Below are 72,089 nucleotides of genomic sequence, written 5' to 3'. Positions count from 1 at the left end.
AAGTTGTAACTCGACGAAAATGGTGTTTGATTTGAGGGGAATGGAAAGGTGAGATGCGCAGCAGGAAAAGTGAACGACCAGGAACACGACTTACAGTTCCTTTGTAGTTGGCATCGTAGTTATGAACCATTCGAAATGAAGACACTGTAGAGGCCACTATAGTCTGAAGAAGTGAATAAAAATAAATATAACTATTTAAAATTAAATAGGGTAAAAGGATCAATAGTAGATCTTCTAGTAGCGGTATTTTGCACTTTATGTCTTAGGCGAGGAAATTTCCAACATATTAAATGGATTGATGAATGACCATCATCATTATCATAAAAATATCTAGGGGTAATGAGGGCTTTGGCAGGTTTTGTTATATTATTGTCAGGGGTTTTTTTTATGACTGGTTTTTTTATGCTCAAATTTGGCCCGAACATTCTTTGCATATCAAAGAATATTGTGGCCAAATTTCATAAAAATCGGTCGACAAAAAACCCCCTGCCAATAATAGAACAAAACCTGCCAAAGCCGTCTGTTCCCCTAATAAAAAGTTTTACAAATACACGACGTTATTCTTCGAAATTGACATTTGAAAATCTGATTGAACTCACCCTGGGGGTCTATAATAGTTAATTGCTTTCCTATAATTGACTTTAAATTTGATTTCCATATTCCGTTTCGGGTTCGCTCTACTCACTAGAGAAATCGATGCAACGTGACGCTGCGCCCGGCAAACAAATTTTGGTCGTTCTTCGGAATCGCGGAGCAAATGATTGGCATGTCGTTCGACTGACCTACAGTAAACAAATTTTAAACCCAACACAACCGGATCAGTGCGGGATCACTCAACTAGCTTTCGCAATATCGACCCTCAGCTTCGGCAGCGTTGCACAGGACTATTTCTTCGCCGAAATCCGTCTCGAAAAGACGGTCTTGTTTGTCAACACATAGTATTGCTTGTACCGCTGGCAGTTTCGAACTAGCGTGGCAACGATCACTTCCTTCTTCTTCTTCTTCTTCTTCTTCTTCTGATTGGCATTACATCCCCACACTGGGACAGAGCCGCCTCGCAGCTTAGTGTTCATTAAGCACTTCCACAGTTATTAACTTCGAGGTTTCTAAGCCAGGTTACCATTTTTGCATTAGTATATCATGAGGCTAGCACGATGATACTTTTATGCCCAGGGAAGTCGAGACAATTTCCAATCCGAAAATTGCCTAGACCGGCACCGGGAATCGAACCCAGCCACCCTCAGCATGGTCTTGCTTTGTAGCCGCGCTTCTTACCGCACGGCTAAGGAGGGCCGATCACTTCCGGTAGCATGTAAATGGCTGCAATTCATCGAAGCCTGTCCAAGGGTTAGCACCGGACTTGATCTCTCGTTGTTTAGTTTCTCGACCAGCGGAAACGTAAACAAACCGGTTTCAAGTTCGGTTTTACCCGAGTCAGCGTCATTGCTGCTTTAGTTTTGCGTCGGATTTGAATTGGCACTTTTGTATCCCGTAAGGATTTCCTTCGTTGCATGCTGTCCCATGGCCTGCAACGACTGCAAACTAAGTTGGGCACAGCAGGTGAATGACGTGGTGAAGAAGGTGTATAACACTCTGAGGACATTCATGCGATTTGTCTCTGTGCTCTCAAAACAAACAAAACGAAGGCTAGTGCAAGCCGTAATAGTGCCATTCTTCACCTGCTGCTATGTAATGTATACTACCCGGGTCTGTCTGCTGCGCTCAAAGAGCACCTCCATCGTTGCTTTAAGTCAGCTATCCGTTTCATCCACCGCCTTCGTCATCGAGACACGACTGCAGCATAACGGAAAGAAATTCTTGGGCACGATATACCGCCCAACTATACCGATTCCAGATTAGTGGCTTTATGAAAACGGCTATCGACGGAACGCTACCCGGATACGATCACAGCTGGAATGCATAAGAGGTGTCAACATCTCTCGACATAGTACATCTAGCAGGAAAAGTGTGCTAGTGTATGGACCATCGTGTTGGAATAAGCTGCCAACGGTGATGCGGGAAAGTCGGACATACGCCGTGAGGAGATGGCTGTAAATCAAGTGATCCAGATATATACAATTTATTTTTCCATCCTATTTTTTTGTTAATCCTACCTGTAAATTTCCAACACTTTTTCCTTGACCTGATGCACATTGTAAATAAACAGATTTTCGTAGATACTCAATAAAATTACAAACGCAAACCAAAATAATTTAATTATTGAAAACCGGAAAAGAAAAACAAAACTTTTGACAAACGTCGAGAAAAACAAAAACAAATTCATTTGTCAGTTATGCACGGTGAAAAGGATATGCTCAAAAGTTGACAGATTATAGCGTGTGACTTAGTGTCTTTTCAACTGTATACCTAGAACTCTACACACCGATGGAGACTTCAAGCGCAACACGCAAAAAATCCGAGTGTCTCGTCCCGGTTATTAGTTCCTGACATAAGTGGCAATTAATCGGTTCTTTTCAGGACCATCATTATATTTGGGAGGAAGGTTAAGTTGAAATAATTTTCCTAAAGTTAGGAACTGGAAAATTCTTCGGTGAAATTTTCTAGCGTAATTCGGAGTTGTATGATTTTAGTGATTGAGAATGTTGATATTAGACGAACTTTCTTCATAGAACAAAGCATAATTGTTTTGGCATCGGTAGCGGAATCATAGCATTAGTGCCGGTCCGAGCATAGGCTGTCATCGGAAGATTGCTACAGCAATTTATTCACTAATGTGGCGTTTGCAACGATTTTGATGTTGTCGGCACAACATGAAATTTTCCCGCGAGACTCTATTTTTTTATTTTTCCTGTTGATGATTGAAAAAGAAATCGGTTCCGAGATGAACTTTATTCAAAGCGCAACGCTAACGTCGGTAGTTGAATCCCAAGTAAGTATCGGAAGGAGACCATGCAAACAATTGATTCGCATTATGACTGAAGAAAATTGTATGGCGTCAGTACTGATGTTTGCTACAGATTTTTTGACGTAAACTTCGTCTAAGGGGAAGACTCAGATACAGGGTTTAAAACGGAAATTTCCAAATTCGAGACTGTCACAAAAATTAGGATAGATTTCAAACGCTAATAGCGTCTTTATCTTTCGATGGATTTTCGACATTTGCTTATCAATCGATTCGGAAACCCTTCAGCAATTTGCCAATTCTATTGATACTATAGATTATCATTAATGCTTAATTTTTTTTCTTACAACAAATATGATTTTGAAAAAGTATTTATCACCGGCGCGTGCTTACTCGAAATCTACATGCTGATACATTTACAGTTACATCAAACAACTGAAAACCGAAATACGCCACTCCAAAATTACGAGGTGACAATGTTAGAAAAAGACAAAAGATGGGAAAAATAACACGGTGTGTAGTGCCTCCCCGAGTCACCTTAAGGGAAGATCCTTTAATTACGGAACGCAAAAATTAGGCATTTTCATCCCTCCCACCCCCCTATGTCACACTTTTTGTATGAAGCATTTAAAAATTATGTATGGGTCGTCACACTTCGCCCAACCCCCCCTTCCCCCTCTAAGCGTTACGTAATTTGTGGACGCTCTCAAGAGCCACTTTCATTGATGGTAGCCGATCGTTAGTACTTCATATCAAATATCATATCATATCATAACATATCAAAGAATATTGTGACCAAATTTAATAAAATTTGGTCAACAAAAGCCCCCCTGACAATAATAGAACAAAACCTGCCAAAGCCGTCATCCCCCCTATTTCAGACAAGAAAATTTAATCTGAGCGCTGCTAATGATGATGACGACGACCGCGCGACCCACACCATCGACGGGAATAAAATTTCCGGTAGGACCTCCGCCGATGCCGAAGGTGGTACCACGGTCTGCTCTCCGCGACTTCTCGAACGAAATAGCTCGCGCGCGCAGAAGAGCTGCTTTCTTGTAATCAATAAAGTTGAACCTGTAGCCACGCCCCTTTGGGGGGTGTGTGACGGTTACACAATATTTGCAGTCATACCGGCAACAAAGAGGCGGGACTAATGAGTCATCTTTATTGATTATAAGAAAACTGCTCTCCCTCGCGCGCGTGGCATTTCAGCACCTTAAAACTCATGGATGAGCTGAATCATCGTATGGTTTCTGTATGTATGTAGAATCATGAGCGCGCGTCAAACGGAGAAGCTGCAAAAATGTTTTCGCATGGATGACTATCTACCAAAATTATAAGTCTTTCTCTGAATCGTGCTCTCGTGATTCTACTACCGACGGAAAACAATCTGCCATCACCAAGCAATTAAGTTTTACTTTGATCAAAATTCATCTCGCCTCAAGTTGTGACATAAAAGCTACTTTCATTGATGGTAGCCAATCGTTAGTAGGGGAAATTACGGCTTTGGCAGGTTTTGTTCTATTATTGTCAGTGGGTTTTCTGTAACTAATTATGCTCAAATTTGGCCAAAACATTCTTTGCATATCAAAAAATATTGTGGCCAAATTTCATAAAATTTGGCCAACAAAAACCCCCTGACAATAGAACAAAACCTGCCAAAACTGTCATTCCCCCTACTTCATACAAGAAAATTTAAACTGAGCGCTGCTAATGTTAATGACGACGACCGCGCGACCCACACCATCGCCGGGAATAAAATTTCCGGTAGGTGCTCCGCCGATGCCAAAGGTTGTACCACGGTCTGCTCTTCGCGACATCTCAAACGAAATGGCTCGCGCGCGCGAAAGAGCTGCTTTCTTGTAATCAATAAAGTTGAACCTGTAGCCACGCCCCTTTGGGGGGTTTGTGACGGTTACACAATATTTTCATTCATACCGGACAACAAATGAGCCATCTTTATTGATTATAAGAAAACTGCTCTCCCGCGCGCGCGAGGCATTTCATTTGAAATGTCGTGGAGAGCGGTTCCATCAACGGCAGAGTTGCCGAGCGAATTCCAGCTCGTGTCGTGGATCATGTGGTCGTCGTCGACATATTTGGAATTAATCTGTTCTTCTCAGGGCCACCATTCTACACAAAGGAAGATTGAGGCGAGGCGAATTTTATTCAAAGTGAAAATTAATCGCTTGGCGATGCCATAAAGTTGCCTGCCGTCCGTAGCAGAATCACGAGCGCACATCGGAGGGAAATGGCTTCAGTGGCAGTGAAATTCTTTCAAGATTCTTATTCGGTTTTGTTATTTCAGCAGCATCGAATGTGCTGCAAATATGTATTCGTATGGATGGCGTTAGTTGTTGCCAAGTGAAATTTTCTCTCAAGATTATGATTTTTCAGAATCACCATTTTACACAAAATAATTAATTTGCCAGCATTTTGACCTAAACTACGTCTAAGGGGAAGCCCCGGATACAGGATGCCAAATGAAAATTTCCAAATTGGGAGCCGTCACGAAATCATGTAAGATTTCAAAAGTTAATAGCGACTATATCTTTCGATACATTTTCGAGATTTTATTATCAATAGTTTCGGAAACTTTCCACCAATTCTTTAATTGTTTTAAAACTATTGATTATCAACGTTAAACTATTGAAAATTTTAGTTCTTTCACGTCTGGTAAAAGATTCAGAACTAACCAACTCCGTTCATGCATCCCCAACACGGACATCAGATGCTTCATTTTTCCTGTGCATAGTCGTGTCCTGTCGTCGACGTGTCTTGTCTACCCGTCGACGGGTAGTTGTTGCAGAAAATTATTCACAAAGATGACGTATGTAGCAAATAAGCGGAAAATCATTAAGTGGCTGTCGTCGGTGACAGCAGAATTGTGTAAATGCAATTTTCTCCTCATTTTAACTCGCTGTCGACAAACCTGTTCTACTAAAAAATTTGAACAAATTCTATTGAACGCTGCCGATGCTGATGACAACCGCACGATGATTTCAAGCAAAACCGAAAACGCGCGCGTGAGAGCAGCTTTTTGAATTGACTTGAGACGATGGCTGCGCCGGTAGCGGTCCCACTAACATCTGTATGGTCGTCGGTAGTGATTGAGCAAAATGTTTGTTCTGAAAACAGTTTAAAATAATTTTTGGTTGAAATTCGCTATTGTGTCATGTATTCAACCTAATGTTCATATGATATTACGATTCTCATTGCACTAAGAGGTTTTACGTAGTTTACGTCGAGCGGTCGTGTCTTGTACACAACCCTTCTGATTTTTTTCAGTAGGGTGGGAATCTGCATCCAGACACCGGTGGGTTACCGGCGAACGGGGTTTAGCTACTGCCGACCCGCTAAAACAACCCTGTTCACAGACCCTGAGTCTCCCCGGAACAGTCTTGCGGCATTACTTCTGGGTGGGGTCCGTGCGCCTACGCACGCCCACATACTAGCTTCAAATCACATCTAGCTACCCACTAGTTCCTCTACCTCATAACTAGCTACCCACTAGTTCCTCTACTACTTAACTAACTACCCGCTGGTACCTCACCATCGAGACTAGCTACCCACTAGTCGGCGCTATCCGACTGCTGCTCGGCGCGCCAATTGCACTGCAAGATGCTGGCAATCTGAGTAGTAGCGGCCGAGACCGCGTTCCACTTTTCAACCTCTTGACACATCCTCTGGATAAGATTATCCGGAGTAGTGTCCCTCCCGCACACCTCAAGCATTCCGCTCCTAACATCGACGAAACGAGGACATACGAATAGTACGTGCTCGGCAGTTTCGTCGACCCCTGGGATATATACTGCAACCCCAGCTAATAACCTGCGTCTACTGGAGCGCACCCCCGAGCTATTGGACATCATCCTGGATAATGCTGCAATAGCTGTCGAAGCTCTCCTGCAGGCGTAATCTACGTGACTGCCGAAGTTCAGTCTATCGTCGATCAGCACCGCACCTCACCACCGAGGAGCTTCACCTCCCGCTTGGAAATGATCTCACAGTCAACCACTGCCTCCTGTACCGACTTACGGTTGTTAACAACAACACACTTCGTTTTGTGATGAGCTAGCCCCAGCTGCCTTGAGCTCATCCATTCCTCTACTATAGCGATCGCGTGGGCCGCCGTAAGTTCCACCTCCTCAATCGACTCTCCGTAAACCTCCAGCGTTATGTCGTCGGCGAAGCCAACGATCTTAACACCTGGGGGGAACTTCAGTCTTAAAACACTATCGTACATAGTGTTCCATAGCACCGGGCCCAGCATAGATCCCTGCGGGACTCCTGCGGTGATAGAAGCACTACCCAGGTAACCGTAAGCATTAAAATAAGCCGTACGTGCGACTAAAATGCTATCACATAACTAACAAACTTTATACTGGCTCTTTTATAGCCCTATATAGCCGAAAAGGCGAAATAAAGTGCTAGTGGTTACCTGGGTACCCTGCCCTGCATCGGTCTCGTATAAGAGTACGCGATTCTGGAAATAGCTTTCCAAAATGTTGTACAGGCCCACCGGAATGCCCAACCGGAGTAACGAGAGCGCGATGGCATCCCAGCTTGCGCTGTTGAATGCGTTCTTGACGTCAAGCGTCGCTATCGCACAGAATCGAGTTCTCCTCCGCTTGCGTTGTATCGCTACTTCCGCAGTTTTCACCACCGAGTTGATAGCATCCACCGTGGACCTACCCTTACGAAACCAAAACTGATTGCTTGACAGGCCGTTCATACCTTCGGTGTACGGGGTAAGCCTGTTGAGGATAATCCTCTCAAGCAACTTCCCTGTGGTGGAGGTCCCAGTATGCTGGAGGTCTACCATTCCTCGGTGGTGCCCTCCTCTGCTTGCTGGCATCGCAAGCACGTGATAGGACAGCTGTCAGTGCGGCCCCTGTGAGACTGTCGGTGTTACCCTCCAGTCCCAGCGCCGCGGTGAAAACTTCGCTGTCGAAGCTTTGGGCCTTCCACCCACGGACCTGACGGGGATTCCTCAACCTCGGTTGCTGCACACCACAGCTGATCACGTAGCGGATGGCTAGGTGGTCGCTGTGGGTGTAGCCCTCGTCGACCCTCCAATTCAGTCCCTCGGCTAGGCCGGTGCTACAGAACGTAACATCAATAAACGACTCCACCCCATTCCTACGGATCGTGCTGGTTGAGCCGTCATTGGCTAACACGACCTCCAACTTTGCTAGAGCCTCTAACAAAGCTTGACCTTTCTGATTGGTGCAGCGGCTTCCCCACTCCACCGCCCAAGCATTGAAGTCCCCCGCTATGACAACCGGCTTCCGACCTACAAGGTCGGACGATAGCCTATCGACCATCCGGGTGAATTGCTCTATTGGCCACCGTGGTGGGGCATAGCAGCTACAATAGAACACCCCGTTGATCTTAGCTATGGCGACACCTTCAACAGGTGTGTGTACGACCTTTTGGACCGGAAACCGGCCCGTTGTGCAGATCGCCGCCATCTTGGAGTCGTCCGCGACCCAGTTTCCGTTATTGGCAGGGACACGGAACGGATCTGCAAGAATAGACCGACTGCCACAGCAGCTGCTGTGCACGGTGATTTCTTATTGCCACCACCGAAGGGACAAGTAGGTCCACCCATAACATGGTTACGAGCTTGCTTCCCACTAGCGCAGATAAGGCACCTTGGTGCTTTGAGTTTAAGCAGTTTTTCATACCAAAACGTAACATACTATATGTTTGAAAGATGTATTTTTTACACTCATACAACAAACCGTGTTACTTGGGACAGACAAACAGACGTAACAGCTTGAACAATTTTCTGAAAAATCCATCGCCCAACTCCTCTACCACCTTCTTGCGAGCATGTTACCCGAAAGTATGTTTCGTATGACAATGTCACCAGAAGGCGCTGGAGTGAAATGTAAAACACGATGGAATACGACGCTAGCGCCTCTAGTTGTGAAATGCGCAACCAATCAAATTCAAATTGATCGTTGTAGTCAAGGTCGATGGTATTTTTTATAGTGTTACGTCTGTTTGTCTGTAGTAACCGTAAGCATTATAAAATAGTTTTTATACAGCATTATATCAAATTATGATGCAACATTTTAAAGCTAGCTAGCTCTTCATGCTCATATAATGCTAATTTAACGCCGTAAAAGGCGAAATAGCGTGCTATTAAAATGCTGTGATAATCAAGGGGTGGGTCGCTGCCCAGGTAACCATTAGCACTATATTTCGCCTTTTCGGCTATATAGGGCTTTTATAGAGCCAGTATAAAGCTCGTTAGCTCTGTGATAGCGTTATAGTCGCACGTACGGCTTGTTTAAATGCTTACGGTTACTTGGGTGACTTGGTCGCTGAGCACAATGTGCCAAGCACATTTTTTTACCTTTTGTTGGAACACTGTTAACCAACAATGAACATTCAATTCACAATGTGGCACACTTAGGCACATTTTTGACATTGACATTTGCAGAATGTCAAAAACCGGCAACCTTGCCAATTATTGTCATTCTTTTCCCGCTTTGTGAAGAAACTACCCCGTTGTTGAAATATTTTTGTTTTTCAGTCATGGAAAGTTGAACAAATTTTTCAGGACGAATATTTTGTTCTTTTGCAAAAAACGATTGCAGGCGTCAATTTGTTCTGACTGCTTGCACATTCTCATGTGAATTAAACGCTATAATACCGAAACTAAGAGCAAACATCACCTATTGGTAGTAAGAGTTTTCGTTGGCGTGAGGATTCGATGAGTTAACGAGAGGGTCTTTGGCTACAGAAAAGGAAGGATCGATTCTGGCTCTGTTGTTGAATTGCTTGTCGTATACATTTGGGTTATACATGCTCTAACCAGCCGAATCAACGTAAAACAAAATTTAGTCGGAAACACTTCACAACCGAATCCAATCCAAATCCAGCCTAAATCCAATCCAAATCAAATCCCAATCCAATCCAAATCCAATTAAATCCAAATCCAATCCAATCAAAATATATCCTAATCCAATCCAAATGAATTCTAAATCCAATCCAAATATAATCCTAATCCAATCCAAATCCAAATCTTATACAAAATCCCAATTTTATCCAAATTCAATCCAAAACTAATCCAAATCAAATCCAAATCTAAGCCTAATCAAAATATAATCCAAATCCAATCCAAGCCAAGTCAAATCCAAATCCAATTTAAAGCAAATTCTAATTCAATCCAAATCAAATCCGAATTCAATCCAAATCCGATCAAATTCCAACCCAAATCCAAATAAATCTAAATCCAATTCAAATGCAATCAAAATCAAATACAAATTCAATCCATTCCAATACATTTCCAACTTGAATTCAATCCAGATTCAACCCAAGTTCAATCCAAATCAAATCTCAATCCAATTCAATCCAAATCCAATTCAATTCAAATCCAATCAAAATCCAATCCAAATCAAATTCAAATTAAAATGCAATCCAAATTCAATACATTTCCAATTCGAATTCAATCCACATCCAATCCAAGTTAAACTCAAGCTGAATGCAAATTCAATACAAATCCAATGTATTTCCAACTTGAATTCAATCCAAATCAAATCCAAATTATAGCACAGAGAACAGACATGGAGGCTCGAACAAAATTTCTTGCAAAACATGTGTAAATAAACACACCGAACCTCAACGCTATGGACGTCGACATTGCAACTCACAATCTCATTTTGACAACACGATGGCGCTGGTATGATCTTGCATGCATAACGACACTAGCGCACAGTGGCATTTTTTGATGACGCTAGCGCTGATTATGCACGGAATAACGGCGACATTCCAAAGTTATTTCAAAATGAACAGTAAAAAGTTATCACAACATGGCGAGTGCAGCTTCAACGTCTGTTCTCTGTGATTATAGGTAGTACTAAAAACTTTACATTTTTTCTATCAGTAAATTCCTGCACGCTCAACAAAATATGCAATGGGAGACCTACTCGCTCCTCATTTTTATTCTACACTGAAAGAAACGGCATGGTAACGCCTACCATATCGAAGGTAGCAGTAAAAACATTTTACCATTTGATTTCGGTAGAACGCAAACAGTTTTTGAAATTACCACAAAGCGCGCTAGATTTTACTATGCCTTGTCACTGATACTATGCGCGAGTCAATCCGAAACATAGTAAATTTTAACATGAAGATTGGTTTATCTTCACTATGGTAGCATGGTATTCTTTGTAGTTTTTTCAGCTTTTGGTATATTGTGAACAAATAAAGATGAACCTGTATTCAATCAACGAAACATGTTTATTTCCAGTTTGCTAAAATCTTACAACACGTTATAAAACGAAACAAATTTAAAATAATGCTTAATATTAAATAACATAATGGCATGAGAATGCAAATATATGAGTTTCCAGTCCAGTTGTACACATTTGCACATGGAGCTTTGCTAACTTAATTCTCCCAAATCACTGTTCGCCAGGTCCTGTTCTGTTATTGATTTAACCGGTTTCCCGCGGAAAAACAATCCATACTCAGGAACAAGGACAGGTCAGGTTGGGTCAGGTACTTTTTCGGCGGCGTTTATTCAAAAGTAGTGTTCTAAAAATATGTTGAATTTGTCATTTATTTCGATGTAACAAAATAAATCTTAATGTTCTTACCAAATTAAACATACGCTCGGGTTAAAATGTTCAATTATATCCACAATATATTGATAAAATACGTTTCAACGTGAAGTAACAATAAAGAGAAATTTTCGATGCACTGGACAAAATACGAATGGCGACGAGAAAAACATCAGAACATACCGTAGTCAAAGCGGTAGAAGCACAGTTAAATTTACCATGGAAAATAGTACTACGAGAATGACCAACCACATAGTAATGAGGACAATAATGTGGTAATTCATAGAGATGATGAAGTCGTGTCTACCATTATCGTGCATGGTAAACCTAAACAGGACTGTGTAGTTTATTCTACTATAGATTTTTTATCAGTGTAGAGACCTACGCCACAGACAAACAGACGTAACTCTTTATATAAATTGTTCAAAAAATTATCGTCATACCTTTTTCAGAAAACACTCCTGCCATCTATTATCAGAATCGCGAGAAACACAGTCGGCCATGATTATTTCCCATTTGACGTTTGCTCCTAACGCATACCTCTAAATGAATCATCATCATCATCGTCATCAACACATAAAACATTCAGCAGCATATACACTAATCAAATGTCAAAGCGATTGAACACTAGCGCCTCTCTTGGCACAATCGCGTAACACAGATGAACTTCAAATCAACCGTTAAACACTTGAAAGATGTTGAAATGAGAAGTGTTACGTCTGTTTGTCTGTGCCTACGCGCACTATATTAGTTAGGAGTCCTACTCGCTCCTTTTTTTATGTGGAGTCCTACTCGCTCATATCCCACGAAAAACATGGTGTATCTTGTGTGGATTTGATCCTCTTTCTTACGAAATGCGTCTTCGGGCCGCCACCAAGGCTCCTACAGTCGAAACATTTTGCGGAAAATTTTGATAGAATATGGTGCGAGCCTTGCGATACAGCGCCTGTTTGTTTCCGATAGTTTATATGTGACGTTGAATCAATTGATGTTTGTTGGTGGTTATCGGACCGATAAACTTCAAATTGATGTCAAAGTCAATGACAGCTGCATTACGCTGCACATTTAGATGCACTTCTATTGCATCTGACGTAGATTGACAACCGTTTGACGTCTAGAATGCGTTGCAGTTATCGAACGGCATTCGTTAACTGAAAAGTAAACATTTTGCATTTATCGAACGGCTACTGTACTCGGGCAGTGCTGCTAAACTTTATCATTTTCAATACTTTTGCCAAACACATAAGGTGGCACATTGTGGCACACCATGGCATAGGAGTCCTACTCGCTCCTTTTTTTATGTGGAGTCCTACTCGCTCATATCCCACGAAAAACATGGTGTATCTTGTGTGGATTTGATCCTCTTTCTTACGAAATGCGTCTTCGGGCCGCCACCAAGGCTCCTACAGTCGAAACATTTTGCGGAAAATTTTGATCGAATATGGTGCGAGCCTTGCGATACAGCGCCTGTTTGTTTCCGATAGTTTATATGTGACGTTGAATCAATTGATGTGCGGTGGAAACTAGAAACATTTTTATCTGATCCACTCCGGTTAATCGATCAAAACTAGAACTTCTTGTTTTCTTACGTTTGACAGAAGTCGTAATGTTTATACAGTAGACGTTCGATAACTGCAAGTCATTTAACTGCAATGCTTTTTAACTGCAATTCGATAGTTGCAACAGTTTTGCAGTTATCGCACCGACAAACCGACGGGCCTCTCTGATTCCAAAATTGGCAAAAAAAAATTACAATCGTTTTACTTCGAGTGTAGTAACTCGTTCTGTCATTACTGACATTAACATTCATTTTATAGAAAAAGTCAAGAAAAAGAAAAAGCAAAATGCGCGCAATCCACCAGCTGGTCGACGTAAACATTATATGCACGTTTCAAACAATCTACACAGCGATGAAATAAAAATAACCAAGTATTTATACAATAGATAATAATTTATTGCACCGTCGACAAATCTATAGATAGTGGAATATATAGATGAGCGAAGATAAATCCTCTGTCTCCAAACGAACTGTCAAACGTGTCTCCAAACGAGCATGACGTCACGATTTCAATGGAAACGTTAAGGGCTGTGACGTCATACGCGCGTGTGCACGGGCAAAAAAATCGACTCAGCCATGCTTTCGCTCATCTATAGATTCTACTATCTATAGACAAATCCTTCAAATTCTACCAAAATTAAGATCTTTTTAAAAAAATAGTATTTGTTACGCGTTACGCATAGGGGTGGGGGTGGTTCTGAAAATTGTTACGGATTGTTACGAGGGGTGGGGGGTTCTTAAAAACAACGTTTTTCGCATTACGTAATATTTGAACAGGTTGTTCTAGATAAATATACAATCTTGTTTTATGTCGATTATTACGTAAAGAGTAACCATATTGCTTAATTCATATGAATAATAACAACAGTATATAGAGTAGATGGTTTTTATTTACGCGGGCGGGAATGGTTGGTTCTGAAATGTTTGGTGGGTTTGGAAAGATTAAAAATTTTGATAATCAATGGATTTAGAAAATTGCTAGAGAGTTCCCGATTGGATTGATAATAAAATCTCAAAAATCCATCGAACAATAAAGGAGCTATTAGCGTTTGAAATTTCACCTAATTTCGTGACAGTCAATTTGGAAATTTTCATTTTACACCCTGTATCCGAGTCTTCCTCTTAGACGCAGTTTGCGTCAATAAATATACCAATTCTAGAGTGCTTTTTAGCACATACGATCTATTTTCAAAGTAATCTAGAATCTCGTCTAGAATTGCAAAATTACCAATAACGTTTATTGCCACAAATTAAGCTCGCAGCAATCCCGCTGTGCGTTGGTTTTGATTTCCAATATTCAAATGCAGCGGTACGCTCGTGGGCCTCTTTTCCGTCTTTTCCGCGCCATCGATTCGTATCGGTGCGTTTCTCTCCGCGACTGAACGGGAGCGCCACTGGTTCGGTCGATTTCGTCTCACGAACGCCATCTTGAATTTTGAAATTTTACTTCAAAACAAGATTTTCTTCGGTTCAGGGTTCATGTTTGCTTGAGTTTCGAGTGTGTGCGAGAGTGAGCGATGACGTCAGGCCATTTCCTCGGAGCAATTTTTTTCTGATGACGTCACCTCATAGTGGCTGCTTGATATACGCGCGTATAATTTTCGATCACCACAGTTCGAACCTTGTTGGTTATTTACTTCGTTACTCTGCAAAAGCGACTACTTTGATTTGAGAACGCCTTCGGATGCGTTTGTGTTATTATGGAGTAAAAGTGACAAGTTCGGACGCGTCAGTTCGGAGTGAAATTTTAAAATTTTGGCTGCTGATGCAATTTAAAAGCGACTGCAGCATCCGAAAAAGACGCGCCACGAATTTCGGCGCACGGAATCGGTGGAGTGAAAACGCAAAACGGATTACCGTCCGGGAACTGAGTGAAAAAAGTTTCCCAACTGCGACGTAGGGGAAGAGCGCTTGGGAAGCCGAAGCGGCAGTGGTGGTGGCGGATAGAACGGTGAAGTCGTGAGCGCGGGAACAGGCGAAAGCCTTCGCTGCGATCGTCGTCGCCGACAAAACGTAAAACAAAAACATCAAGACTCGCAATCGCATCAAGCCGCGGAAGGCAGAAACCTGTGACGGGAAAACAAATAGTGAAACGTTTGAGTTTGTTGGTGTTTGAAATTAATTTTCATTAAATACTGTGAGTATAATAAATTAATGTAATGAAATGCGATGTTCTGTTGGGTTAATTTGAATCGTTTTACGATCAGGTCACGGAAATTAGGTTGTAAGGGTAGGTGGGGGTGAAAGTGCTTTTGATTGCGTTGATTAATTTTTAGAAACGACGAATAGGAGAATTATTTATACTCAATCATTATTTTCATTTATGTTTGCGGTAAATTGTTTAAGCTTATTAGACTTCTGCATCACCAGGTTTTAGAAGGTTTTTGGAATGTGGCTGAAATTTCGCAATGTAAGCTAGTTTTGCATAATGAATAAAAGCTCCATAAAAAAACTATTGCGAACAAACAAAGGAAGATAGAAGACATTATTTTACTATTGGTTATAATTGTTGCTGAACTTATAAATGATACCATTCATGAATCCCCGATTCGATAAAAATAGGTTGTGTAGCCTAATATTGCTAAGTTTGTGTGCTCTATTCAATTAACTATTAAACAATTACAATTACTATAATTTTCTCATCCTATCTAGAGAGCTCCGTGGCCACAATTGGTTCATAATGCCTCGATTGAAGAAAAGGGAAGATTCACCCCCACCGGAGGAGACCACGGTAACCCTGACGGCTGGTCGATCCCGTCGTACCATCAAACCCAACCGTAAGTATCTCAACGATAGTGTGGTGTTGGCCACCGCCTCGAAATCATCGTCGCGCTCCAGCAGCCCGGACAGCGATGCCAGCGAAGATGACTACAGACAGGATGACGATGACGATGAGGAGATCATTCCGCCGAAATCCGCAGCCGGTAGGAAAAGCACCAGCTCTGTGGCGGTTGCTGCGAAGAAAACAAGTCCGCCCATGCCGGGTGCTAGACCTCGGGGACGCCCTCCCAAGGGAGTTACCAAAACTGAGCCCGTGAAAAATCTACGCAAAGAAGTTATGAAAAAGATGGATTTGTCATTGCTGAACATGGGAAGAGCTCGCGTGGTTATTACTCCGATCAATAAGGATATCAAGAGGAAACTCGATTTGGATGCGTCACTTGTAAAAGGTATTGTTCGTGCCTCTGTGCGTATGGATTTTCCTTTAAATCGTTTTATTTGTATTGTATATATTATCAATTTGTACTTGGCTCATTTTTTTTCTTTTGTGTTTCCAATTCATTTTTTTACCTCTAAATATTGGTTTCATTTAACTTTGTTTTTAAACTAATTATTTCTTCCTATTATTATATCTAATTTACTCATGTCCATATTATTCTTTGTAATAGTTTTCCTACTACAGTGTTGACCCGATTTTGTCACTCCCCGATTTTATCTACCCCCGATTTTATCACCTTTTCGACCCGATTTTATCACGTCCCGATTTTGTCACGTTTTCGACCCGATTTTGTCACCCCAAAAAATTGTGTCATTCTTTTTATTTTCGTAAATAATACCAAAAATAACATTGATTTTCATGAAATAACTTTCACCGCCTGTAGTTTATTACAAACGACTTCTGAGTACCTGGGAAATATTCTGTAAGCAATTTCGACAAGAAATAACGGGTACCGTTCACGCATTTGGCCTTTACAAGGCATAAAATGATTCATAGTTGTGGAATGAATTGAAAAAATGTAATTTTTTTCCAATTTTGTCACATACCCTGTTTTATCACCCCAAAATTTACCAGGGGGTGATAAAATCGGGATATTACTGTATTTCTTCGTTATTTGTATGTTTTTACCTTCTTTAATTATTTTATTTATTTTGCTTGATGCAAATGATATGAACCAACTAATTATGTGACCTTTTTGAATTGTTTTAATTTTATTGCCATCTTGCAATTATTCGACTCTTTTTTCCAAAGATAAAACTCCCGTCAGAGGTAGAGTACCGGAGAGGCAACCGGAGAAGCAGCCAGAAAAGCCAAAACAACAAAGCAGACCGTTGGTGCCAGTGAAACCAGACAAGCAAGCACCAGTCAAGGCAATTGACGATAAAGAACAGTCTAAAACATCGCTGACCAGAAAGAAAGCACCGGAATCATCATCCACAAAAGTGCCGGAACCGGTCGGGCCTAAAAGGTTAATTAATCCGGTGGCAGTACAGAAGCATAACGTGGAGAAATCGATATTGGATAAACGGCAGAAGCAACCGGACAAATCGACAGCTTTAGAAGACGACGACGACGAAGAAGAGGATGATGACGATGATGTCCAAATAATTGGAATCAGTCGGGAAACGGCCCCGGTCCTAGGACGAAAGTCCCTGCGGAAAAGCCCTTTGATTGCTAAAGAAATCTCGCCTATTGCCAAGAAAATTGTAAAACCAGGTTTTGTCAGCAGAATCACGCCGGCAGTAGCCAGCAAAATTACTCCACCGATGGGTAAGAAGACGATGCCAGCACCGGTTGTGAGCAAAACAACTCCACCTGTCGGCGCTCTTGGAACAAAACGCAAAGCCGCGGATTCGAGTGCAGACGACAGTGGACACAAGGCGCAGCAGATGAAAGGGCGTCCTCCAAAAGCCTCCAAATTGTCCATCACATTGGATTCGGACGATGACGAATCGAGCGATGATGAACCCATCCGTAGAAGCACTCGATCAAGTTTAGCTTCGGACAAGAGTTTAGCCACAGCTTCACCGCAGAGCTCATTTTCCAAAGCGAAAGATTCATCCGCTCCCACCAAGACTCCAGGGAAGGACACTTTAACAACCAGAGCCACCATGAGCAAATCAGTAAGCTTGCCGGCACTCGACAAAACGAAGCAGCTTGCTGGGAAGCCGGTAGGCACGAGACCGATTCAAACACCTGGCCCCAAGATTTTGCAGAAACCGATGGCTCAATCCACGCCCAAACCATCTGTTGCCTCCACTCTAGCAGACAAGAAAAGCAAGTCAGAAGTAAATCTTGCTCATCCCAAACATCCTTCCACCAAGGATCTCAAAGGGAAGGATAAGGACAAGCCCGACCAAGCAACCATTCGGATCGTCAACATCGGCGACATAATTAAAAACAAATCGGCTAGCACGCCTGACGTCCGTAAAGCGGCGATGAATCGGTCAAGTTCTCCAAAAGATATGTATGCTTCCTCCTCCTCTGAAAGTAGCGACAGTGACTATTCGGATGACTCATACGAACCACCCCTGTCGGAGAAACCAAAAACCAACAATCAGCTTGTGGCTACGATTTTGGAACGGAAGCGACCGGTTAATTTGGACCATTTGCGGCTCAATCGGTCAGGCAAACGAGGGAGACAAAGCGGTTCCGCCAAGCAATCTGCGGCAGGGAATGCCGCCGCTAAACCGTCGGTCATCAATGTGATGCAGGACGAAGAAGTAGACTTCGAAGATATGCTGCAGACCAACATTGTAACGGCAAACAAAGTACAAAAGATTGTCAATCCAACCGTTGTGCGAGGTCGTGGAAGGCCTCCGAACAATCCAACTGATAACTCGTCTCGACCTGGCTTAACGAAAACAGTTCCATTGAATAAAACAACGCTGAATTCGAATAACAACAATGTGTACAAGCCGAACAACAATGGTCGGATGGGTTCGACGACATCTCTCAATCGGTCCGGATCGTCAAGTCCTCAGAAAGGGCCCCCTCGAATTTTGAACTCCACAATGAAGCTGGGCGACAGTCGTCCCTTTGCGAAACTAGTCGCCAACAGCGATAACAAGCACTACTCGATCGACCTGACGGATCCGGATAATAATGTCAAATTGATAGCATCGCCCGGGTCCACATCGGCATCGCCGGGAAAGAATTCACCGGTCAAAACCGTTCCGCGACCGATCATTTCTTCGGTTGGTCTACGGAACACTTCGAATGCTGTTAACAAACCCATCGGCGGAGCAGTGCAGCGATCGGTCTCTGCGATTACCTCCTCTGGTAATACTAAGATGAAGAAAATCACCTGCTATGAAACATGGTATGTCTGCATTGATTGTAAATATTGTTCAAAAACCTATCTTTCATTTCTTGTTCCGATTTTCTTCCAGGTACGTCATCAACATCCCCAATGCCGAGAACAAACCGGAACGGCCGTCGTTTACCCTATCGATGATAGGATTGGGCAACGAAGCAGCCAACATCCAACTGCCCTCCTCCGAGTGGTCCCACAAAATCATTCTCACCAAGCGAAAAATACTCCCCGCCGAAGGCGAAGAGGTTTTCAACGGTGACGTGGAGGACCGTGCTATCAGCGAGGAGGAAAAACGCAACTACGAGCCATGCAATATCATGTTCCGGCGGAGGACGGCCACCCCGGGCAAGTTCAACCTGCAGTACGACCGGGCGGTAATATTCAAGAACGACACATTCTTCATCAACGTCGACGGCAAGAACTGCCAGCTGGTGGGAGCTCCCTGCAAGCTGGACGGCACCCAAGACATCGAGACGCTGTTGGCCGTGGTTGATTTTGTCAATCTGAAGAGCTCTTGCGTGGAACTATCTGCCTCCTAATTCGTGGAAAGGGCGCAGTTTTCGCGGTGTGTGTCGACAGCCTGTAAATAGTTTATGTTTTTATCGAGTATAACTTCAGAACCACCCATGCGACAAAAATGCCGCCGAGATGCATGGACAAGCCCGTACAGACGCTTCGCAGATTGTGAGCCTATGATAGGTGGTTCTCAGTGGTCGGTAATGAATCATGCACGAAAAGGTAACTATCGTTTATTTCTGGAACGAATTGCTTTTACTTTCCTGACATGCGGTTTTAGGTGGGTCTTTATATTTCCAAAATTGAGTCTTGCCCTTATTTAGGGCATACAGTACTGGTTATTTATGAGCATGTCTAATAGGAGATAAAGTTAGGCTTTTTTTAAATGATCGTAAGTTTAAGAAGCGTACAATAAATAGGAAATGTCAAACATTATGATATTACAAAATGAAATTCACGTTATCGCGATCAATTTTGTCTCAATAGATTCAGTAAATGATGTCCATCGAATTCTCATTGTCACGTTGAGGTTATTATTCTTGGTTGTCCGTATTACACCTTGTAATAAAATTTATATATCTGGTATTTCTATTTTTATGAGGTTTCTGTCAGCGGAACTGCATTGCAAACAAAATTTCAATCAGCTGTTCCGAAAATCACCTACAAAATATTTTTTCAACAAGCCGCATGTTAAATGATGGAACAATTTGTCTCGACTTTCTGAGAACGGCTTACATGAATCAGATTTGTTAGGAATGACAGTGCATTATATCCCAAAGGGTAGCAAACTCTCAATATCACAGAAAATGATGACAATATATCACAATATTATTATTAGTGCAAGACTATTTTTGATAGCATTGAATTGGAATTGGTAAATATTCTATTGGAATGCGAAATAATGTTCATGACCAGGAAGTTATAAGATTGTCACTCCGATGTTCAACTCGGGATTTGAGACCCGACTTGAAAAAAGTACCGAAAAAAAACTATAATTTGTCAAACGTTCATATTTTATGACATTTAACTTTCATGCACCAAACAAACAAGAACAGTCCCAGGCGGTTTATTTGCTGCAGTAGAAGTTTCGTATCGCCCGTTCAAAAACATTTTCCAAACATGAACATGAATTTTCTTGTTTCAGCTTGTGCGAGACGCAAACCACAATCGAGTTCAATTACTTGTAGCTCAAAGCCATGAAAGAGTGCTAACCGCAAGTACTGTTTCATTAGTCTTTATATCTAAATTTTAGGAGAAATTAAAACATGAACATTTTATAGAAAAAATTAATCACCCGTTGTGAACGAATTGTTTATTAATTAATTAATTGATTGCGGGGGAATAACATGGTCTACAGCACGTTCTGAATGACATCGGCTGCGGTTGTCGTGGTTTTGTTTCACTTTAACTGGTTCGCAGAATGAATGACATGTCTTTCATTCCCGTCCCAGAGGGCAGAGTTTAGGGAGCAGAGTTTAAGAAATTTGTCATGTATAAAAATGTATAAGATACTGAAGTTTTTTTTTGTGTCTTTATTAAGGAGACTTTCAGCCCGAGGCTGGCTCGTCTCCGGAGATACTGAAGTTGATAAGCAACTAAATATTTCATTTGTACAAAGTTAGGCCGGAACAAATATTAATTTATTTTATTCTATTGGTTTTTCGATAATGAAAATAGCATAAATTAATAAAATTGGTTTCCCATCATATTGTCTATGGAAATTCAATATTTTAATATATTTTTCTGGTAAAATATTAACCACAAAATTTTGGAGATGAAATTTTGAGGAGACAGAGATAATAAAAAATGTTCACGCCTTATTTTAAAGGCACAAAGACGTAAACCGTGTTTCAGGACATGTCACTTCGATAATTTTTGTGTCAGCCAGAATCATTTTAAATACAATCTAATTTAAAGTTTTATTTACTTTATGTGAAAGTGTATTGGAGGAAGTAATACCAGTTATGGTATCAACTGGTATTACTTCCTCCGATTCATTTTCACATAGGGCAGCGGTTCTCAACCTTTTTTCTTGAGAGGTACCCCTCCGAGCTTTCACATTAATTGAGGTACCCCCTATGTTTTTTATGCTGTAAATGAAAATAATCGAGGCCCTTAAGATATATGAAAAGTGGACCTGGACTAACGAAATATTTGGCTCTCTATGAACTTTTCTAAAATTTTCATTTTCTTTGAAACTTCCTAATTCAAATAAAGTTCATACATCGGGCTTCAGAACTTTTTTGACTATTGGAGGCTTCCGAGCGTATTGAAAGCAGGATTCCGCGCCCCTTCCCAGAGAGCCTTTCGAGCCTCTTGAAGAAAGGCTTCCGAGTCTCTTGAAAGGCGGTTTTCGAGCCACTTAAAAGGAAGCTTCAAAGCATCTTGAAAAGACGTCTCTGAGCTGCCTGAATGCTTCCAAGCCTCTTGGAAAAAGATTTCCGAGCCGAGAGAGAGTTCCGAGCCTCTTGAAAGACCTAAGGAGTCATTTTATTTAAAGCAGTGGCGTCGCGTAACCTCACTTTTTACCTGTGCACTGACACAAAAAATGAAAATTTTGATATTTTGGCGGTCCAAATTGAAACTAAAATTATCAGAGCCGCTTTAACTTAACAAAATCTAGTTGTTCTATGCATTTCCGCACACAAATTACTTAAATTTAAAGCCAGTGCACAGGTAGATTGAGGCTAGGGAAACGCCACTGATTTAAAGGCTTCCGAGCCACTTGAAAGGAGGCTTCTGAGTATCTTGAAAGGACGCTTCTGAGCCTCTCGAAAATACGCATCCAAGCCTCTTTAAAAAAGAATTCCTAGCATCTTGATGGGATGTTTTCGAGCTCTTGAAAGGAGGCTTCCAAGCCTCTTGAAGAGTCTTCCGAGCCTATTGAATGGCGGCTTTTGAGCCGCTGAAAGGAGGCTCCGGAGTATCTTGAATAAACACTTTTGAGCCTTCCGAGCCTCTTTAATGGCGGCTTTTTAGCCACTTAAAAGTAGGCATTGGAGTATATTGAATGTACAGTGACTATAATAACAGTGTCGTCAAGTATCAAAATTGGAACTGAATCATATGTCAGCTCCACACAAATGCGCGTTACAAGCGAGCAGGAGACCTGTCAAACGTGGCACATGACGTCACTCTTCTTGTAGGACTCTAATTGAATGGACGCTTCCAAGCCTCTTTAACGAAAAAATCCGAGCCTCCTAAAGGGAGGCTTCAAGCCTTTTGAAATTAGGCTTCCGAACCACTCGAAAGGAGACTACCGAGCCTCTTGAAAAGAGCCTTCCGAGCCTTTTTAAAAATAAGTCTTCCGAACCTTTTAAAAGAAGGCTGGCAATATATTTAAAAAGCGGCTTCGAAGTATCTTGAATGGACGCTTCCAAGCCGCTTGAAAAAAAAAAAAAAGAATTCCGAGCCTCTTTTAAGGGATGGCTACCGAACCACTTGAAAGGAGCCTTCCGAGCCGTTTGAAAAGAGCATTCCGAGCCTTTTAAAAGAAGGGGAAAAGAAAAAAAGAAAGTTTAAATATGGAAGCCTAAAATAATACTTCCGGGCCTCTGTAAAGGAGGCTTCCAAGTTTCTTGAAAGTAAGCTTCCGAGCCTCTTAAAAGAAGGCTTTCGAGCCTGTTGAAAAGTGCCTTTTATTTTTCCTGTTCGGGTGTGCCACTGCGACCAGTTGTTAGATCTATTGTAGCCTTCCCCGTATCCTTAGTGTAGAAGTGCATGTAGAATTACTCCATTTAGACCCTTCACAGAGAACAATCTCATTGAAGGCGCGCCCCTTATTAATCTATCCTTGAGAAAACAGAACAGTAATACTGTTATTTGGCCGGAGTCCTAGTCCTAGCCACATCCTTGCCTTCCTTCTAGAATATCATTAGTAAAGATACCACAACTTATTGTCCTAGCTCGAAAAATAGATTAAGGTAGGGCTCGGTTTGGTTTGAATAATGCCTTCCGAGCCCCTTGAAAAGATCCTTCCGAAGATTTTAAAAGAAGCAGAAAAAAAGAAAGTTAAAAAAAATCAAAAAGTTTAAAAAAGCTTAAAAACAGGCTTCCAGGCCTCGTGGGAGATAGTTTCCGAGCTTCTTAAAATTAGGCTTCCGTGTCAATTGGAAGGAAGTTTCCGGGCATCTTGGAAGGAGGCTTCCGAGAATCGTTTCCAATTCTCTCGCAACCAAACAACTAAGCTTTTCGGGAAAACATCTTCATGTTTCTCAAATGGAGGCTTCTGAATCTGTAGACACTAGATTTTAGTTAATAATCATATTCTTAACATATTATTCAACATTCTGTTTTGATCATTTGAGGTTTTGCCCTTTTGATCTTTTGTCTCACAGCCCTTCATGCATTGTACTGGTTGTAGAGGGCAGGATTCAGTAGGCCATGATTTACTGATCGCCATGCATATTATGTACAAGACAATTTTTTGAAACAAAAAAAAAACAAAATTATCAAAACTTTATCCGCCATTATGCATTTTTGTCCGAGGTACCCCCAGGGGTACATGTACCCCAGGTTGAGAACCGCTGACATAGGGGAAAAGACGGCTTTGGCAGGTTTTGTTCTATTATTGTCAGGGGGGGTTTTGTTTTTGGGGGGTTTTGAGCATAATCAGTCATTAAAAAACCCTGACAATAATAGAACAAAACCTACCAAAGCCGTCATTCCCCCTAGTTTGAGTTTGTTTCATCTAAAATTTCCTGCATCTCTGTCTATTTCCTTCTTGCATTTTGTCCCACCACTTGATAGTGACTTGATATGTGGATATGTGTTCCGACCTCGATAGTATGACCAGTACTTGACTCGACTTAAATTCGTGTCAGATAAGAGGCACTGAAGACGGCGTCTTACTGTTGAGGTCGAGATACGTCTATGCATAGAGGTGTAGTCGGGAGGTAGAATTGGGTGGGGTTAGTGTTGCCTCTTCCAATGCCAGGTGAAAAAAAAAGAACTACATAGTTGGAGTCGGAGATTCGATTTATTCTGCCTGTTCTGTAATACTATTCTCTGGAACGTTCTACTAGGTGGATTCTGAAAATACCGTGGAGGTATAATATTCTGCGCATTTAAGAAAATTTAGAAATAAAATCGCTGTTATCGAGAAACCATAATAATGTATGAATACCTTTATGAAGTAGTTTTGTAACTATAATCCAGGGAAGACTATATAAATCATTAAAATTTTGATTAAATTGACTAAGGGTCAATTTTTCCAGTTCCGCTTATCATAAACGGTGCTTACCCATACGTTTAAACCTGGTTTAAGCACTAAGCGGTGAAGAAATCGACCCTAAGAATATATATTATTGATCGATTTGTGAATTGCCATATAGTTCCCAATTCTGCGCACATATTTTGAAATGTTCCATATTCAGCGCACAATAATAAACATCCAGTTTGAGTAATTTTTGGTCTCATGAAATGCTTTTGAACATTAGTGCTGTCCAATGAGAGCTTGAAGTAGCTCGAAGTTTCTCCCTGTCCTGCTCATGCCCATTTGTTGACAAAAAAGAACGAGCAGGACGGGAACAACTTCGAGCTACTTCGAGCTGCTCATTGGACAGCATTATTTATACAAATATTTCATTACTTTTGCACGTGTTTAGTACCATTTATGTTTCCTAAAGTCTATCTAACTTCAACGTTTTACTGTTCTTGTACGCTAATTATAAAAAAAAACGTCCGCTCCAAAACGAACTTTTATATTAAAGACCTGGCGAATTAGACCTAAACTCATGGGATTGCAATCGACTCAGCTGCGATGAATTGAGATGATGCCTGTATGTGTGTATGATGTATGTGCACAAAGATCTTATTCATTTTCAAGTCCATTATCCGATTGCTCGCCATCGCCACAAGTTGCTTTCGACGATCCATTTTTTCCGTTAGACAACTTTCCAGATCTGGTGTGTTCATGTCAATGGTCAAGTCTCAAGTCAAGTTTTGCCCTGCTTACCAAAGTTCGCCATTGATGAAAAGGTTATTTTTTGTTCCGATCAAATCGAATATCTATATTGAATGGAAATAAATGTAATCCAACGCGAATAATAAGACCAGCCCTATATAAATGCTAATGTTGCCCAGAGTGTTATTTTCTCAAATGTGGAATGCCAGTCCGACCTATAGGAAATCTCCGAGTGGGGAATTATGTCGATTATTCGAGCAAAATTATTCGTGCTAGTCACGTGGTATACACATTTAGATTAGATACCTCGAAGTTTAAAAACGCTCAGTGAGCTGCGGTGCGCAAGACCAAGTAGCAGATATCACTTGTCTCTTTCCGGATAACCTATCTTCGCATTTTTTTTCTTCATGTTTTATTCCAGCATTTTGATATATGTTTCCTTCACATGTCATAAGACGAGTTTGTACAATCCCCTTGAATTCCACCACTTAATTATATCTTGACAGATACATATTTCGTCCTCAACAGTAAGGCCGTCTTCAGTGTCTCGTACTTGACTCGACTTCAACTGCAAGGTCGTCTTCAGTGTCTCGTACTTGACTCGACTTTACTACGAGACACTGAACACGACCTTGCAGTTGAGGTCGAGATACGTATATGTAAAAGTATTACGAGGTGGTAGAATTAAATGGAATTGTTCTAAACTCGTCTTATGACAGTGAAAACATTCCATTAAAAAAGAGCTAAATAATTTTCTTGAAAATTTTAGTGTCAAAGTTCGCAGAATTAGGAGTTGCGCAGAATAAGGCAGTCAATTTTTACACTTACCCCCTTTTTCCACTTCCCCCAGTGTTATATTTTTCAAACAAATGTTTCTACCAAAGATTTATAAGCTTTGTGAGTCCAAATAGTTCACCGTCTTGGAGTCAATTAGATTATTTTATATAATTATTTGGCTGTTATACAGAAAACTTCGGGCTCATGTTAAACAACAAATGTTATTGTAATTATCAACATAATTTTGTGATACAACTTGTATCTCGCCGGGTAGATACCTTCTCGTGGTGTATTACTTAATATAAGGTACCATGGTCACATTGCTAGCCTCTGGCTGATCCAACGAATACCATCCTCAATATCCAACTCCGTGGTACTTATGAAAGTGTCGCAGTCACTGGCCTCTTGCTTCCATCCTCTCCCTCCTTACGATAAAAATAAGCGTTGCCAGAAGCAGTAATCCTCATGATTTTGTTGTTTAGTTTGCAATCTACATACGAGTTATACCGTGACAATGTTAATGCAACTTGTAGCTCTATACCAAAATGTTTTGTTGCCGGGTAATATCCTCCTTTAATAGCAGTGGTGGCTCCTCAACACTCGATTGGATACGTTAACCAATGGGGATCCTATTAGGGGCACAATTCTTCCTCTATTCAGTTTATAAATTACACACTCGCGGTTACATTGAAACACCTTATATTTAGGAAAAACACTTATAAAGATCTACATTTATTACACTTAACATCTGACAATTATTCTTATGTACTACCGACAAATATACATTTGGCCATTCGTTGGCCTAAAACCGGCGCGCCAACAGCGTAGTTGGATGGTTGGTTCGTCATCTCCTGAACGACGATCGCAATTTAACGAGGCTGGCCAAAAACGAGTGATATCCCGCTCTTTTCAGTCACAGCCAATCTCTCGCAGCATATCCACCACTGTGCATCCAGGTGGGCAACTTCTCAATCGTTCTCCGTGACAATGACCCAAGCTCTAATTGCGATCAGCTCTAGATGGAACGAATGGTTGTTTACAACCGAGGCGATATCACTTTCGCTTTCCTTGATATACGCAGGCTGACTGGCTGGACGGTCAGAGGTCTATTGTTTGCTCCAACAGCAGAGTACAGTGGATAAAATTTATTTTTGGTGATGAACAGGGATGAAGTTTGTAATAATCCAACATCCTCACCCACCCAGGAATTGCTTCAATTGCTGAAAAGATAAATATAATATCCTCTTCGACGGGAACGGAAATGGGAAGGTTGAGCTGGATTTTCTTTAAATTTGATGGTTGTCTGTTGAATGCGGAGATGGCAAAAAACATAATTTTTCTACGGGACGCTTGAGAATTCCGGACACCGTTTTCAACGTAACCACTCTTACAATACCGTCTGCACCAGGATGAATAGCAGTGATTCGGCCTAATTTCCATCTCATTGGAGGCTGATTATCCTCCCGAATTATCACTAGCCCACCAACATCGATCTTAATCGGTGGTTTCCATAGCTTATTTCTTCCCTGAAGCTGGCACAGGTATTCACGCCGCCACCTCTTCCAAAAATCTTGGAGCAGCTTCTGTATCAATTGAAAGCGATCCAGTCGGTTCAGTTGGATATTTTCCATCTGTCCGGTAAGCTTTGTAGACTTGAACCAATAAAAAAATGTGACGGTGTTAATGGCTCCAGATCGTTGGGATCGTCCGACATGGGCGTCAACGGTCTTGAATTTAAACAACCCTCTATCAGTACGAGCAACGTGGTAAAATCCTAGGGTGGAAACGGGTTTTCTCCTACTACCTTAACCAGGTGAAATTTGGCAGACCGCGGCCTCCGAAGTGAGGAGCACTCGGTGGATTAAAATGCCATCGTGTTCGTTGTTCTGAGCAGTATCTCGCCACACCCTCACGATGTTCTTTCATTCTCAGTAGCTCGTCCAATTCCTTCAACTTGTTCCGCGCTCCTACGAAGTTTGTGCCGTTGTCGGAATACAAATCCTTGCGTTTCCCTCTTCTGGCCGAGAATCGGCGCAGGGCTTGGATGAACCTGTCAGTAGTCAGGTCCGAAACAAGTTCGAGATGCACCGTCTTGGTACACAAACAGATGAACACAGCGACATACATTTTTACCACTGGGCGGCGGGGTGCTGACCGGACAAAAAATGGCCCACAATAATCTACTCCGGTCTGGGAAAATGGTCGGGATACGGTAACACGTGGCGCTGGCAGCTCTCCCAAAAACTGCTCGATTGATGATGGCTTCGCCCGAAAGCACTTCATGCATTGGTGTATTACGTTTCGCACCACGCTTCTTCCTCCAAGCGGCCAGAAACGTAATTGAACAGTAGCCAATAATAACTGCGGTCCCGCATGCAGTAGTTTTTCGTGGAAATAATGTAGAATCAGCCGTGTCAACTGATGGCGTGCTGGTAAAACCATCGGGTGCTTCGTATCCTCTGTCTCTTTTGAATGCGCTAGTCGTCCTCCTACTCGTACGGGTTGAACCAACGCAGTGGCGACCTTCTCGGAACAAAATCTCCTTTTGATAGTGCCTTCCATTCCTCCACAAAAAAATCCTTCTGAACTCTCCTCGCCAGGTTGACTTCTACTCCCTTCAGCTCCGCTGTTGTAAGGAACTTCGGCGGATTCCGTTGATCTCGTGGTGTACGCAACAGATTGAGATATCGTAACCAATAGGCAGTTCGTTTAACGAGCTCGATGTACGATGAGGATTGGCCTATGTACCATTCGTTGAACTCCCCGACAGATGAGTTCATACATGCGACAGCTGTATGTCTCTTCTCCTTCTCCGTTTCAGCTCCGCTTAGTAGCTCTGGAGATTCTGGCCAATTTTCTTTGAGTTCTGCCAAAATTACCATTTATTCGGTCAATGGTGCGTGTTATGTTGAATGATTATTACAGTCGACTCTCCACATCTCGATGTTCTATATCTCGATATCTCTCCCTATGTCGATGGTTTTTTCGGTCCCTTCGATTTAAACACATTTGGGCATTCCACATCTCGATAACCTCCCTACCTCGATATCTGTCTATCTCGATGTGTTCTGGACATGTTTTGCTCAGGATTCTCTCTCCGTATGTCGATATATTCATATTTCTAGGCTACTAGACGATTTTTGGACATTGGACAATAACAAACACATGAACAACAAGAGATGACATTTGTTTTGTTGTCGTTTTTCATAGCAACGAGCTTTTTTGAATCTAGTAGGGTAATTCGCCAAATGTTGAACGGCTAATTTCTTCGCCTATTGTTGAACGCACGTGCATTTCTTATGGGAGTTCAACAATAGGCGACAAAATTAGCCGTTCAACATTTGGCGGTTTCCCCTACCCATTTCAATTTTCCTTCCATTCCTCGATCTCTCCTTATCTCGATGGTCCCTTGAATATCGAGATGTAGAGAGGCGACTGTATATCAAAGGGTCTATTATTCGGTATCTCATGTGAGTTGAGCCAAGAGGAAATTAATTTGGAACCGAGTCTTTTTTTTTATCTTTATTAAGGTGTTTTTTCAATCTTATAATTAAGTTCAACTAGAGGCCTGAATAAGAGAAACGCGGATAGAAAAGATGTCTCTGCCAACACTGCATTCAATCTTCTTCATCAAAGAACAACACATGAAAAGGAAGAAATGGTTTATGTAGATAAAATTTCACAATCCGCTATTTTATGTGTCCACATCACATAACAATAGAATCCAATAAACAATGGAATTTCATTTCATAATCTATAAATGACTTGCATATATTATTGCAAACTAATGTAAAATACATTCAATTTTGTTTATTTAAAAATGGCATAAAATCTAATTTGGCCGTTTTCAGTATTTGAGCCAACATTTTGGCTGCTTGACAGGTCTCCTGCTCGATTGGCTGCTGTTTTTTGACGGTTCGATTGGCGGCACATACCTATCCGCGTTTCTCTTATTCAGGCCTCTAAGTTCAACACCATGGAACCATGTGTAAATTATGCCAGACGGCCCTCAATTCTAAACCACAAATTAGCATTAGCATTGAGCAATTCGCACAAATTCGTAGGTGGTACAAGCCAAGACTATTGTATGAAAGTAACATCACTTTCATCCGTTACCACAGATAATAATTTGGGATTACAGTAGCCGTTCGATAACTGCAAAATGTTTATATTTCAGTTATCGAATGCCGTTCGATAACTGCAACGCATTCTAGACGTCAAACGTTTGTCAATCGACGTCAGATGCAATAAAAGTGCATCTAAATGTGCAGCGCAATGCAGCTGTCATTGAGTTTGACATCAGTTTGAAGTGTAGCGGTCCGATAACTGCAAAACTGTTGCAACTATCGAATTGCAGTTAAATGACTTGCAGTTATCGAACACCTACTGTAATCATTATCTCTTAGATGGAAGCAATGCGCTCTCCAATAGTCGAGATCTGTCCTGGCCACACCTACTTAAGAAAGATGCAGAGAACTCTACGATCTCTCATAGGTACCACGGGAGGTTTTTGGGATTGTGTGAAAGGTTATAACAGTAGGAATCGTTTTGGTAGAACGTGAAACACGGAAAGCACTAAGATAGAAATACAAAGTAGGAAAGGGACGAGCCTGGAATTGAACCCACGACCTCCTGATATCCCGTCCACTAGAAGCGGACGAGGGCGAAAAAGGAGCAGAAAATTAATTTACACTCCTCAATTCGACACCACAAATTGACATACAAATTGTGCCACATGGTTATTATGCCAAACGGCTTTTAATTTGACACCGCAAAACTATGCCAAATGGCCATTATGCCAAAAAAATCAAATTCGAAAAAAATATGCAAAAACTACTGCAGTGCATTCAAATGAACGCGAATAGGTGTAAATTTGTTGATATGGACCCGATTCTTTTTTAACACGGATTCTTTTTTTTCGAAATTTTCTTCCCTACGGATTTATCTAGAATTCCCTTACGGAATTCATTTAACTCTTTCGGATTTTCCTTTAAAAGTTTTTTGGATATTCCTTCATTCCTTTATTCCTTCAAAAATTTATTAAGAATGTTCTAAAACTCTACCCAACTAACATTTAATGTCAATGTAAATGTTATTTCAACTCGTCTATACGGCTTCAAGCTGAATATGTGTGCTATACATATGATCAAGAACTTCTATTCAATGCTTTTACCAGCAAATCTGGCGAATCTATTCAGCTGTTTTTGACGTGTCTGCACAACTACTTTACAGCATGTTACACAGTTTTTTCTCAATCTTTACTAAACCATTTAGTAATATAATTCGCTTCAATGGCGCTTATTCAGATTTTTTGAATCTGTTAAATAAGTTTTATACAGCCATTGAATTCAATTTGATTAAATATTATTTGAGAGGAGAGTAAATTTCGGGAGTTTATTCAATGTTTTTTTTTGTGAAAACTCAAATATCAATTTTGTTGCTACCTAGATTCGAACTCCTGATCTCCTGATTCAATGGCCGCTGCTCTGTCATCACCGTCACTTTGACATATGTAAATAACAAAGAAAATTAAGGATGTGCTTCTTCGCATACCTTATAGGTTGTTTTACTAACGCTATTTTCAGATTCATGCTGTATAAACGTTAGAAAGAGGCCTACATGCTGCTTTCAGCACATAAGCTTAAAAATTATGCTTTCAGCATTATTTCAACCATTATTCAAACATCTATCAGCATGTTCTGTTGGCTAACTTTTATCCATCATCAATCGCTGAAATTGTTTTTAGGCAACATTTTCTCGACCTGTATAGATGCTACTTTGCTGCTAATCGTTTAACAGTAGCCGTCAACAGAAATATCGCTTCAAAAAGGCTTGTTTTTTTACGCTATCTACTAGCATTAATGACAGCGCTTTGTCAGTTGCTATTGAGTTCTCCAAGCGTAGTTTTTCGCACACCAACGTCACTGTGTAGGATATATAAAATAAAAGTGGGTGGTAATCTTGTTGCGGCAAAAATATCACGAATACTTTTGGAGGAAGACAGCACACATTGACAGGAATACAGCGAAGTCACGCACACTTTCATTTATTTGGAGAAGTCAATAAGAGGAGGTGAATATCTTTGTAGCTGCATTACAGAAATCAATAGCTCATACACAGCTCCGGTAACAAAAATCAAATGTAAACATAGCGGTTTTGACGTTCCATATTGATATGCTATTAAAAGAAGCAGTAATAGGTTTACTTAAACGTTGTGTAATCTTCAAAGGTACAGAAGTTGCCTAAAAGCTTCGTTAGTTCATTTATAGCGCCATTACGCTATATTGTTAGTGCTATAACAACAGCAAAAACGTTTTCATTGTGAATGCTACTCACCGTAATATGGGAAGTTGCTAACAAGCAACTCAGTTACATACATGAGCTCTTAACCGATAAGCTTTGTTGCTAATTCAGACAGAGCTGTTTTATGACTATATGAAAGCTGCATAAACGATAAAAGATTAAATATATTCAGCACACTGACTAGCTGATAGATATTTGGGTAATAGTCGAGTTGAAGTTTAAGGGATTATTTGCGGAGGCTTTTCTTTTATTCAGCATTGGCTGCTTTTATTCAAATATTATACAGCCAAAGGCTAGAAGTTGAAGCTTTTAGCACCAAAAATGTTAGTTGGGTATCCTTTGAAAATTCCTACGAAAATTCATTTAAAATTTCCCTACAAAATTTGCCCTAAATTATTTCAAAGGGATTCCTTAAATAACTTTAAATAAATTCTTAAGAAAAACAGGAATTATTTTTAAAAAATGAAGGAAATCGTAAAACAATTTTCGAAAGTATTCCCAATTTCAATTGCGCTGTAATTTTTGAAGGAATTTCCAAATGAATTTCTTATGAGGTTCTCAAAAAAAATCTTCAAGACATATTTAAAGGAGTTCCTGGGGGAATTTCCAAAGTAATTACTGGATAAATATAGGAAGCTCCGAATTTCCCCCAGGAATTGTTTCTGAAATTCCCTTTGAAAAAATATTCGGAATTTCGTTCTAGAATTTTTTTAAAGGAATTCCTGCAGGAATTTTCAAAATAAATTCAGAAAACATGAAATTTCCGAAGAAATGGATTGTCCAGAGGAATAAAGTTTTCAAAGGAATTCCTTAAGAAATTACCAAAGGTTTTCCTGAATAATTGTATGTAGAAAAGTGAAATCTTATATATAAAAATTAAATGGTCTGTGTTCGTATCCGCATAACTCGAAAACGGCTGGATGGATTTTTTTCATTTCTTCAGCAGAAACATTGGTTATAGTTTCCGACGGGTTTATATGATATTTCCTAATGCGAAAATTACGAGTAAAGTTGAGTAAATCGTGAAAAACTAAAATTAAACATCGTATGAATACTTCGCATGGGCAGTTCACAACGCGCATTTTCGCCTACTATGCAGGACAACGTCTGCCGGGTCGACTAGTTCTTGAATAATTTTTATTTTTTATGGAATGCCTCGAAGAATTTCTGATTGGATTTGCGAAAAAATTCCTGGATGTATTTCATAAAAAATTTCAGGGGGCACTGTGTGTGCTTGGTATACCAATAGATAGTATAATCGATGGATGAGCGAAAGCATGGTTGGGTTAGTTTTTTTGACCATGTACCAATGGCATATGACATCACACTCCTTCATATTTTCATTGAGATCGTGACGTCTTGCTCGTTTGGAGATACCTCGCTTGACTTTTCAACCTAAGGACCTAAGTAATATTTTTTTATGAATTAATTTGAATAGCATAATCAAAAGCTTTCATGTTTTTCTGTTGATTGTGCTATTCAAATTAATTTATGAAAAAAATGTTACTTAGGTCCTTTTGAAAAGTTAAGCGAGATACGTTTAACAGTTCGTTTGGAAACAGAGGATTTATCTTCTCTCGTGTATATATTTCACTATCTATATAGTATAACACAAATTCAAATGATCGAAAACATCCTTGGCCAAAAGTAAGTATAATGCAAAATTATCCGGTGAGTACTTTGGATTCACTCCCGTGTTAATTTTTAACCAACCACTAAGTTTAATCAACTCAAATTTAAGTTATTTTTACTCAATCGATGATGAAACACGGACGAACATTTTGTAACATTTTGAAGGGCTAATTTTTCCGTGTAAGAATTAGTCGACATTAGATTGATTTTTTTTTATTTTTCGTGTATTTTCTTACACACTATTCGGATTTACAAAAATATATGTTATAATATATTCAGAACTGTGTCATGATGATTTGAATGAAGATGTTTGCGAATTACTATGCATTGAGGGGTATTGGATGTTTGCTTTTCCTTACGATTTACGTTGCTAACTTCCCAATTTGTATTAACATATTCAAGTATCATCAACCATAACAAAGCAGTTTTTCAGCACTTTTGCCTACACTGTTAGCAAAATTTTGGTACTTATTTTTATCACCCCAATCACTATTTCTCGGGAACTTTTTCAAATCGGCGTATGTAACATTTTGATCAAGCTGAGAAAATGGGCTTGGAAGTTTTCAAATTTTATTTTTATTCCTATTTAGAAACTAAACACTTTTATCGCAATTGAATACACCTCTACGATTCATTATGGAAAGGTTCATTGTCACTGACTCTGAAATCTGCACTGCGTGTGAATATTTCAGTTATTTTGATAAAAATATATGTTACAACGTTCTGCAACAGATAAATCACATACGTCGTTTTGATACGTCAGCATGACCGAGGTCAAGCTACTTTCGTCGAAATGTTACGCTGCATTGTTGATACGTCGAAATGTTGCGTCAAGTTGAAACGTTTCACGCACATGCGACAAAAAAATTGCAACACTTACAACACGACGTAACAACATTTGCTGGAGAAAAACAACGTAAAACGTTTTTCTTAACGAAAATCAGAATATTCAAGCAACATTCTTAATTTTATGAAAATTAAAATGAAAAAGTACAAGCAGACGCACGTTTTAAACTATTTAGTTGTTCGAAAAAACTTTTTAAAGTACATTTTCTGTTAAGCGGTGTATGTGCAATATTTTCAACAATGATGTTACACCGTTTTGCAAAAAATTAATTAAAATTTTTAATAACACATTTTCATGAAGTTTTGAAGATATACACATTTTTAGATAAATTTGATGCCATATGCTGTTGAAAACGGGTTTGTTTACAATTTGCGACATACGCCGTTTTGGAAAAGTACCCGAGATTTATTTTGTTGTCAAAAAACGGTGAGCAAAACTATTCAACATGGGCATTAAATTAAGGTAGTTTTTTTTGTATTTAAAAGTAAATATCTTTTACTTAATATTAGGTGAATTCTCTCTCATAATCTCATGAAAAAATTACTTAATTTTTGGTACCCACACTGAACCTGCGAGTTGTGTGAAAAGTGCCTAAAGTTAGATACTTTTTTCTAACCGTGTAAATTCTTCCTTTTTTCCACTGTACACGATGGGAGAAAAGGAAAATATTTTCGACCTGAAGCCGATATTTGCGTTTTTTTTGTTAGATCCAAATAAGCCCTAGTTGGCCATATTCTGTATTTGTTTGAATCACAGATTCAGATTTCAGATTTTGATAACTTTCAATTTCATATGTGGAAACAACAAAATTTGTATAATATTTAATATTATACACCCAGGTTTTTTTACGCGGTTGGAATTCATTAATTTCTCAGTTAACCTGAACTTTTACAGCTTTTCAAATACCCCCTGAATTTTCTTTGATTTTTTCTGAATTTTTTGGTGGGGTTAACTCATTGCTTCATTGACCCTGAAGGTCTTAAATGACCAAAACCAAACCGTGTAAAAAAAACCTGGGTGTAGACTCAAATTACCATCTAAAATTGAATTTAATGTAGCTATTAACCTATCATGTGCTACCATTCAAGAAATACAGTTAAGAGTGTTTCGATTCTTTCAAAAGGGCCAAATACTTAAGGATAAATGTTTTACCTTTGTCGACTAAATCGACAGCATCATTGTTGTACCCCTCGTCAAACCGACTTCTTTAAAATGCTCCCCTCATTAAATCAAGACAACCATGGTATCATTGGACGAACCATGATATATCGATTGGCGGGTTACCAATTGTCGGTAACTCGATCTAAACCCCAAAAATCAGCTCTGAGGGGTTTTCACTTACACCGTTAAACTTTTCACCGCCCGTCTATTTTTTTTTTGAGAATGTAATTATATTTCGATTCTAATTTGTTTTTTACAACTTTATTTTCAGAGATCAGACGCCTCGATATGGGAATGCTTAGTTTTTTTTCTTCAGAAATATGCTTCTTTAACGTTTAATATTGATGTGTAGTACATACTCGGTAAATATGTATGACAAGTACAAAAATACTTGGAATTTATCTAAATATCTTTCATTTTTCTTACTATTCAGAGTTTGTATATACATTAGTGTGTCAACAATTTATTACATATTCAAAATTGTTAATGTTTTAATATAGAAAACATTTAATTATAAGTTTGCAAAATTGAAGAATAAACTAGTGTGTAAAAGTATAACAATATGAAACTCTTTATTCAGTTATCAATAAAAGTAGAAATAAACAATTCAAATGTATTCCCATTCACTGAAATCGGATGATGACAGCCCTGCCGATAGGTTTACTTCATCAACTCGCGGAAAACTTGTCTGCGTACCTGGCTTCTGTACGGAAAATGCCGCCACTCGGTTGGCGGTTGCGACGCATTCCACCATTTCGGCGGTCGGATGAGTAGCTAAGACATGGGCCAGAGCTCCTATAAATGCATCGCCGGCTCCCTATGTGGGTGGAGATGTATTAATTATTTAAGAAGTTTCTTCAAATGGAAAGTATAAGAACTCTGAATACGCTTCATCGGTTCTTACACTTTTAGAGTTTCATATTCATTCTTACGTAGGGTACCGAACCATTTGAGCAGTATTTATATATTCCCATATTCCCGTCGGCTGCGATTATTATTCTAGCACATTGCCATCGTATGACTTGGGTTTTGGTACATGGCTGGCAAATGTAGATTTCTAGTGATGTACAAAAAAATCTAGTCATGGTTGAAACGCAGTCGAGTTATAAACATTGCAGACGGGAATAGGGGGTTGCTGCCCTAATAGTTCTCCCTATATAAATTACTAATGAAAGCACACAAGGCTTGAACAATTTTAATTACCGTAGTATCTAGAACCTTATTGACCTTAAATGGTCGTACGTGGATAACCTTTTGACTATCCTTTGTGGCGAAAATCGCGCCTTTCTCGCCAAGGGTGATGATGATCGTCCCACAGCCCATGTCCCTTAATTTCAATAAGGCCGCCTTAGCTTGTCTGAAAATCAGTTTGAATTGAGATTCAATAGAAATTTAAAAAGATGTCTTTTGTCTCATACATAATTGTCTCGACTACCATTCCAGTTATAAGTGTTGCTTCGGACTCATTCACGCAGAATATCGTACAGAGTTTGAGCAGATCTAGCGGGATGTTTTCCATGCCTGGTGCTGCATTCATTATGGATATACCTTTGAAGTTTTTCAACGCTTCAATCGTAGCTTGGACTGGAGTTTCTAGTTGACACACCAATACCTTCGCTTTGTTTATTACATCTTCACTGACTTGGACATCATTGGGCTGGAGGGAATTATTGGCTCCAACAACTATGACTATTTGATTATCACCATTATTGGCAACGTTAATTTGTGCAATTCCGGTATTTTGTCCATCCAAAATATCAACATGATCAACATTGACACCCTCCGCTTGAAGATTGTTGTAGTAATTTTTACCCCACGGATCGTTACCAAGCTTTCCTACCATAGCTGTCCGGCTGCCCAAACGGGCCGCTGCTACGCATTGGTTCGCACCTTTGCCACCGAAGCCGGTGGCAAATTTTGTTCCATGCAGGGTTTCACCCACTTTCGGCAGCCGTGGAACATAGCTGTGTACAATGATCGAAGCAACCCAATCAATCGCATGCCGCATTAATATTTACGTTCAGCCTACTTTACCTTATAAAGTCAACGATTAACGATCCAAATACAGCCACATCAAACTTTTCGGACATTCTAAATGAAGTAGAAAACAACAAGTCTTAGAAAATCTCTTCCAATGCTTCCCGTGCTTTGCTAAAAGCGTACAGATTTTTGTGCAAATATTTATTATCTGCTACAGCGATAGCCGATAGTGCAATATAAGCAACGATGACGCACTCGTAGAGATAGAAGGACTGATGGGGTCAGCACTTCTATGTGTTCAGGTGTTTTAATTTCACGACAAAATCACTTCATTTTGTAGACATAAATTCATGTGATATTTCTGAGCATGACAAATAAGAATTCCTCCTCATTTCTTTCGATTGATTTATAAACCTCTCAAATTTGTAATTTCTGATACACACCAGACTAATAATAATTATTATTTCTTATGGAAATTAATATTTTAAGTTTAATTTCATCATAAATTAAAATGATTAAAATTGATTCTTTATAAATCTAGATATGAAGCACAAAACATACGATGCATGCAATGTTGTTGATGACGATAATGATGATGACTGCACTGCCAATCAATGATGGTGTAGTAAATTAGATACGACAATCATCATAATGTCGGTGTAATGTAGGGCTTTTTTTAGTAAATTTTTCTAAGCATGTAACTAACTTCAAATTTTCTTGATTATTAATAGTAAATATCAGCACTTATTCTATTAAAATTGCCTGACTATAAGGGCCAATTTTTTCACCTCCGCTTAGCTCTTAAGCGATGCTTACCCATACGCTTAAACTTGGTTTAAGCACTAAACGGGGGTGAAGAAATCGACCCTAAATGATTAAAGGTATTTCGTAAAGTTATGTATTTATTAGGTAAATAAAAGCTAAAGAATATCATATATCATTAAAGTCACAGATTTGTAGTGCATAACATTTTTACACTGTTACAGAAAATAAATTTAATTATGGTAACCGTAACCGTGGCGAGTCTCATAAGAAACCAATGGATAGCACCACTATGGGAACCAAAATTAATTTTTACCGCCACTAAAGGAACAGTGTACCCATAGTGGTGCAAGCAATATTTGGTAATTGTTGATGTTAAATGACATCTATCTCATTTTTGTTAGCAAATTTATTAGTTTTTCTATTGAATAAGATATTAAAGCTTTAAATTTCCCATAATTATCAATTTTAAAAAAATATTTTCTTTTGTGGATCTACTAATACCTCCACTATTGGTACCGTTACCCTAATTTATTTCATTCAGACTAAGGCCGGAGTGGCCTCTGCAGTGCATAAAAGTCGTAAATCGTGTTTCGCCTGATTGATCCACCTTATTGTTGGACATTATGGTTATGTGCTTGGCTCACCGTAGTCGGATTACGTTTCAAAACATACATCGTCTAAAATCTCAGAACGTAAACAATAACTTCGTAATTGTGAATTTGGAACGCAAAAATCTTTTCATTAAAACATGCCAATCGAAAGAAAAGACCTTTCTTTTGCATAATTGTCATACGTAAATTGAAAATTCGACTTTGAATAGATTAAATTGAGGGTGTCCAAAATATGTTGCACTGTCCAAAACGAATATTTTCATTTCAGAAAGTAAAAATTCTCAGCGATCTAAACAGCTGATGATCAAATGTAGAGATGTCGCAAATTAATCGATTACTTCGATTAATCGTTGTGATAATCGATTAATTTTGAATCGATTATTACCCAACGATTAACCGATTCAATAATCGAGAGGAATCGTGAGTAATCGATTAGTTACTAATCGATTAATCAGAATTTTACGACATCATAAGGATGTCGAAAATTAATTGATTATTTCGATTAATCGATTAATCGTTCATTTCATTTATTTAGTTAACATCTAAACAGATAACACTGAATCAACAATTTGACGCCACAATGCACGGTTCGAGGCCGCATTTCTCCATCCTCGGATACGCCCCACGCTCGCCAAGTCGTTCTGCACCTGGTCTGCCCATCTCGCTCGCTGCGCTCCACGCCGTCTCGTACCTGCCGGATCGGAAGCGAACACCATCTTTGCAGGGTTGCTGTCCGGCATTCTTGCAACATGTCCTGCCCATCGTACCCTTCCGGCTTTAGCTACCTTCTGGATACTGGGTTCGCCGTAGAGTTGGGCGAGCTCATGGTTCATTCTTCGCCGCCACACACCGTCTTCTTGCACACCGCCAAAGATGGTCCTAAGCACCCGTCTCTCGAATACTCCGAGTGCTTGCAAGTCCTCCTCGAGCATTGTCCATGTTTCATGTCCGTAGAGGACTACCGGTCTTATTAACGTCTTGTACATGACACATTTGGTGCGGTGGCGAATCTTTTTCGACCGCAGTTTCTTCTGGAGCCCGTAGTAGGCCCGACTTCCACAGATGATGCGCCTTCGTATTTCACGACTAACGTTGTTGTCAGCCGTTAGCAAGGATCCGAGGTAGACGAATTCCTCGACCACCTCGAAGGTATCCCCGTCTATCGTAACACTGCTTCCCAGGCGGGCCCTGTCGCGCTCGGTTCCGCCCACAAGCATGTACTTTGTCTTTGACGCATTCACCACCAGTCCAACTTTTGTTGCTTCACGTTTTAGGCGGGTGTACAGTTCTGCTACCTTTGCAAATGTTCGGCCGACAATGTCCATGTCATCCGCGAAGCAAATAAATTGACTGGATCTGTTGAAAATCGTACCCCGGCTGTTACACCCGGCTCTCCGCATGACACCTTCTAGCGCAATGTTGAACAACAGGCACGAAAGTCCATCACCTTGTCTTAGTCCCCGGCGCGATTCGAACGAACTGGAGTGTTCGCCCGAAATCTTCACACAGTTTTGCACACCATCCACCGTTGCTTTGATCAGGCTGGTAAGCTTCCCAGGAAAGCTGTTCTCGTCCATAATTTTCCATAGCTCTACGCGGTCTATACTGTCGTATGCCGCCTTGAAATCAACGAACAGATGGTGCGTTGGGACCTGGTATTCACGGCATTTTTGAAGGATTTGCCGTACAGTAAAGATCTGGTCCGTTGTCGAGCGGCCGTCAACGAAGCCGGCTTGATAACTTCCCACGAACTCGTTCACTAATGGTGACAGACGACGGAAGATGATTTGGGATATCACTTTGTAGGCGGCATTAAGGATGGTGATCGCTCGAAAGTTCTCACACTCCAGTTTGTCGCCTTTCTTGTAGATGGGGCATATAACCCCTTCCTTCCACTCCTCCGGTAGCTGTTCGGTTTCCCAGATTCTGACTATCAGTTTGTGCAGGCAAGTGGCCAGCTTTTCCGGGCCCATCTTGATGAGCTCAGCTCCGATACCATCCTTACCAGCTGCTTTATTGGTCTTTAGCTGTTGAATGGCATCCTTAACTTCCCTCAAGGTGGGGCTGGTTGGCTTCCATCGTCCGCTGAACTGACGTAGTCATCTCCTCCGCTGCCTTGACTTTCACTGCCTGTACTCTCAGCGCCATTCAGATGTTCCTCGTAGTGCTGCTTCCACCTTTCGATCACCACACGTTCGTCCGTCAAGATGCTCCCATCCTTATCCCGGCGATTCATCGTTGTGATAATCGAATAATTTTGAATCGATTACTATACAATGATTAATCGATTCAATAATCGACAAGAATCAAGAGTAATCGATTAATAACTAATCGATTATTCGGGATTTTACGACATCTCTAATCAAATGGATTTCCCAATTTACGCTGATGCTGAATCAGCATAATATTGGAATAGAGTTCGCAATCGAACGTGCTTCGTATCGGATGCGGATTCGACAGTTTAGTTCTGTTTTGCACGTTCGGAAAGTAAATTAATTTGTTCGCAGTCGATTGGTGATATTTGATAAATACCAATGGAATCCTATAGACGAATCCAAGTAAAAATAAGAAGAAGACACACGACGGTGTTAACTTTGACAGATCCTACAGCTCAGCATAGGGAGATCATTTTAAAATGCTTATAATAAATTCTAGACAAATTGTAATTAAAATCTGATTGATGTACGGTACGGAAAAAGTTCCGAATTACATATCTGGAAGCTTATCTCAATTTTTTGATTTTTTTCCAAAAACGTATCTATCATACAGTTCGGAACTTTTTCCGTATCATACATCAATCAGATTTTAATTACATTTTGTCTAGAATTTATTATAAGCATTTTAAAATGATCTCCCTATGCTGAGCTGTAGGATCTGTCAAAGTTAACACCGTCGTGTGTCTTCTTCTTATTTTTACTTGGATTCGTCTATTGGCGCTTTGATGTTGCATGAAGAAGAAGAAGAAGCAGAAAGATGATAATCGAAAAAATATCCACGAGAGAGCATACCACGAAGTTTTTAAAACTCTTCTCAAAAATTCTAAAAGCAATTTAATTTAAAACGGTAAGGAGTACGGGTACGGTCGGGGGCAGCAGGGACTATGTCCAAGGGCTTGACGATCCCTCACCAGGCCATCTGCGAGTTGTGGCGCATGCCTAGGATGTGGTGGGGTTTGACAGTGGGCCCTGTTAAACCTCTATAAAAAGCTGCATGAATCCGCAAGTAGGCTCCGCCAAAGCGACCGTGTGCCGCTCAAAGCGCACAAGCCCAGGTCCTGGTGTTAGGTGGGACGCTAAACAGCCCTGACACTACGGCCCTCCGACGAGACAGGAGGTTTGCGCAGGCCCAATAAGCCGCCTTTTTTTATTCATATATTTATTTGGCAGGCACTCTGTGTTCTTAACCGCTACTGTGCCGTGATCTACTGTGGTGTTCTGCTGTACAGAATCCACACAGAATCTATTTTTAGATATCCATTACTTGCCAAGTTCATCTTTGTCGTGCGTCCATTGTGTCCGTGTATCCATGTCGTGTGTATCCAATGATCGTTGCTTTGTTTGGTTTCCATTTAATCCGGGTAGGAATGCCTCCGAGAAGAACAAGTTGTCAGTCGTCATCAGGCAGCCGTGACGGTAAGGCGCGTATCCCAAACGCCACCGTATGGGCTGCGGATCCGGCGACTGACGAGGGTTGGGTGGAGGGGCTGGGAATCAAAGCCATGACCATTCGCTTATAAGGCGAACGTGTTGCCAACTACGCTACGGGACCCCCCTAAGCCGCCTTTAAAAACAACTATGACGAACGACATAGAAGATAATACGACTCGATACAATCGGCAACGACCTAGGCGACGAATAAAGGATTACGATTGGAAGCTTGGAACATGGAACTGCAAGTCGCTAGGCTTCGCAGGTTGCGACAGGATAATCTACGATGAATTACATCCCCGCAACTTTGATGTCGTAGCGCTGCAGGAAATCTGCTGGACAGGACAGAAAGTGTGGAAAACCGGGTATCGAGCGGCTACCTTCTACCAAAGCTGTGGCACCACCAACGAGCTGGGAACCGGCTTCATAGTGCTGGGAAAGATGCGCCAACGCGTGATTGGGTGGCAGCCAAACAACGCAAGGATGTGCAAGCTGAGGATAAAAGGCCGTTTCTTCAACTATAGCAACATCAACGTGCACTGCCCACACGAAGGGAGATCCGACGACGAGAAAGAAGCGTTCTATGCGCAGCTGGAGCAGACATACGATGGATGCCCACTGCGGGACGTCATCGGTGACATGAACGCTCAGGTAGGAAGGGAGGAAATGTATAGACCGGTCACCGGATCAGATAGTCTGCATACCGTATTGAACGACAACGGCCAACGATGCATAAACTTTGCAGCCTCCCGCGGAATGGTAGTCCGAAGCACTTTCTTCCCCCGCAAGAATATCCACAAGGCCACATGGAAATCACCTAATCAAGTAACGGAAAACCAAATCGACCACGTTCTAATCGACGGTAAATTCTTCTCCGACATCACGAACGTACGCACTTACCGCAGTGCGAATATTGAATCCGACCACTACCTCGTTGCAGTATGCCTGCGCTCAAAACTCTCGACGGTGATCAACACGCGTCGGAGTCGTCCGCCGCGGCTAAACATTGGGCGGCTACAAGACGGTAGGCTAGCCCAAGACTACGCGCAGCAGCTGGAAGTGGCACTCCCAACGGAAGAGCAGCTAGGCGCAGCATCTTTTGAAGATGGCTGGAGATATATTCGATCCGCCATTGGAAGCACCGCAACCGCTGCACTTGGCACGGTGGCTCCGGATCAGAGAAACGACTGATATGACGGCGAATGTGAGCAGTTAGTTGAGGAGAAGAATGCAGCATGGGCGAGATTGCTGCAACACCGCACGAGGGCGAACGAGGCACGATACAAACGGGCGCGGAACAGACAAAGCTCGAGTTTCCGGAGGAAAAAGCGCCAGCAGGAAGATCGAGACCGTAAAGAGACGGAGGAACTGTACCGCGCTAATAACGCACGAAAGTTCTACGAGAAGTTGAACCGTTCACGTAAGGGCCACGTGCCACAGCCCGATATGTGTAAGGACATAAACGGGAACCTTCTTACAAACGAGCGTGGCGGCAGCACTACGAAGTGCACCTGAATGGCGATATGGCAGACAACGGTGGCGGTATGGTCACAGAGAACAGACATGGATCCTCGAACAAAATTTCGGTTAAAACGTGTGTAAAGATTTAAATCGCACTTCTGGGCCGCCAACGTAGGCTGCCCGACATAAAAACTCAATCTCACTAAGTGATGGCGTTGGCATACACTACGTAAACAATGTAGTACTGCCACCTAGGAGCGAGCCTAGGAGCAATTCGGAATGAACACTAGCGCTAAAAAGTAAAACACGGCAAATTTTAACCTTGTTTATCAGCACACTAGCACCACGCAACAGGGGCATAACGACATACTTCAAAATGACCAATACAAACTTTTACACAAGCACGCGAATGAAGATGAACGTCTGTTCTCTGTGGTATGGTAATGAACCTAGGAGCACGCGCGCAGGACATGCGACTTCCGGCTCCGAATCTCCAAGAAATCCAGGAGGAGATCGGCCGGCTGAAAAACAACAAAGCCCCTGGAGTTGACCAACTACCAGGAGAGCTGTTTAAACACGGTGGTGAGGCACCGGCTAGAGCGCTGCACTGGGTGATTACCAAGGTTTGGGAGGATGAGGTTCTGCCGCAGGAGTGGATGGAAGGTGTCGTGTGTCCCATCTACAAAAAGGGCGATAAGCTGGATTGTAACAACTACCGCGCAATCACATTGCTGAACGCCGCCTACAAGATACTCTCCCAAATTTTATGCCGCCGACTAACACCAATTGCAAAAGAGTTCGTGGGGCAGTAGCAGGCGGGATTTATAGGTGAACGCTCTACCACAGACCAGGTGTTCGCCATACGTCAGGTATTGCAGAAATGCCGCGAATACAACGTGCCCACACATCATCTATTTATCGACTTCAAAGCCGCATATGATACAATCGATCGGGACCAGCTATGGCAGCTAATGCACGAAAACGGATTTCCGGATAAACTGATACGGTTGATCAAGGCGACGATGGATCGGGTGATGTGCGTAGTTCGAGTTTCAGGGGCATTCTCGAATCCCTTCGAAACGCGTAGAGGGTTACGGCAAGGTGATGGTCTTTCGTGTCTGCTATTCAACATCGCTTTGGAGGGAGTAATACGAAGGGCAGGGATTGACACGAGTGGTACGATTTTCACGAAGTCCGTCCAGTTATTTGGTTTCGCCGACGACATTGATATCATGGCACTTAACATTGAGAGGATGGAGGAAGCCTACATCAGACTGAAAAGCGAAGCTAAACGGATTGGACTAGTCATCAATACGTCGAAGACGTAGTACATGATAAGAAGAGGCTCAAGAGAGGTCAATGTAAGTCACCCACCACGAGTTTCTATCGGTGGTTACGAAATCGAGGTGGTTGAAGAATTCGTGTACTTGGGCTCACTGGTGACCGCCGATAACGATACCAGCAGAGAAATTCGAAGGCACATAGTGGCTGGAAATCGTACGTACTTTGGACTCCGTAAGACGCTCCGATCGAATAGAGTTCGCCGCCGTACCAAACTGACTATCTACAAAACGCTTAGAGCAAGATTACCGGTGGTGAGTTTTAGCCGTTTGGCAGCGCAGTATCATTACTTGACACTTTACCGGTCGCTATTAATCGCGCTGCTATAACAGTAGCGCGACTGACAGGTGACCAAATTTGGTAGCGCGATAAGAGCGCTGCTATTTGATGAACTGTCAACTGTCAAACGTCACCGGTACGGAATACAGCAACCAAATTGAGAGCCGAAAATAGTGACCGATACGAAAGTGAGTGACGAAACTAAAATGAAAGCGCTGCGCAGGTGATTAAAATGCTCGCGACCGATAATGATGCTCCTATAAGACCGGTAGTTCTCTACGGGCACGAGACCTGGACGATGCTCTTGGAGGACCAACGCGCACTGGGAGTTTTTGAAAAGAAAGTGCTGCGTACCATCTATGGTGGGGTGCAGATGGCGGACGGTACGTGGAGGAGGCGAATGAACCACGAGTTGCATCAGCTGTTGGGAGAACCATCCATCGTTCACACCGCGAAAATCGGAAGACTGCGGTGGGCCGGGCACGTAGCCAGAATGTCGGACAGTAATCCGGTGAAAATGGTTCTCGACAACGATCCGACGGGAACAAGAAGGCGAGGACCGAGCTGAATGGAGAAGACTTTTATGTGCAGCACAGGCCAGTCTGATAATAAATAAATAAATAAATAAATAAATAAATAAAGAAGTACGGGGTTGAACTTTTCTTATCCTGTAAATTGAGTGTAATATAACAAAATAAAATTTCAAATAGAAATATTGTGTTTATTATACAGTATAAGAAAAGTCCAACCCCGTATTGCTTACCGTTTTTAATTCAATTGATTTTAGAATTTTTGAGAATAGTATACAAATCGTTGACATTGATTTGATATGCAGAAGCTTGCTTCATTAGGGCCACATGTTTGATTGAAAACTAAGTACGCACTCTTGCCCCACTCTACTATATATATATAAAACTGGTTTTACGTAAAACCTAAATTTTGAAAATCTTTTATTTATTTATTTTCGTTGTTAGCTGTTTTCCCACTTGCCGGGCAGTGGCAAATATATTGCCACCAATGTTTTCCCGCTTGCCGGGCAGTGGCAACTATATTGCCAGCAAATTTTCAATGTTTCTGAACTGTTTAATGTATAACAAAAATACATTTGAGTTTAATACCATGTCAATTGTTGTTTTTGTTAATATATTGTTTAGATTCGTCTGCCTTATAAAGGGTTAAAATGTAAATTGTTCCTAAAATGCTTTCAGGATTTTTTCTTATGGATTGACGTCACATAAGACGAACCCCCTCCATCCCCCGTCACAAACTGTCACGAAACTGTCACGAAACGACCCCAAAGTGTGGAAAATCGGGCCTCGAGCAAAGCTGTGGCACCACCAACGAGCTGGGAATCGGCTTCATAGTTCTGGGCAAGATGTGCCAACGCGTGATTGGGTGGCAGCCAATCAACGCAAGGATGTGCAAGCTGAGAATAAAAGGCCTTCTTCAATTATGGCATCATCAACGTGCACTGCCCACACGAAGGGAGACCCGACGACGAGATAGAAGCGTTCTTTGTACAGCTGGAGCAGACATACGATGGATGCCCACTGCGTTACGTCAAATTCGTCATCGGCGACATGAACGCTCAGGTAGGAAGGGAGGAAATGTATAGACCGGTCATTGAACCGGATAGTCTGCATACTGTATTGAACGACAACGGCCAACAATGCATAAACTTTGCAGCCTCCCGCGGAATGGTGGTCCGAAACATTTTGTTCCCCCGCAAAAATATCCACAAGGCCACATGGAGATCACCTAATCAAGAAACGGAAAACCAAATCGACTACGTTCTAATCGACGGTAAATTCTTCTCCGACATCACGAACGTACGCACTTACCGCAGTACGAATATTGAATCCGACCACTACCTCGTTGCAGTATGTCTGCGCTCACAACTCTCGACGGTGTACAACACGCGTCGGAGTCGTCCGCCGCGGCTAATCATTGGGCGGCTACAAGACGGTAGACTAGCCCAAGAATACGCGGCGCAGCTGGAAGTGGCATTCCCAACGGAATAGCAGCTAGGCGCCGCGTCTTTTGAAGATGGCTGGCGATCCGCTATTGGAAGCAGTAGTTGGCACGGTGTAGGTAGGCACGGTGCCCCAAGATCAGAGAAACGACTGGTATGACGGCGAATATGAGTAGTTAGTTGAGGAGAAAAATGCAGCATGGGTGAGATTGCTGCAACACCGCACGAGGGCGAACGAGACACGATACAAACAAGCGCGGAACAGACAAAACTTGATTTTTCGGAGGAAAAAGCGCCAGCAGGAAGATCGAGACCGTGAAGAGACGGAGCAACTGTACCGCCCTAATAACGCACGAAAGTTCTATGAGAAGTTGAACCGTTCGCGTAAGGGCCACGTGACACAGCCCGATATGTGTAAGGACATAAACGGGAACCTTCTCACGAACGAGCGTGAGGTGATCCAAAGGTGGCGGCAGCACTACGAAGAACACCTGAATGGCGATGTGGCAGACAAAGGTGGCGGTATGGTTATGAACCTAGGAACACGCGCGCAGGACATATGACTTCCGGCTCCGAATCTTCAGGAAATCCAGGAGGAGATCGGCCGGCTGAAAAACAATAAAGCCTCTGGATTTGATCAACTATCAGGAGAGTTGTTTAAAAAGGGTGATGAGGCACTGGTTAGAGCGCTGCACTGGGTAATTAGCAAGGTTTGGGGTTCTGCCGCAGGAGTGAATGGAAGGTGTCGTGTGTTTCATCTACACAAAGGGCGATAGGCTGGATTGTAGCAATCACCACGCAATCACATTGCTGAACGCCGCCTACAAGGTACTCTCCCAAATCTCTTAAGTCGTCGGCTAGCACCAATTGCAAAAGAGTTCGTACCAGGAAGTACCAGGCGGGTTTCGTGAGCGAACGCTCCACCACGGACCAGGTGTTCGTTATTCGCCAAATATTGCAGAAATGCCGCGAATACAACGTGCCCACACATCATCTATTCATCGACTTCAAAGCCGCATATGATACAATCGATCAAGACCAGCTCTGGCCAGCTACGCTTGATCAAGGCGACGATGGATCGAGTGATGTGCGTAGTTCGAGTTTCAGGGGCTTTCTCGAGTCCCTTTGAAATGCGCAGAGGGTTACGGCAAGGTGATAGTCTTTCATGTCTGCTATTCAACATCGCTTTGGAAGGGGTAATACGAAGGGCAGGGATTGACACGAGTGGTACGATTTTCACGAAGTCCGTCCAGCTATTTGGCTTCGTTGACGACATTGATATTATGGCACGTAACTTTGCGAAGATGGAGGAAACTTACATCAGACTGAAGGGAAGCTAAGCGGATCGGACTAGTTATCAACACGTCGAAGACGAAGTACGTGAAAGAAAGAGGTTCAAGAGAAGACAATGTGAGCCACTCACCGCGAGTTTGCATCGATGGTGACGAAATCTAGTTGGTAGAAGAATTCGTATACTTGGGCTCAATAATGGTGACAGCCTAAAATGATACCAGTAGAGAAATTTAGAGACGCATAGTGGCTGGAAATCTTACGTACTTCAAACTCCGCAAGACGATCCAATCGAATAGAGCTCGCCGGCGTACCAAACTGATGAAGGCGATGGAGGCGAATCAACCACGAGTTGCATTCATCGTTGCATTCATCGTTCACACCGCGAAAATCGGACGACTGCGGTGGACCGGGCACGTAGCCAGAATGTCGGACAGTAATCCGGTGAAAGTGGTTTTCGACAACGATCCGACGGGCACAAGAAGGCGAGGTGCGGGCAAGGTGGATCGATCAGGTAGAAGATGACTTGCGAATCCTCCGTAGACTGCGTGGTTGGCGACGTGTAGCCATGGACCGAGTCTAATGGATAATACACACTCAGTTTTTAATTCTGCAGCTCGGCAGAAATCCGCACAACCGTCTGCCAGGCAAAATAAAAACTGATATCCCGGCAAAAATGACGTTTGTTAGCTGATTTTCGGCAAATTATTTGCTGATTTTCAGCAATTTTGACAGAAATCTCGGCAAAAAACATGTTTGCTGGGGCACGGCTGTGCGAAACTCGGTAAAAGTTTAACATTTTGCTGAGATCCCGTTAAAAAATATTAAGTGTGTACTTTTATGTACTGCACAGGCAACTTTGACCTTAATCTGAAAAATAATTAATAACGGCTTTAATCGCCAAGGATGTCTCCTATCGACCAGCCAAGGTGGCGAAGCCATGGTCGACCAATTATTTCAAGAAGAAAAAACGTACCGTACTGTACGATACAAAACTAGCTAGCCAACCATGGGATTGACGGATAGTCTCTTCTGTCCTCTGTTGGTTAGTTACTGCTGGTTGTGGATTTGGTTTCATAGTATTTCGAACTTAGATAGAAATTGTGTTCAAGCGCTAATAGGTATGTATTCATGTTTTTGCCTTTCTCGTACAACAAAGTTGTACCAGAAAGGCTTTCATTTCACTCCCAAAACGTACTTTTTATAGAGCGCTTGTAGACCCATAGTATTATATACCATTCGATTCAGCTCGACAAACTGAGCAAATGTCTGTCTGTCCGTGTGTGTGTCCGTGTGTGTGTGTGTGCGTATGTGTGTGCACATTGAAACATTAGCCAATTTTCTAGTACTAAACCTGAATCGATTTTGCTACAACAAGTTGCATTCGATGGGGAATGTTTTCTTCTTGTTCACTATTGAGTTTCATAATGATGGCACTTCTCAAAAAATAGTAAATATTCAAAGAGTTATGAGACATCATTATTTCGTAACAAATAAGCTATCGATTTTCTAGGTTATGTTCTCCCAAGACACAATTTATTCGAAACCGGCACACTGACAGCATAGAATACACAGCTTACACGGAAGAAAAAACTTCACAAAGAAACATAGAAACCCATTAATGAGTTAAAATTTTAAAGTACTTTAAAGTACCTATTTTAAGATTTCATGTATACACTGAAAATTCTCGTTTATTTTTTCAAAATGACCTAAGAAACATGAATGAATGAATGAATTTTAATATTGCGATCAACAGACCAATATGATAGCTTTTGATTGCAGTACACAAATTAATTCATGAAAAAAAGGTGACATATGTTCTTTTTAAAAGTTAAGCGTCATTTCTGCCATTTCTTTCCCCTACACGCTTAGTTTCCTTTACCTATTTATGGGTACTTGATTCACCCATATTTGGGTACATCATAGTTATGGGTAAAGTATACCAATAAAGTCAGTAAAATTCACTTATAATGTTGGTGAAGCAACACCAGGAACTAATAACCGGGATGTGGCACTTGTATTTTTTCGGTGTTGCGCTTGAAGTCTCCATTGGTGTGTAGAGTTCTAGGTATACAGTTGAAAAGACACTATAGCCAGCCTGTCAGTTATCAGTTTTGTGTGTTTTTCCGTGCATAACTGGCAGCATTGATTTTTTTTGTTTCCTCTTTCTTCTATCACCGTTTTGTAACTTTCGTAAACATTTCATTGATCTGTGTCGTGGGTGTTCAGTGAATTTTGGTCTTGGTCGGCCCCGTAGTTAATAAATTTTGCAAATTTGCAAATTTTGCGGTCTTTCCTCGCTTTTGTGACAGCCATCAAGAAGCTGGACGTATTCATAAAAAGCAGCAAAAATCTGAATAAGGGAAACTACGCAAAGATACTACCCGTTGCAAAGCTTAGCGGTTTTTTCTAGGTAAGGAATTGTAATTTATCTTACGATACCCTGTCGGTGAAGCCCAAATATAATTTTAAATTTTGTATTTAGCTATTCTAACTTCCGCGTTTCCTCCTGTAGATTGAGATCACACTCTATGACGCAATTGGTACCGATCTTGAGAACGGCGGTGCATTCGAGTATTCATACCATCAAGGATGCTCGCCACAGGAAACCTTCCGTCTATCTACGGGGATATTCCGCCGCCAAACTTCGAATATACACTCAGCATACAGTACATACTTCATGTATATACTCCGGCGAACATCGTTGCGGAAATATATCAGGCGCCAAGCGCAACAGGTTGGTCTGCATTCTATTCGGTATCACCCAGAAGGATATGATGAAGTGCTACGACCTCCTGTCTAGTTTGGCCAAAGCGAAATCAATTCAAACTACACAAACAATGGCATTCGACAGCATACAATAAATATTTATCGATGTGATGATCTGCGCCGTCGACTGAGCAATTTCGAACTGCGTACACCGTTAGTTTTTTAATCATGGCTGAAGGACTGTAATCTCCGTTAGGTTGGAATACAATTTTTGTCTAGTTTTGAGAGATTTTAAACTTCTGAGTTAACACTTCCTGGAACAGTTATTAGACTAAAGAACATTATTAAGCTGTTGTGTGCTAGGGAGGCGTTATACCCTGCCAATCATTACTCATCGGAGATCAGATGCAATCAGAATCAATTAGGGGGATGCAAGAAAAACATAATCACGACGCGGGCCTTCTTCAGCCGTGCGGTAAGATGCGCGGCTACAACGCAAGACCATGCTGAAGGTGGCTGAATTCGATTCCCGGTCGTCTCGGAATTTTTCGAGTTGGAAAATTTGAAGACTTCCCTGGGCATAAAAGTATCATCATGTTAGTCTTATGATATACAAATGCAAAAATTGTAATTTGACTTGGAAACTTCGCAGCTAATAACCAAGTAAGTGTGTAATGAACAATACATTGCGAGGCGACAATGTCCCAGTGGGGGATGTAATGCCAATAAAAAGTGGAACAGAAAGGCGCTATTAGGTATACGAAAATCTGTTATTTATTACAATACTTTCTGTAATCACATAATTGTCATATCTTTGCAAGGTTTCCTACACATATGAAACAGATATACACAAGCTACAGGCAGTATAGATATAATTTAGCAAGCTATTTGAATTGGTCTATAGAATTGAATTGATGTATTGTAATTTATGTGACACGAAAGCCATTTAGTTCACTTTCACTTTTATGTGATTGGAATTCTTTAAAAAAAAATGTCAATCCGAATGAATCCTTTTAGGATCCTTGAAGATTTCGAAAAGAGTCCTATTGGGAATCCGCAAGGAGACCTTTTGGGATTTTACAAGGAATCCTTTCGGGATTCTAAGAGAAATTCTTTTTGGAATTCCGAATAGAGTATTTTTGTGGAGTTCCAAACGGCATCCATCTGCTTTACAAAAAGGCACCGTTCTGGGATTCCAAACGAATTCTTTCTACGAATCAATAGGTACGGGTTTAATTCGTGATCCGGACAAAATTTTAATGTGATTCCGAACAAATTTCTAATGAGGTTCGGAACCATTTTTTTTATCCCGAACGAAATTTTAATGTGATTCCGAACAAATTTCTTATGCGGTTCGGAACAATTTTTTTTTATCTCGAAAGGAATCCTTTTGGCATCCCGAACGTAATCTTTTTGTGATTCTGAACCGCAAATCCAAACAGATTTGTGTTGGCACTCCGAACGGACTATTGTTGAAATTCCGAATAAAATACTTAACTGTTTTTGAGAATTGTCAAATGATATTTGTATACTGTATATGTAATAAGTAATATAATTATACCGCAGAATTATACCTTATATGGCGATTATATGGTTCGATGTAGGGTATGATGGGGTAAGATGGGTCACCTAAGGCGAACCCTGAATGCCTCAAAACAGTAACATTTAAATTCAACTTTTCAACGTGGATTAATAAAAATAGCTCATAATCTGTAAGCCAGGAGTATGAAATAACAAAAATTTCACTTTTGTCATTAAAGTAGAAGTCTATTTTCTGTCAATCAAAATTGCCGGGGTAAGATGGGTCAAACAGCGGGGCAAGATGGGTCATCTTTTAATTCTGCAATTAATATTATTCTCATTCTTATTTTTAAATCACACACAGATTGATAGTTTTATTGCCAATGATTTTATTGAAATAAAAGGATTTTTAAGCTTTGGATGAAGAATTGGCAACAAGCCGTTCGTGTATTGTTTTCTAGAAGACAGAAATTATAGAATTATTAGAATGTCTAATTTTCGATCAAATTTATTTTTTTTCAACGCAGTTAGTACAACAAGGCCTACATTACTTATGATACTTTTACTATATTACTAAAAATGTTTAAATTTTAGATTGCTCGACGAGATTACACGTATTATAGAAATTGTGTTTCGCATAAGAAACGATGCTAAAAAATATGTTACTCTACCAAAATTTTATCATCAAATCGAGTGACAATATAGTAGAACCAAATTATTCCTCCTACAAAGTCATAATCTCCACAATGAAATGTATACGATGCTCAAAAATGGCCCTGACCCATCTTAGAACCTCCCCCACCCCCCCCCCCGCCTAACCATTCCCTTTGAAAGTTTTAATCGTTATCAAATTCAATAATGATCAACTAGGCTTACTATCTGTCGAATAAAACTTGTTGCAAAAAAATCGGTTGTTTACGGAGTGAAACGATAGCCTATCGGTATAACTTTGTTAAACGCAGGAGGGTGAAACGCGTGTCATCCGCGGTACAATGGCTCTCTACTCAATATCGTTTTGGTACTTCGGTTTTTGGTACCCAGTTTGTGGGTAGTACACCCGAATTCAGCGCTCATTATGGGTGATTGGTTCATACGCAGTTAGTGCTAGTTATCGGCAATTAACTTCTCTTGGCGAAAACTTCCAATTAGTTGAGGTACATCTAGCCTTTTGTGTTTGTATGGCTTCCTTATGTCGAAAAATAGCTCATCGATACTTCCGAAGTTTTGTTATCATGAATAAAACGAAGTTAAAACAAAAACATCGTACGCCATATTGAATGAATGGTGGGTAGGCGTATTAGCCTTCTCTTCAATCCCCTGGTTAACCCTTATGCGGCCAACAAAAAAAACACACGTGGATGGCCGACAGGGTACCCGTGTTCCCATAAATTGATATTCTCATAACTTCAACAATTTTCAACCGATTTGGATAATTTTGACAGTTTTGGAAACAGAAACTCATATACTTTTCGCCCATTGTCAAGATTTACAGCTTATGCCCATGGTTATACAAGAAATCTTTGAAGTAAGGCTTAAGAGTCTACACGCGTAACCAAAGGCCATTCAACCAGTTTCAAATATGCTACAAGCTCATTGCGCTTCTTAGAATTGAAGGTGTTCACAGTATATGCTTCGGGTAATGCAGAAATCCCTGAAATGAGGTCTTAGTCATCCGAGAAATCTCTGGAGTAAAGCCTAAAAATCTACTCACGTAACCAAAGGCCTATTATGTAAATTCAAATACGGTACATGCTTTTTGTGGTACTTAGCATAGAATGCGTTCACAGTATACGTTCCGAGTCATCCAAGAAATCTCTGGAGTAAGGCCTTAATGTCTACACTCGTAACCATGGGTCTATGGACTTGTCTCAAAAGTGGTACATGCTCTTTGCGCATCTTGAAATCAAATGTGATTACCACATATGTTCTGCGCTATCGAAGAAATCTCTCGGATAAGTCCTCTGGCGCCTTCATTGCATATGTTCATGGTCATCCAAGAAAACCCTGGAAAAGGCCTTCAGGTCTACACGCGTAACCAGAGATCTTTTAGATTGTTTCAAAAGTGGTGCATGTCCTTTGTGGTACATAGAAAAGAGCGCTTTCGTTGCATATGTTGATGGTCATCCAAGAAAATCCTGGAAAAGGCCTTAAGATCTACACTAAGGTGGCTCAAAAAACACTTTTTCAAATTTTTTGATGGGCCGCCCTTTTATTCGGTTCTATTTGATGCCCTGATGCTCTGGACAAAATTTCAGCCAAATCGGTCAACGTTTGGGCAGTGCTAAACTCGTTGGAAGTTTATATTGAAAAATGTATGCAGAAACATCCAAAAACAGTGATTTGCAGTTGGACGGCACAATTTACGATCAAGAACCATGATACTCATTCAGTTCTTGTAAAATAAAATACAGAATGTTATGCTGAAAACCGTGAGAAGATTAGAGTTTATTACGCAAAGATATTAGCATTTTACTGGAGTGTTGTAATGGTGAATTTATTTCTTTTCAAAGGTAAAAGAAAGGAAATTTGCTCAAACCCCATTGCAGAGAAATACTAATAACTTAGCCGGGCAAACTCGAATCTTCTCGCGGTTTTCTGCATAACATTCTGTATTAAATTCTCCAAGAATGAGTATCATAGTTTTTCATCGTAAGTTGTGTAGTCCAGCTGCTACTTACTGTTTTGGTTGTTTATGCATACATTTTCCCATATAAACATCCAACGAGTTTAGCACCGCCCAAACGTTGACCGATTTGGCTGAAATTTTGTCCAGAGCATCAGGGCATCAAATAGAACCGAATAAGAGGGCGGCCCATCAAAAAAATTGAACAAAGTTTTTCCCATACTAATTTGAGCCACCCTAATCTACACGCATAACCAGAGATCTTTTAGATTGTTTCAAAACTGGTACATACCCTTTGTGGTACATTGAATAGAACGCTTTTATTGCATATGTTCATGGTCATCCAAGAAAACCCTGGAAAAGGCCTTAAGATCTACACGCGTAACCAAAGATCTTTCAGATTTTTTCAAAAGTGTTACATGCCCTTTGAGGTACATAGAATAGATTGCGTCCATTGCATATGTTTATGGTCATCCAAGAAAACCCTGGAATAGGCCTTTAAATCTGCATGGGTACCCAGAGATCTTTTGGCTTGTTTCAAAATTGGTACATGTCCTTTGTGGTACATAGAATAGAATACGTCCATTGCATATGTTTATGGCCTTCCAAGAAAATGCTAGAATAGGCCTCAGGATCTTCACACGTAACCAGATACTTTTCGGATTGTTTCAAAAGTGTCATATGCCATTTGTGGTACATAGAATATACCGCTTTCATTCCATATGTTCATGGGTAAAGCCTGTCCACGTTAAATTTCGGACACTCATCATCCAAGGCGATTTTTTAAAATTTTCACAAACCACTGGGAAGATCAATTTACATGACAACTCAATCTCTCCGCTTTATGTGATTCGTTCAGCGTGTTTTCGTTCTTGTCCAAAGTGATAAAATGGCTTCAAATCAATTGGACATTGTCACAGTGTCCGAAATTTAACGTGGACAGGCTTTATCTAAGAGAACACTTGAACAATCCTCAAGAACTTCACGCGTAACCAGGCCTATTTGAATAGTTATATATGCCTTTTATGGTACGTAGAATAGAATGCACCCATTTCAAATGTTCATGGTCATCCAAGAAAACCCTGAAGTAAGGCATTAGGATCTACACCAGAGATATATCAGCCTGTTTTAAATTTAGTACATGCCTTTGGGGTCCATGAATAAAATGCGTTTATGGCATATGCTAATGGTCATCCTAGAAATTTATGGAGTAAGACTTCTAGGCTTACACGAATATCTAGAGGGTCTTTAAGGTCACTCCTTACGGAGTGCAAGTTCCAGAGTGCTCGCGTTTTCGGGGGCACACCACTCGATGCGGAAGCAACGCACAATTGTCATTTTTATTATTTCACGCATGCTGGGACGTAGCAAAGCTAAATCAACAAAAATGACAGTTGTGCGCCGCCTTCGTATCGATTGGTGTGCCTCCGAAAACGCGAGCACTTTGAAACTAGAATTCCGTGAGGAGTGTCCTTAATCTAATTTTAATATAGTACATGATCTTAGCGATATTAGCCCGTTTTTTCCCTCACGTTCTCGGCGTGAAGTTGTATCGCTCCAATTTATTTATATCTTGCATTTCCAAAGAATAGACAACTTCATATTAGTTATATGAATGAAGTTTGTGTACTGCTTGGAACCAACAACAACAAGACAACAGTAACTACTTGGAATGCTAATATATCAAGATGAGGTTTCACATCTTTTTTATTCTTCAATAACTGACCAGAGCTAATGACAACAACTTGAACTACTTGAAATGCAAACATATACCAATAGCCTTCCGTTCGTGGGTTGATTTGCAGATCATTCTTCTTTATTATGTCTTTATTAGGGACACTTTCAACCCGAGGCTGCACAGATAAAAATATGTTGTGATTTTAAATGTATTTTCATGCACATATTTGGAGCATGCAAATAAACGTAACATTCAATCGATCTCACTATTCTTTTAAATCGAAATAAACTTAAACGGTGCTTGCTTGTAAAATTCAATCAAATTTAATTGAATATCGAATGTTAATTCGTTTGATGGGGTAACCTGCAGTTTTACACGTCGTTGAATTTTCAAAATTATTTGCTGTGTGCCTCGTCTCCGAACAGATCATTTCTATATGGAGTTCATAGACTACCTAGTACCATGGCAAAAACAAAAACTACAGCAGACGTTCGAAAACTGCAATTCGATAGTTGCGACAGTTTTACAGTTATCGGACCGCTAAACTTCAAACCGATGTCAGACTCAATGACAGCTGCATTGCGCTGCACATTTAGATGCACTTTTATTGCATCTGACGTCGATTGACAACCGTTTGACGTCTAGAGTGCGTTGCAGTTATCGAACGGCATTCGATAACTGAAAAGTAAACATTTTGCAGTTATCGAACGGTTACTGTACTAGGATTGCGTACATTCACTCAGATGAGGTTGACTCACTCCGTCGTCCTCCGCAGCTTAGCGGGTACTGATGAAACCAAATTCACAGCACCGGGCATGTAGCCGAACTCTCGCAATACATTCTCAGAACCAGTCTTCAAGGTGCAGCCCCGCGCAGATGTTTATCCATGCTGCCGCACTCGAATGAACATTCGCTTCGGGCTCGAATGTGCACTCGTACAAATGAACATGAACACGAGCGCAGGCTGGATGCTCATGTTTTGCACCGCGCTCACAGCGGCGCTCGAACATTGATGTTTTCAGCGCGGCTGTGAGCGCCGCTTTGAGCACGGTACAAAACATTGGTTCCAATCCACAGACATTGGTTTGAGCTTGGCTTATCATTTTGGTATGTGATTTTGATGTTCATATCAAACTTCTTAACACAAGTAAAAATAGTATTATTATGAATGTGTATACTGGGGTCGCTTTTTACGTGGATTCACATTGTATAAGTGGAAATCGCAAAAAAACTGTTTTCGATTAAGTCGTTTTTTATGCGGTTTTCGGAATATACGTATCCTATACGTATACGGGATATTGTCCGTGTGAAAACTGACTTCAGTGTATTGATTCAAACGAGTAGGCACACGATCATATTTTAAAATTCCGCACAAGTTCCCGATATTGGCCAACACTTTTGCAAACAACAACGATCAGAAGTATTTACATAACGATTGATTAAGTATCCGTGTGAAACCGGAATTACTGAAAACTACTGCAAGAATCTTAAATCACGGACTTTTTGTATTAGGCTATCGAACCATTAGGGCAGCATCAACCATTCCCGTCCGCAAAGCTTATTACTTGGGCGCATTAGAACTGAATTACTTGGATTCTAGTACGCAGTTAGCATCTGCAGATTTCTAGTGATGTACGCAAAATTGAATCATATGGTTGGAAGACGTTGCGGACGGAAATTGGGGGTACAGTCCAACTGGTCCTCCGCTCTACTTTTCAATATGTTCAATATAATCTGTTGAAAGTTTGTGGAAAATAAAATAGGTTGACCAATAGTCAACATTATCGAAATATCTTCATCTCTTCCTCAATGGATTTTTATTCCAACTGCTATTTTCCTTATTAGTTCCCAACTTAGTGTTCCCTATTAGCATTTACATTACACAGTTAATTGAAAGCTTGCCTGCCATTGAATGAAGGTGTATTTTTTTTATCATTTGCGGTAAACACAATGAATAAACTATGCCCAGAGTGTCGAGAATATTTTCCACCCGAAAACATTTTAGACTGGACCGAAACATGTTGGTGGCTTTTATTTAATTTTGCCGTTTATTGAACATTTTTACGTTTTTCGTTTTTCTGGAAAGATTGTATGCGTTTCATTCATCTCCCCAATTGAGTTTAATAGTTTTAATAACAGAAATAATAATATTATGTGTATCTTTGCTAACACACTTATTTTTTTATGTGAAAGTTCCAAGCTTCGGTTTATTTTCTACAATCTTTAATAAATAAAACATAACACGCTTTCCACATACTAAGGGATTTACAACCGAGAGAAGAATCATAAAGAAAAAAAACACCAATGCTTCCATATAGACCAGTTTTTAGAAAGTAGTTTTCAAATGCTTCTAATAAATCTTCATGAAAAACAAAAATAAAAATTCATGATATGAATAATAAATCTTAAATATTCTGTACAGTGAGATTTAGGTTTGCGCATACTTCTACTCATTGCTATCAAGGTCAGATGCACACATTTGAAAAATATTCAAGCAATAAAATCTTGCATATAGCAATAAAATATTGTATATTTTACTTATATCGTAAAATAATCAATGCTGCCATGTTTATCTACAAATGCTGAAACTATATCTTGTCATCTACAAACTCTGAATCAAGGCCCCAATAAAGGCATCCTGCTCCGAATCGTTTTTTGCCTTCAACCTCAACTATATATGCCGCATATGAAACGTGCCGCATTGCCGCATAATCGTGATGCTTCACGCTCGGCCCACAACCTACGCTCACAGCCTCAGTTTACAGCAGCCTAAGCACACAGTCTGAGCACACAGCATGCTCCATGAGCACACAGCCCAAGTTTTGAGCTTGAGCTCGAGCCTGAGCTGAACCGCACCGCGTTCATTTTTCGCACCCATGTTCAATGTTGACGGTGAACACGAGCTTGAAAGAGAGCGCGCGCTAAGGATGAACATGCACTGGCAAAAACTGCACACAAGCTCAGCGCCGCTCATGTTTTCGTGAAGACTGCTCAGAACTAACTCTCTCATATATGTTTTTGTACAATGCCAACCACGTAGGATGAGTATTTAGTATTATCTGGCTCCTACACACTTGCTTCATCACCACGGCGCTCGATGAAGTAGGGTTGTGTAAGATTGTGCAAGTTGGTCGTCAGATCCCAACCCGACCACATAAGCGAAGAGAGATCGCCTTTCGAGTTCAGTACATCCAAAGTTAATTGCCTGTGTTCCGGGTATTGAGCCACCCGGAGTGGAAATTAATTACTATGTCTGAAACTCGATTATACATATGCCCAACATGTGATAGATTAATTTCGGAAAAGGTATTGAAGAAAAACCGCTACCTTCCATCCCTCCCAGTTGTTCTTCAATAACTGCATCCGTTACGGAGATTGATCCGCCAACCTTGACTCTATGGAGTTCGTAGACTACCTGGAGCCCACGACAACAACAAGAACTACTTGGAATACAAACATATACCAAGAAAGGGTCACGCCACTTGTTTATTCTTCTATAACTGCCTCCATTACGGAGATTGATCCGAAGATCTTGACTGTATGGAGTTCGTAGATTACCTGGAACTCACGACAACAACAAGAACTACATGGAATACAAACATATACCAAGAAGGGGTCAGACAACTTGTTTATTATTCAATAACTGCCTGAATTACGGAGGTTGATCCATAGACTTTGAATCTATGGAGTTCGTAGACTACCTGGAGCCCACGACAACAAGAACTACTTGGAATACAAACATATACCAAGAAGGGGTCACAAAATTTGTTCATTCTTCAATAACTGCCTCCATTACGAATATTGATCCACAGACCTTGACTCTATGGAGTTCGTAGACTACCTGGAATCAATGGCAACAAGAACTACTTAGAATACAAACAAATACCATGAAGGCGTCACACAACTTGTTTTTTTCAATAACTGCCTCCGTTATCGTACATTGACTCTATGGAGTTCGTAGATTACCTGGAGTCCTCAACAACAACAAGAACTACTTGAAATACACACATATACAAAGAAGGGGTCACGTAACTTGTTTATTTTTCGATAACTGCCTCCATAACGGAGATAGATCTGAAGATCTTGACTGTATGGAGTTCGTAGACTACCTGGAACTCACGACAACAACAAGAACTACATGAAATACAAACATATACCAAGAAGGAGTCACATAACTTGTTTATTCTTCAATAACTGCCTCCATTACGGAGGTTGATCCACCGACCTTGAATCTATGGAGTTCGTAGACTACCCTGAGCCAACGACAACAAGAACTACTTGGAATACGAACATATATCAAGAAGGGGTCACAAAACTTGTTTATTCTTCGAACGCTGCCTACGTTACCGAGGTCGATCCCCAGACCTTGACTCTATGGAGTTCGTAGACTACCTGGAGTCCTCGACAACAACAAGAACTACTTGGAATACACACATATACCAAGAAGGAGTCACGCAACTTGTTTATTCTTCGATAACTGCCTCCATTACGGAGATTGATCCGAAGATCTTGTCTGTATGGAATTTGTAGACTACCTGGAACTCACGACAACAACAAGAACTACATGAAATACAAACATATACCAAAAAGGGTCACGCAACTTGTTTATTCTTCGATAAACGCCTCCATTACGGAGATCGTTCTGAAGACCTTGACTGTATGGAGTTCGTAGACTACCTGGAACTCACGACAACAACAAGAACTACATGAAAAACAAACATATGCCAAGAAGGGGTCACAAAACATGTTTATTCTTCAATAACTGCCTCCATTACGGAGGTTGATCCACCGACCTTGAATCTATGACGTTCGTAGACTACCCAGAGCCCACGACAACAACCAGAACTACTTGGAATACAAACATATGCCAAAAAGGGGTCACACAACTTGTTTATTCTTCGATAACTGCCTCCACTACGGAGATTGATTCGAAGAACTTGACTGTATGGAGTTCGTAGACTACCTGGAACTCACGACAACAACAGGAACTACTTGGAATTCAAACATATACCAAGAAGGGGTCATGCAACTTGTTTATTCTCCGATAACTGCCTCCATCACGGAGATTGATCCGAAGAGCTTGACTGTATGGAGTTCGTAGACTACCTGGAACTCACGACAACAACAAGAACTACATGAAAAACAGATATATATATACACAGGATTTTGTTTTTACACGATTTTTTTTCGCTCGTATTTTTGATCGTGTGACTTCAATTTGCCACCAAACTCTTCGCAACATGTTTCAAAAAATCCAGAATAAATCAAAGAAAAATCACATGTTAATTAATATACGTTAAACATTTAGGATGAGTGGAAAATTGAGAAAATGTAAATCGCGTAAAAACAAAATCCAGTGTATATCAAGAAGGGGTCACACAACTTGTTTATTCTTCAATAACTGCCTCCATTACGGAGGTTGATCCACAGACCTTGAATGTATGGAGTTTGTAGACTACCTGGAACCAATGACAACAACAAGAATTACTTGGAATACAAACAAATACCAAGAAGGGGTCACACAACTTGTTTATTCTTCAATAACTGCCTCCGTTACTGAGGTTGATCCACAGATCTTGACTCTATGGAGTTCGTAGACTTCCTGGAGCCCACGAGAACAACAAGAACTACTTAAAATACAAACATATACCAAGAAGGGGTCACGCAACTTGTTTATTCTTCGTTAACTGCCTCCATTGCGGAGATTGATCCGAAGACCTTGACTGTATGGAGTTCGTAGACTACCTGGAATCAATGACAGCAACAAGAAATACTTGGAATGCAAACATGTTTTAAGAAAAGGTCATTGGATGACCCGGAACATATATTGCACCATAAAGAGCATGTAGCGTTTTTGAATTTACACGATAGACCTTTGGTTACGTTAGCAGACCATAAGATCTTAATCCAGGGATTTTTTGGATGACTTAGGCCTTACTCCAGGGGTTTTTTGAATCCCGAATATATACTGTGAACACCGACTATTCTAAGAAGCGCAATGAGCATGTAATATATTTGAAACTGGTTGATAGTCCTTCGGTTACGTGTGTAGACTCTTAACCCAAGCAACCAGAAGTTCGGATAAGAAGGGCTATTTTGGCTTAATCAGCTCTCATTTTAAGTAATTTTTTGTATGTAACGGAACTTTAAGTGAACTTTAAAGTTCCGTTAAGGATGCTTGGAACTTGATGTGAACCATAGTGAACCAATTAGTTCGGTTAAGAGTAAATTTAAGTAAAATCTGAACTTCTGGTTGCTTGGGAAGCCTTACTTCAAAGATTTCTTGTATAACCATGGACAAAAGCTGTAAACCTTGACAATGGGCAAAAAGTATATGAGTTTCTGTTTCCAAAACTGTCAAAATTATCTAAATCGGTTGAAAATTGTTTAAGTTATGAAAATATCAATTTATGGGAACACGGGTACCCTGTCGGCCATCCACGTGGTAAAAAAAATCAGATGCCCCTCCCCACGTCCCTCCTCACTGTATCAACGTGATTTTCTCACAGATGCTACATTTTATGGAGTTCTTAGATGTCACTGAGTTTCAGCTTTCAGCTATAAAAATTCATTGAAATATCACCACTTGAATTTGAAAAGGAACACGGGTACCCCGTCGGCCGCATAAGGGTTAAACGAGAGAGGCAAAAATTAGAAAGTATTCGATGGAGGAAACACAAAGAAGTTGATTGAATTGTTCATACTTATCACGTACATAACATAATACATAAATAATTGGATTTTTTTTCCAAGTTCGTTTATTTGGTAGGCTCAGGCGTGTATAACACTTTACGGAGCCATGGTTCTTTGTGATATATACAGTCAACTTTCGCTCGTTGGGCTAAACTCGTAGCCCATCTAGTGAAAGACTTTCGTTAGTTGGGCTGAGATTTCATCTGTCAAATCAGCGAATACAATTCAGAGCTGCCAACTGCGAAAAAGAAAAAAAAACTGCCGTTGATGTCATAATTTGACGTCCATCTTCGTTTTAAATGGGCTACAGCCCAACTAACGGGCGCCCAACTAAATCGTAGCCCATCTAAAGATATAGCCCAACGAGTGAAATTTGACTGTAGGGTAACGATGGTATTTTGGACATCTGAATATATTTTGGACTTTTGGCTATATTTTCTCTCATTTAATACGAAAATATGGTCAGGAATGTGATTATGAAAGAGGTTAAAGAGACACATGATTCCTATTTACTAAAAGGAAGCTACGTAGAAAAACACGCAAAATATAGCCAAAAGTCCAAAATATATTCAGATGACCAAAATACATCATTTACCCTACAATCAATATCATTTTATTATACAGTTAATAAGAGAGGGGAAGGAGCCAGCGTACTCGTGGTGACTCGAGGTTTATAATTGGATTTCCGCAACTAGTATTTCATTACCATATATACGTTCAATCAGGTGAAATTATACCATTTCGATAACCTATTGTATAGAGTACTCTATGGTACAGAACACCAATCCGGTTGGTTTTCCAAGAAGTCAAATCATTACTTGAATAATTTTTGGGACTGTGAGGTAAAAGTATGCAGGAACAGGTGGGGCAAGAGTACGCATATGAATCTTCAAGTTATGATGTCAAACCCGTATCTCCGGCCGAAATAAGACTTCTTCCAAAGCGTAAAGATTCACAACTAAGAAAAAAGGGACAGAATTCGAAATTATCACAAGTTTTAGGATAAGTTGAAGTAGTTCGGTGTTAGAAAGGACTTAGCGAACAAAGCACTGAGGCGAAATAATGAAATTGTATTAATTGTACACCTAAACATAGTACGAAAACACAATTTCATATAAATGATAATTTAATTTAATCAAAAGAAACATTCATAAATTACGCAACGTTTAGCTGGGAGAGGTTTGCGAGATGTGTGACGATCCATATAATTTTTAGAGAATTCATACAAATAGTGTAAGATAGGGGGCGGGGTGATGAAATAGCCAAATTTTACGTTACGTGATTGGTGGACTTTCTTTAAGGAAAATGCCTTTGTATACGCCACGCGAAACCTGATATATATTTTTACCTCTGTAGTTTTTTGTATATATAAAAAACAATGGTTTTTCGTATGAAAGTGCACATTTTTAGAACCCCCTCCCCCTTTAAGAGTAACGCAATCTTTAAACATTCTATATGCTCATTAAACATCAATTAAATGTTATTAACTCTTATTTGTGTTAATATATACTTAAAGCACATGATTGAATAAATGCGTACTCTTACCCCACCCGATGCGCACTATTACCCCACCGGTGGCGAAAGAGTGCGTTTTTCACTTTTCTTGCAATAAAGGTTCTACTAAAACGAATTTCAATAATTTCAATATTTATTCCACTGGGTAACATAAAGGAAGAGTACATCGACACTGATTTGATATGCAGAAGCTTGCTTTATAAGGGCCACATGATCGATTGAAAAAGTGCGTACTTTTGCCCCACTCTACTCTACAGAGCGGTACAGTGTTTGCTCTCTCCGACCATCTTTATCTAATATTATGTCGATTTGACAGAAGAATTATATAAATTCGAACTTATCACAAGCTGACTTATCCTTAGAAAGCAGACCTTCTTGGTTAACGGACACAATTGGCTGTAATCGTTTATACTGGCAAAGAATTCGTAGAATAACTTTGCTACCAGTTTGTTCAATTTAGCACGGCCATTCGCATCTCCACTACAGGACACGTGGAAGGAAGACATTGATTCGGAAACCATTATATGATCTGTTTGCTCTTCGGTTGTAGCAAAGAGTCATCAGCCCAACGGTTCTCGGAGAGCACGACACTTAAGTTTTTGACTAGTTTGGAGAGCTTGTACCGCACGAGAACCATGCGGCGACCATTGGAACAACTGACGACGAACGTTATCGCTTTCACCAACGGAAACCAGATTGTAGTAGCTTTTGGCATCGTAAACCTGTTTTTAGCACATTTCATTAAATCAACGTTGAACTCGTATAAGCGATCAGCCACTCTATAGCAGTTGGCGAATCTATCCGGAGAGAGCGGAGTCCGTAATATGTAGTAGGTGAAGAAGAGCTAGCACACGATTAGATACATGATGATCTCGTTGGTGCAGTTCGCCACGACGAGGTTTGCCAGTTTGAAGATCGTAAGTGGCGAGAGCTAGTACGAAGGATATCCATTTGCCATTTTTAAAAGCTGTTTCCAGCCAGAGCTTTGATAAATTGAGAAGGCTTATTCCCTGAATTACTTCGCCAGATGTGGTACAGTATTTCTTTGAGGTCGTACTCCAATTCCAAGGCGAAAATATACAGTTGTCGGAGGGAGTGTCGAATATGTAGTTCACTTGCGTCATTTCGGACTAGAGGTCAACGTCGAAATATGCTTTTGGATCAAACTATGGATGAGAAAAAACGTCAACCGAGGATAACTAAATTCAAGCAAAAAAAGTGACTCACCTTTCCTGGTAGCTCGGTAGCAGTAACTTCGCTTCACGGCAGGACGAATGTCCTGGTGAAAATTTGGTCCCGCAATACACAGCTCGGTGCACTTTGCTCAAATCGGCACAAGCGTTGTCGTAGCGCAAGTACAGCGGATGCTACGTGCATGGTACACAGGTCGCTCTGATCCGGCTCGCGCGCCAGAAATTACGATCCAAATGACTCTTCCAACGCCAGTATTTTATTGAAATTAATAATAATTGGATAATTCCAATAATTATTAGGTATTTACTGACGGAGAAAACCTGAGATGAGAAAACCGGGAAAACGTAAATAAACGTAAACGGGTGAGGTTAGGAATCTGTCAAAAACTCACAGCAAAAAAGTCTACACTTATCAAAACACGTTTAAATAAATTTACCAAAATTTGAGTAAAATACACTAGCGCCTCTGGCGGTGCTGGTCTCGTGAGCTCATCTGGGTTGCATGATTTTTTAATCGGTTCTTCGGGACAATCACGTCCCGGTTATTGGTTCCTGGCAACACTACCTATATATGGGTGAATTAATTTACCCATATTTGGATGAAAAACGAAACATTTTCGATCAGTCGAGATCATCATGGAGACCAGTGTGCTCCTCGGTCGTGTCATTTAGTTCTCTCTAGATTTTAGGAATTCTTTTATTTGAAGATGTATATCTCATTTACCGGTGAGTATTCAACTGAATAATTAATATTTATGACCAGAATTATTTTATTTTAACCTTCCACGTACATATTTTTTTCAAAATTTCAGATTGTTTCCGGCCGGCTTTGACTACTCGGAAACTTCAGTCTGCAGTAATCGAAGCCACCATGAGAGGAAATTCGCCCTACTGCATTCAGTATAGGAAATTCAGATGGAAGGTGAATTTGCGACGGCCATAATAAAACGAGAGATGTTAAATCTAAATTAAAACTTATTTTATAGATGGACCTCATCCACGTTGGTTTACGGTCAACAATTGTCAACTGGTTGTCGACCGTGGAAATATCAGCTTCAGCTGTCCAGAATAATACGCAACATTAGCTATATTACCAGTAGGTCGCCAACAACAAGGACCACATCATTCTGTTTCAGCAAATATAATCCGCTTCAGCTTCTTCGGTTCTGCGGTTTAACCGGAACATCTCCCGGTATTATATATCAGGTTAACCGGAACATCTCCCGGTATTATATAATTCCTGAGATAATTCTTAATTATAGTTCATTACCCCATTGTAGTGCACCATATTTTTTTTTTTATAAATAAAAATGATTTTCATCGCGTATTCTTAAAAAAAATTTGCTTTGTATTAATAAACAATCCGAACAATGAATATGTAATTCTGAATCTCTCAAAAGACCCCATGTGGAAGTTCGAAAAAGTACCTAAATTTGGGTAATATTCACCTATAAACTATTCTTATACTGAAACACCCAAATATGGGTAAACGGTGATTCACCCAAATCTAGGTATGTGCACTTTTTGGGGATTTTAGGTACTCTTCACCCATATTTGGGTGAACTGAAGTAAGCGTGTATGGGCCGATGTGTGCAGTGAGAAGTGAAAAGTGAGACGTGAGAAGTGCGAAGTGAGGAGTGAAAAGTAAGAATAAGTAAGAAATGAAAAATGAGAAATGAAAAATCACCACATGATCCGAAATGAAAACAAAAATGTTTTTCCAAATTTAATCTAGACTATCCTTTGAAAAGAGGATGGATGGATATAATAGAAAAACGACGCATCCCACAAAAAAGTGTTGTATGGGTGACCATCGCAAAATCAGTCAAACTTTCTAGTGAAAATATCGGAAACAATCCAAATTGAGCCCTACACTGAAAAAAATCAGTTTAAAAATTTTAAAGTCGATTTGCGAAAAAACGCCCTTTTTTATTTAAATGAAATTTTGTCTCAAGATAGGTGATTATGTTCCCTACCAACCGTCCATACATCGCAAGCTGGGCACTCTTAAGGAAAAAAAGTTTTTCTAACAAAAACTTTTTTTTGTCGGAATTATTTTCAGTGTATTTTCATCTGAAATTAAACCAATGAAAGCCATCGTTATAGAAACCCAAGCAAATCTATTTTTATGATACATTGTCTAATTTAGTCACTAAATATAGTTTGTTTTTAAATTAAGAGTAATATTAAGAAGGGGTTTATATCTTCAAAAAAAAAATTATATTCCATTATTACAAATATAGTATATTATCAATATAGTCCACTTCGTGAATCCTCATATATTAGGCAAGAGACAGCACATTCACACCATCTTGCGTCAGAAAAGGAAACTAACGCCTGAAAACGATAGCCAAGGGGTGCGATAATTGCAAAAATTACACTTGTTTTACAATTTTTGAAAATTTCAATTACATTTTTCAAAATTTTATTTTTAACCTCAGATATCAAAATGGGATCATGGGCTGATTTCTAGCATATTATTACGACTTGTTATACTGCATATCGAATCATTCGTTTAAGCACCCCTCGGAATGTCTCTTCACTACATTGCTTGCCTTTTGTGACACCGCGGCGCTACTGCGTTGTCTCTTCAAATCAGCCAGAGTGGACTATATTGGTAATAGAGTATATTTGATTATTAGCTTCTTTAGTTGCGACTAGCCACCCTATAACCAGAGACCGGCGTAGTGAAAAACAAAAGATATTTTAGTTACTAGATAAAGATTGTCGCTACTGTTCCCTTTGTGTCGAAATGGCAACGTATGAAAATGCATGAAATCATGACAATGATACTGGCAGCACTTGAACTTTTTGCTTGCTTCTTATGGAAGCAAAAAGTAAACAAGTCGAAATGGAACCACTATTGACGGTTCGATTGGAACCAAGATGGCGTCTTCGCCGATCTCTTATTCTAGTATTTCTAGTTGCGACCAGTTACGACCAAAACATTGTACTCTGCCTGACTGTACATGAATACTTAATATGAGTATATTATGTATACATATGTTAAATCCACCCCTTAAAGACACTGAAAAAATCAATTCCGTCAAGAAAAAGTTTTTGTTAGAAATTTTTTTTAGTGTAGGGTTCAATTTTGAGTTTTTCAAAAAGTTTTATTAGAAAGTTTGACTGATTTTGCGATAGTCACCCATACAACACTTTTTTGTAGGAAGGGTCGTTTTTCGATTATATCCATTTGAAAAAATCAGTAAAAACAAGTTTGACCCTTTTCAAAAGATAGTCTGAATCAAATTTGAAAAAACTAAGTCAAGACAAAATTTTCAAAACGACTTATCTGCTTTTGTAAACAAAGATTCAAACGACGATTTGACGAATCTGATAGAACTCCCACGCAAACCAACACCATTAATTGGTAGGTGAAGGTTTCCGCTACCTGTTGATGGTGTTGGTTTGCGTGGGCGAGCTATCAGATTCGTCAAATCTTCGTTTGAATCTTTGTTTAAAAAAGCAGATAAGTCGTTTTGAAAATTTTGTCTTGAAGTATGCACTTTTCTTTTAACTGCACTTCTTAAATATTGACCAATAAATTTACAAAAAGTCAACTTAAACAATCAGAACACTTGCAAGTTCCCAAAAAGTTCTATTTTGGCTTTACGCATTTTATTACATTTCCCGCATAACTTTTCAAAAGGACCCAAGTAAATTTTTTTCATGAATTCTCGCTTAACTTTTCAAAAGGACGTAAGTAACATTTTTTTTCATGAATTAATTTGAATACTGCAATCAATAGCTTTCATGTTGTTCTGTTGATTGCAGTACAAATTAATTCATGAAAAAATGTTACTTAGGTCCTTTTGATAAATTATGCGAGATCTATAGTACAGCAGAAAGTCCATTGCTGATAAACGTTCATTTCGAACAATACACCGCAGATTGCTGGTTAATTTTTTTTGACATATACTCTGTCTCGCTCAAACCAACAGCGAATAATCTAGCGACTACTTTAACGAACTATTTAAGGAACAGCAACTTTAACCGACCGTGTCCATTTAGCAAGTAGGGTGTTGAACATAATCTGGAGATTAAAATAACACTTTAATAAAGTTTAAAAAAAAACTTAGCAAGTAACCGCACAATATTGAGTAAAACAAATGAAGGGTGTAGCATTTCTGCATGCGGTGAATGAATTTCGCACCGTGTATATAACTGACAGCATGAATGTTTGTGTTGCTTCTTTCGTGCTTTATTGATGATGCTAACCTCTCAAGCAAAGTTTTCCAAAGCTTCAAATGTGGAACACGAAAACTAATGGACGAACACACACGCGCTAGAGACCCGAAGCCGATGACTTCATCCGCTCGCATCAACACAGCTGTAAAAGTTTCATCGTTGGAAACAGTGCTGCAAAGTGTCACCGTACAAGTCACGCAAAGCGTGACAGTAACAAAATCCAGGTCATGTGTCAAGTACTCAATTGTGATGCTCAATGTGGATCTCACATGCTTGGTGTAACGATCACCATGAAAGTGACATTTTAGCAACTAGCGCTTGGTCACTCACCATGTCTTCACTTCTTCTGCCTGTGATCACCAGCATGAATGATAGGAAAACTTTCCTGATGTTGTGGTTGTCATATCCATGTCATCTTGACTATCGTGATGATCACTTGAC

At 40.5% G+C, this 72,089-nt stretch overlaps 2 protein-coding genes and 3 long non-coding RNA genes across 8 annotated transcripts in view; 3 read left to right on the top strand and 2 right to left on the bottom strand.

Annotated features, from left to right (window-relative positions):
• The window catches only part of LOC134219317 (uncharacterized), an 8,837-nt gene extending 6,420 nt beyond the window's left edge, over positions 1–2,417 (bottom strand). Inside the window, exons 1-3 of one of the 2 annotated variants that reach the window (XR_009981538.1) lie at positions 2,115–2,417; positions 1,704–2,049; positions 1–163 (exon numbers count right to left, since the gene is read on the bottom strand). The exon at positions 1–163 is cut by the window's left edge and continues 35 nt beyond it. This is a non-coding gene — a long non-coding RNA (uncharacterized LOC134219317). Of the gene's footprint in view, positions 164–599; positions 985–1,703; positions 2,050–2,114 lie in introns of those variants that run through there. The other variant, XR_009981539.1, reaches the window with a different exon arrangement.
• Positions 2,418–14,665: 12,248 nt separating this feature from the next.
• LOC134223300 (nucleolar protein dao-5) lies at positions 14,666–36,791 on the top strand. Of its 2 annotated transcripts, XR_009982517.1 has the most exons (5): positions 14,666–15,140; positions 15,656–16,173; positions 16,974–19,044; positions 19,115–19,776; positions 36,451–36,791. XR_009982517.1 is itself a non-coding variant. In XM_062702447.1 (4 exons), exons 2-4 carry the CDS (start codon positions 15,684–15,686, stop codon positions 19,575–19,577), a joined length of 3,024 nt encoding a protein of 1,007 aa, XP_062558431.1. In that variant the 5' UTR covers positions 14,666–15,140; positions 15,656–15,683; the 3' UTR covers positions 19,578–20,139. The 2 variants fall into 2 exon arrangements, 1 of the variants encoding a protein (XP_062558431.1); XM_062702447.1 differs by lacking the exon at positions 36,451–36,791 and having other exon boundaries at positions 19,115–20,139.
• Positions 36,727–38,881, bottom strand: LOC134223301 (ribokinase-like). 2 transcript variants are annotated; one of them, XM_062702450.1, is made up of 5 exons: positions 38,866–38,881; positions 38,214–38,270; positions 37,598–38,143; positions 37,383–37,536; positions 36,727–36,996 (listed from the first exon to the last, which is right to left on the bottom strand). In XM_062702450.1, exons 2-5 carry the CDS (start codon positions 38,267–38,269, stop codon positions 36,787–36,789), a joined length of 966 nt encoding a protein of 321 aa, XP_062558434.1. In that variant the 5' UTR covers position 38,270; positions 38,866–38,881; the 3' UTR covers positions 36,727–36,786. The 2 variants fall into 2 exon arrangements, with proteins under 2 accessions (XP_062558434.1, XP_062558432.1); XM_062702448.1 differs by lacking the exon at positions 38,866–38,881 and adding an exon at positions 38,343–38,668.
• Positions 38,882–51,554: 12,673 nt separating this feature from the next.
• LOC134219193 (uncharacterized) lies at positions 51,555–52,530 on the top strand. Its single transcript, XR_009981511.1, has 2 exons — positions 51,555–51,938; positions 52,041–52,530. It is a non-coding gene; the product is annotated as an uncharacterized LOC134219193 (long non-coding RNA).
• Positions 52,531–68,040: 15,510 nt separating this feature from the next.
• On the top strand, positions 68,041–68,682 carry LOC134219350 (uncharacterized). The gene is made up of 3 exons (XR_009981545.1): positions 68,041–68,183; positions 68,270–68,379; positions 68,444–68,682. It is a non-coding gene; the product is annotated as an uncharacterized LOC134219350 (long non-coding RNA).
• The last annotated feature ends 3,407 nt before the right edge of the window (positions 68,683–72,089 follow it).

The sequence above is a fragment of the Armigeres subalbatus genome, chromosome 3 (genome assembly GCF_024139115.2).
Source record: "Armigeres subalbatus isolate Guangzhou_Male chromosome 3, GZ_Asu_2, whole genome shotgun sequence".
NCBI lineage: Eukaryota > Metazoa > Arthropoda > Insecta > Diptera > Culicidae > Armigeres > Armigeres subalbatus.
This window is presented reverse-complemented; position numbering and strand designations above follow the sequence as displayed.

What these genes read in the sequence shown, in the direction of transcription:
- LOC134223300 (XM_062702447.1), top strand. Translation starts at nt 15,684, where the DNA reads ATGCCTCGATTGAAGAAAAGGGAAGATTCACCCCCACCGGAGGAGACC. An exon ending in GGATGCGTCACTTGTAAAAG is followed by an intron (nt 16,174 to 16,973) that starts GTATTGTTCGTG and finishes TTTTTTCCAAAG; the next exon opens with ATAAAACTCCCGTCAGAGGT. An exon ending in ATCACCTGCTATGAAACATG is followed by an intron (nt 19,045 to 19,114) that starts GTATGTCTGCAT and finishes ATTTTCTTCCAG; the next exon opens with GTACGTCATCAACATCCCCA.
- LOC134223301 (XM_062702450.1), bottom strand. Translation starts at nt 38,269, where the DNA reads ATGTCCGAAAAGTTTGATGTGGCTGTATTTGGATCGTTAATCGTTGAC. An exon ending in ATGGTAGTCGAGACAATTAT is followed by an intron (nt 37,537 to 37,597) that starts GTATGAGACAAA and finishes ACTGATTTTCAG; the next exon opens with ACAAGCTAAGGCGGCCTTAT. An exon ending in ATAAGGTTCTAGATACTACG is followed by an intron (nt 36,997 to 37,382) that starts GTAATTAAAATT and finishes CCACCCACATAG; the next exon opens with GGAGCCGGCGATGCATTTAT.